General features: G+C 35.9%; 3 protein-coding genes across 3 annotated transcripts; 1 reads left to right on the forward strand and 2 right to left on the reverse strand.

Annotated features, from left to right (window-relative positions):
• The first annotated feature begins 26,807 nt into the window (after positions 1-26,807).
• LOC107019682 (CCR4-NOT transcription complex subunit 9-like) lies at positions 26,808-33,911 on the forward strand. Its single transcript, XM_015220080.1, has 9 exons — positions 26,808-26,885; positions 32,142-32,273; positions 32,372-32,461; positions 32,538-32,580; positions 32,666-32,766; positions 32,856-32,969; positions 33,379-33,581; positions 33,663-33,735; positions 33,843-33,911. The coding sequence occupies exons 1-9, from the start codon at positions 26,808-26,810 to the stop codon at positions 33,909-33,911; spliced, it is 903 nt and encodes a 300-aa protein (XP_015075566.1).
• Positions 33,912-41,322: 7,411 nt separating this feature from the next.
• On the reverse strand, positions 41,323-46,418 carry LOC107018872. Its single transcript, XM_015219457.2, has 2 exons — positions 46,000-46,418; positions 41,323-42,042 (listed from the first exon to the last, which is right to left on the reverse strand). Exons 1-2 carry the CDS (start codon positions 46,289-46,291, stop codon positions 41,507-41,509), a joined length of 828 nt encoding a protein of 275 aa, XP_015074943.1. The 5' UTR covers positions 46,292-46,418; the 3' UTR covers positions 41,323-41,506.
• Positions 46,419-48,175: 1,757 nt separating this feature from the next.
• On the reverse strand, positions 48,176-56,125 carry LOC107020828 (DNA repair protein RAD16-like). Its single transcript, XM_015221339.2, has 16 exons — positions 55,961-56,125; positions 55,396-55,488; positions 54,009-55,129; positions 53,771-53,893; positions 53,609-53,682; positions 53,326-53,386; positions 53,080-53,226; positions 52,910-52,995; positions 52,582-52,651; positions 51,109-51,234; positions 50,371-50,598; positions 49,682-49,786; positions 49,436-49,588; positions 49,100-49,188; positions 48,950-49,030; positions 48,176-48,475 (listed from the first exon to the last, which is right to left on the reverse strand). The coding sequence occupies exons 1-16, from the start codon at positions 55,998-56,000 to the stop codon at positions 48,403-48,405; spliced, it is 2,670 nt and encodes an 889-aa protein (XP_015076825.1). The 5' UTR covers positions 56,001-56,125; the 3' UTR covers positions 48,176-48,402.
• Positions 56,126-72,089: the final 15,964 nt, after the last annotated feature.

Consider the following 72,089-nt stretch of genomic DNA (forward strand, 5'->3'; position numbering starts at 1 on the left):
TCATCGGCCTTCTTCCAAAATAATTTCAATTGTTTATTTATGATTTATTATGGTTGATTATGATTAATCATGATTGGATTGATAAGTATTGTTGGTTTAAGATGGAAATTCCATGGATACATGATTTCCCCATATTGCTAATTATGAATTGATATGTGGGTTGTTTGTGATTATAAGTATGTCAATTGATCATGTTTACATTAAATAAGTTGTTGAATCATTATATCCTCTATATAATGTAGTGATTCAAGAAGTTACGGCTGAATTTAACTCATGGCCTTGAAGGAAAAATTAAGTGGTTTTAAATATGTTTTATGAAGATTATGTATAAGCTTGTGATTCACTTAGAGAGTGGAGATTCTATTACTATTGTGTAAATTCTGATATAGTTGCAAGATCATTCTCCCCTATGATTACACATGATGATGTGAATTGTCTATAACTATGATAATCTGGTTGGGTTGATTGAAAGACTATACTCATGAAATGCTGTGAACATAATGTGAAAGGTTTACTCATATAGTAATGATTGAAGGTTGATGCAACATCTCGCAACTCAAAAAAGCTAAGAATAAGCTAAGAAGCTAAAAAAATTCATTTTTGGAAGATAGTGTTTCTCAAGGTTCTTCTAATGCTCATATTTTGAAGTTTAACGAAGATAGGGTGTCTAACTCTAAGCCTCAATAGGGAAGTTGGGGTGGATCTTCTTTCACCTTTTGTGCTAGGTATGTAAGGAAGCACAATGGTAAATTCCTAGTCGATATTGATAGTTTCTTTAGTTGTTGTAAGAACACTCATTCTAGAGATCTTCCTTCAATTCTCCATAACTCCGAAATATTCTACATTTTTCTTGACTTGTCTTTACTACATAATTAAGTTGGTAGTGAATTCTAACAGTATACACCTTGCCAACCCTCTAGCTTCTAGAGAAGGACCCATGGAGACTCATAGTCCATATATCAACTCAAGCTCCAGTTCGGGCATTTTCACGTCAAATATAAATTTAAGCCACACAACCTTTCGTTCGGATAGTTACTCAAATATCACAGACTTCTCACTATAACTAACACTGTCGCTAAAGCCTCCACATAGGATAAACATCACAATAAGGCATTATAATAATTAAATTAGGGTGATAAGTACATACTACCACTCATTTCACAGTATTCTTCTTAAGAACACGTTAATTACTCACATAGTCTATAAGAGGAATAGCCAAACCTACCTCAAGGCCGAAACTTCACTCGAACAACTCTATCAAATCAATTCCTCCACCCAGTCACCGAAATGATCCTCAATATCAAGAATGAAAAGAGTTCATCAAAAGTCCAATGATATCCATATTGATAAGATTTAAAATATGCGGTAAAATAGTCGAAAAATCACTTAGGAAATCAAAAAGTTAAAACTAGATTTTTAGTTGAAAATCAAGTTCGACAAGTCAAGAAGATTTTGTTGTCGAAAACATTATTAAAAACAAGCAAGAATTGAGCTTTAAATCAAGAATTACTCATTTTTCAATTTGGGGAAAAAATTTACAAAAATCCAAATTTGGAATCTTGGTTTTAAAGTGCTTTGAAAAGATCAAATTTGAAGAAAACGACATAAAATCGATAGGGATTTACCCGCACAAGTTTTTCTGAAGAAACTGCTTGCAAAATCTTCCTCCCAAGCTCCCAATATGAAAAGAACGGTGAAAGCAAGTGAAATGGGAAGAAAGGGGATTGTTTTAGCCCCCCCCAAAAAAGGTTGTCGACGTTCTGTTGACTACCTTTGACAATTGACCGTGCATTTACAATTTTATTCTATATTATTGAAGTCTCCGAATAAACTCTCGAAATTCATTCGAGACATGATAAAAATAAACCAAATATGCTACGCCCACTAAATTTGATATTCCAGACTCAATGGAATTGTTGAATTTCTGAAAAAATGTCGTTATAACTGAAATATCCTCTTGAACCTGTCTTTAGGCCTGAAGCTCAACTACTCACCTAAACACCCAACTCTTAATCTTAGGCCTCAAAAACCTTACCAATCACTCTACTAGCTCAAACTCGACGTTAGATAAAACTAATGAAATTCTCATATGACGCTTGGAACTCAACATGTTGACCAAATCAATCCTATCAAGAATTCTCAACTCCAGAGCGGTCAAATCACAAAAACACAGACTATTCTGGAAACACAAACTAAGCATGAAAACACTATGAGGAGTGTAAAATGGTCATTTCACAATTAAAAGCAAAATCACAAAAATGAGACAACACAACGACCACCTCTAAACCAAATGATTCATTTGTTAATGGTCTTTTGGTGCATGTGAACTTTTTTAGGGCGAAGACTCATATTTGTTTTCTAAATCGTATTATTTCACTTTTTTTTTAACTTCAGCTGGAAATTCAGATGTTTTTGTACATCTATATTTTATGTTTGTATATATATATATATATNACAAAATCCAAATTTGGAATCTTGATTTTAAAGTGCTTTGAAAAGATTAAATTTTAAGAAAATGACATAACATCGATAGGGATTACCCGCACAAGTTTTTCTGAAGAAACGGCTTCAAAAATCTTCCTCCCAAGCTCCTAATATGAAAAGAACGGTGAAAGGAAGTGAAATGGGAAGAAAGGGGATTGTTTTAGCCCCCCAAAAAAAAGGTTGTCGACATTCTGTTGACCACCTTTGACAATTGACCGTGCATTTACAATTTTATTCTATCTTATTGAAGTCTCCGAATAAACCTCGAAATTCATTCGAGACCCAATAAAAATAAATCAAATATGCTACGCCCACTAAATTTGATATTCCAGACTAAATGAAATTGTCGAATTTTTGAAAAAATGTCGTTATAACTGAAATATCCTCTTGAACCTATCATTAGGCCTGAAGCTCAACTACTCACCTAAACACCCAACTCTTAATCTTAGGCCTCAAAAACCTTACCAATCACTCTACTAGCTCAAACTCGACGTTAGATGAAACTAATGAAATTCTCATATGACGCTCGGAACTCAACATGTTGACCAAATCAATCCTATCAAGAATTCTCAACTCCAGAGCGGTCAAATCACCAAAACACAGACTATTCTGGAAACACAAACTAAGCATGAAAACACTATGAGGAGTGTAAAATGAGACATCAAAACGACCACCTCTAAACCAAATGAGTCATTTGTTAATGGTCTTTTGGTGCACGTGAACTTTTTTAGGGCGAAGACTCATATTTTTTTCTAAATCGTATTATTTCACTTTTTTTTTACTTCAGCTGGAAATTCAGATGTTTTTGTGCATCTATATTTTATGTTTGTGTGTGTGTGTGTGTGTGTGTGTGTGTGTATATATATATATATATATATATATATATACATATATATACAGACAAACATAAAATATAGATGCACAAAAACATCTGAATTTCCAGCTGAAGTAAAGTCATTGATCTGAATAGTTAACATAATCTGAAACTTGAATTTTGTATTTTGTTGTGGTTCATATTAAATTTTTCCACAATACGATTAGAATGTGATATCTTTACCATTTCATATATATGTCTTTTAACATGGTCTCATTTCACATTTATACCCTCCAACTTTGTATGTGCACAAATAGACACTTAAATGTGTGTAAAGTTCAATGAGTAGACACATTAGTCCTATGTGACATAATACACATAGGACACCACGTAGGATGCAAATTGTCATGTAGGAGGCCATATAGGCCATGTGTATTGTCTATTTGTTCAATTTTATACATGTTTAAGTGTCTATTTTTGCATACTCAAAATTGAAGGATATAAATATAAAATAATGCAAAGTTAAAGGGCATAATTACGTATTGAGTAGTAAGGGAAAATTACAGAAATCACATACTTTTAATGCAAAATTACAATCTATCCCTTAAACAATTATAATACAGAAATCCGTCAAAGTGATACGATAATATAAGCGCGCTGATACATTAAAAAGAGGGTTGGATACATTAATGACTAAAAAATCAAAGTGTTGATACATTAAAAAGAGGGTTAGATACATTTAAAAAGAGGGTCAAAGACATTAAAAGAGGGTCGGATACATTAATGTAGGATCCGAATACATTAATGGCCAAAATATCAAAGCGCTGATACATTAAAAAGAGGGTCGGATACGTTAATGGAGGTTTGGACACATTTATGACATTTTTTACTTTAAGAGAAAAATAAATAAGGGATTTTGGAGATTTGTAAAACTTATAAGGGATAATGGTAATAAGTAAACTAAAAGATGAGATTTCTATAATTATTCCTCAGTAATACTACATAAACAAATTTTGAGTAGCTATGTTCATGTTTCAGCAATTTATCAGTCCTTTGGACTATAGTTTATTTTATTTTTTTCAAGATTATTTTCATTCATACCCAACACCCCCTGAGATTTACTTCTTTTACCAAATATGAAATTAGTATCAAATTCACATTTACCAGTCGAGTTACTGTTAAATTTTATAATTCTTTGGCATAATACATAAATATACTTTTTAACTTGACTTCGAATCACATTTACGCCCTTCAACTTTGGGTGTGCACAAGTAGACACTTAAACTTGTATAAAGTTGAACAAATAGACACACATGTCTTACATCTCATTCTACATGTCATTTTTTGTCCTACGTGGTGTCCTAAGTGTATTTGCCATGTAGGACTCATGTGTTTATTTATTTAAAAGCTGGATGGTTAAAGTGTCTGTTTGTGCATTATGAAAGTTGGAGGTCAAAGTCAAAATTTGAAGTCAAGTTTATGGTCAAATATATTGATCATGCCAATTTTTTTTTAACTTTGAACTAATGTAGAGACACGCTTTAACCAAAGTAAAAAATGACTAAGTTTCGAAAAATCAATTAATCTTATGATTTAAGAGAAATTAATTTTCCGAATTGACAGAGTCGCCACATGATTTTTAGTAAAACCGAGAAAACTTAAATTGTTTTACAAAAGATTTAAACAGATAAAAATCAGTTGAAAAAGTGTTCGAAGTTCAATGTGCATTTTGAGAAGGTGTCAGGCCCTCTAAATGCCCGCTAACTCGCGGTTGACCGGCGATTTGACTAAATGACTTTTTAAAATGATTTTTTGAAATTTAACTAAATAATGAGAGAATTCGCCTATATATGTATATATTTTATTTTTTTTATATTATTTCTAAGGGGAAGTATGTAGAGGGGATTATCTTAAGAGAATAAACCTAAGTGTTGACAACAATCAATAAAACAAACTAAATAAAATAATAATAATAATAATAAATTTAAAAAAAAATATTTATGACTATATAAATATAGGAAGAAATGACTGACCTTAGGAAATCAATAAAATTCAACCGAAAAGTTAGTCAATATAATGATAATAACAAATAGTTAATAATAGGGAGAATAAATATTTGAACTTGGGCCAATCCCAAGTATTGGATCTGGAGCCTGCCCCATTTCAAAATGACCCAAAGAAAATTGGGCCTCCTGCAGATTTCTGTGGGCTTTGCCCTCATTTTCCCTTCAAAAAAAAATTGTGTATACGTGCAACGTATACCACTGTACATAGGGCTGCATTCGGCCCTTTTCATTGTATATCAAGCTGTATATTCAGCGTATATATCCCGATTCACCTTCTCAAGCACCTGTATTTATTTTTGGACCTGTGTATCATGCTTTATAATGTATTATAGTGTATATAGTATGTATACAACTGGTATACAGCCTCCTCAAAACCTGTAAATAAATTTTACAGCCCCTGCTGTGGTTCTTCTGCTCCGTAAACCAGCAGTCCGACTGACTTAAAGACGAGAGAGACTCGAGACTTTATCGCTCGAATTTGGGATGCAACGATAAAAATCCATTATGGACTCAGGGGTTCATACAACAAAACGACAAAAGGAGAGAATTAGTATCCGTATCGAATAGGATGAATGGGGAATATCATAACCCATACAAGAACTATTTGAGAAAAAAAACTTGAAAGAAAGATGCAGCCAACTTCAACTATTAAAACCAAACGACGAATAATCCTTAAGATAGGCAAAACCAAGCAAGCTTAACGAATAATACTAGTTAACAATCACTATTTTTCCCTTTCAAAAGTAATATGCATGAATACTTGAACAAACAAATAAGAGCAAATTAACAAGACCGCAAAAGGTAAATCATATCCTAATAAAAATGATCAACAACCACATGGAAAGCCAAAAGATGATGAAGAAAAAAATTAGGGAAAATAATTCACTGCAATACATGCAGTGATTGAACTTAATTATATGAATGGCATTTAATGGTGTTGATGTCAAAAGGAAATTTGAAGGCTATAGTAAACCTGTTCCTTAAAGCAAAAGGAAGACACTGGTAGGGATCGAGCCTATTTCTCAAGCTAAACATGCTGCAAATGAACACAAACATGCATGGAAAACTATAGAACACAAAGAGAAGACCATGGTTAGGCAGTGACATCACACAAAATGAGGCGGGATCGAGAAATAAACAGCCATATTCGAAAGCACTTCACATTCTTTAGGGGGCTGACTACAAATAATGAGCAATTTTCGACTAAACCGTGGGTGAAACAGGAATGAAACAAGACTCCAAACAGGCTCAGCTTGAGGTTGAAGAACAAATCTTGGTCAAACTAAATTTACAAAAACTTACAGTTATGGTTGGAAACCATTTAGCCCTTTAAGCATCAAAATACCGAAAATACGAACATGTAACCACAAACCAACATTGTTCCAACCTCCTTAGCGATTACCGACTAAGCAGAAATAAAGAACAACAAAGGCATAGTCTTTGAGATTTGAATCTAGCGAAGAACGAACTATTAACCAAAGATGTTTTAAGCATAAACAACACAACAAAAAAAACACATCTTTGAGTCCACTATACTCGGCAGTGAGACAGCGGAAACACACAAAAGAAATGGGTGAATGGGGGAGATTAAATCGAATATGCTGTGAATGACTAAAGTTATATCAGCAGCATGCTGACTTAATGAAAACGACACAAGGACATGCATATCGTATAAAATCATATCGAGTCGACAATACATGACATCAGACAGCCACAAAGAAAAGCTTCAACACCTGAGTATCATTTTGAGACAAGGAAACAAGGAGAAAAAGAAACATCACGAAAGAGGTGTAGTTACCTTTCTCTGGGCAGCGAGTTAGGACCAAACGAGCAGGAATGACAGATGAACTTCCACGTCAAGGATCGAATTCGAGCAGCAGCCGAGATGCTTGGTAAAAATTTACCGACCTGAAACGCTATATAGAGAAGAAGGAGAAAAACTCCTTCTCTGTTCCCCTGAATTATACCTTAGTATTTCTACGTGGTCTGTCCCTGTTTTTTTACTACTCGATGCCTTTCTCTTTATAAATTTGCTAAGTGAAAAGCCACAACCCCCCTTTTCATGAATGTATTCTTAGAGTTGCATTACTGTATATATTTCCATTATATCTTTGATAAAAATCACAACTACAGCTCCAAACTTCGAAAAGAAAAATCCCCCCTTCAACAGTGAGATGAAGGGAATATATAAAGGGAGAATTAGGGTTTCACCAGGACGGGAAAACCGGATTGGAATCGGGTTCAAAACCTATCCAGAAAACTAAAAATTTGAATTCCCTCGCCACTTTTGGACAAACACCTTTTCCCTGCACTTTTGGATCCACTCCGCAAGAGGAAAATGGACGGACGTTTGGGATCGATTCCAAACGTCCTTGCGCAACGTGGAGTGATCCCACAACGGCAAGGACAAATATTCAGGTTGTACGAGTAAAGCTGGCAGAGGATGGAGATGAAGGGAGCTTTTTTGCGTGAAGAAGAAGATAGGCGCGTAGGGCTGAGATGGTCACGCGCTACTGTTCACGTATGGGGTCTCTTTGTTGATGGAATAATATTAATTGGGTGCTGGGTTGGATCTGGGGGTTACGAAATTGGGCCTTGGGGTGAGGAAATTTGAATGCTAATTGTTGCCAGTTGATGGAATTTGACTGGGCTTGCTGAAAAGTGGAACAAGGCCTGAAATTCTTGCCAAAAATGAATTAAAATTGGTATAAGATGAGGTGAATTAAATATAAATTAATATAAATCAATTTCATAAATTTCTTAATTTTAACGAAATAAAATAATCGACTTAGTTATGAAGTAATTAGACTAATTAGTAAAAAAAATAAAAATAAGAAAATACATAAAACCTTTTGAGGCAATTTTTGAATAATCACGATATTATAACTATATACATAATTATGTAAACCATATATATTATGAAAAGCGAAGAGATCCATTAAAATTAATTTGAAAACTATTTTAAACTTTATGAAATCTAATTATTTTAAGTCGTTTTGACTTAAGAAACTTGTTAATTAATTTATCGGGGAGGGTCAAAATTGGGTGTCAACAACTGTCACTCATTTTACCTGAATTGATGCAAGAAATTCGAGGACAATGAAATTGACCAAACTGATTTTGACCGACCACATAATTATCTTTAGGAAAAGGGATTTGGTAGGACTTTAGGAATTATGACCGAACCCCGGAAATGGGTTTCCTACATATCTCTGGTTATATGAGAATTCAGGCCATTTGTAGTTCGATACACTTGATTTAACACACGATCTTGAAAGAAATCAAAAGCCACCTCGATATCGAATTATCAAGGTACCGAAATGCTCAAAAATAAAATTCGAGAGCGAATGTTGGAATATAGCTGAGTTTTCAACATTGAACCCGCCTACATATCCTTAAACCTTAGGAATCAGGCTGCTTCTAGTTCGACTCATCGGTTGAAAAAGAAATCCATTATGTTAGATAACCTTGATTTCGGACAAGTGACAAATCAAGTCGAGTATGAAAAAAGAGGCTTGTAACCTCTTAGACATGAATGTGGTGCGCTCATATCCATAGGTAAGAACTTACACGGACATAATTTCCAAACTCTTGGCGTACTGTCACTTAGATTGGAAACTGACGAAACTCAAAGGAAAACTCACATGTCTTTTGATGGGGGTGTGGTTTGATTGTGGTGGAAGTCGCTCCTCTACTCGCGTCCTCAGAGTTTGACATTACTCTTTGGACTGTGTCCCAGTTCGCTGCTATGAAAAAGTTCCACGTTGTGCTGCATCCTTGTTGATGTCGTCCGCACCTGTGGTATGTTTTGGAGAATTCATCCTTTCGGATCCCTCTACAAAGACTGAATAAAACTTGTCCACATAAAAATGCGATTTAAATGGGAGACAGTGTCTTTTACCATGTTGACACCTAATCGTTCTCCTCGATATTTGACGTCAACTGGATTGGTTTGAAGTAAAGCGAATAAAGCTTATGTTTTGTGTTTGCAATATTATCTCCAATGTATTCTACATTTGATGTTAATATAAAGGAAAGTTGATGCAGTGCTAGTAATTTCTCTTGATGTCGTCTTCGATACTCTTCTTGATGTTTACTTTTATCAAAATAAGAGAATGTCGTTGATGCCGATGGATAAATATTTCTATTGGGGTGCATCCTTTCCTTTTTTTAGTAATGCATGCTTTCTAGCGGGGCATGAATACCTTCCCGTGATACGTAAATTTCAACGAGGCATGGAAACTTCTCGTGATGCATAAACTTCTGCGAGGTATGAAATCTTCCCGCGAAGCATAAATTTCGACGAGGCATGGAATCTTCTCGTGATGCATAAATTTTGCGAGGTATGAAATCTTCTCGCGATACATAAATTTTGCGAAGTATGAAATCTTCTCGCAATGCATAAATTTCAATGAGGCATAGAATCTTCTCGTGATGCATAAACTTCTGTGAAGTATAAAATCTTCCCGCGAAGCATAAATTTCGACGAGGCATGGAATCTTCTCGTGATGCATAAATTTAGCGAGGTATGAAATCTTCTCGCGATACATAAATTTTGCAAAGTATGAAATCTTCTCGTGATGCTTGGATATTAACTCGTCGATGCGTGATCTTCCGCGATGCATAATATTAACTCGCGATGCATGGTCTTTTGCAATGCATGAATATTGACTGTGATGCATGATCTTCCGCGATGCATGATTATTGAATAGCGATGCATGGTCTTCCGCGATGCATGAGTATTGACTCGCAATGCATGGTCTTCCGCGATGCATGAATATTGACTCGCGATGCATGGTCTTCCGCGATTCATGAATATTGACTCGCGATTCATGGTCTTCCGCTATGCATGAATGTCATATCGCCTCCAACGATGATAATGGTAAACGACTTCCGACATTATGATGCAAATGACGTCCTCTATGGAAACCATAAACTCTTCCTTGAGACTTCGGCTTGATTCTCCTTCGAACCTAGCCGGACGTCCTTTATAAATTTCATGTTGTTGGAAATTGATTGAAATAAACAATTCATATTCCTAAGTCTTTGACATAAGAGATATAAAATGCTTCTTGCTTCTAGGAAAACTATTGATTTTGGGATAGTTTTCTCCTCTTTGGACTTCTCTATATTCATCCATCGGAAGAATTTGCTGATTTCAGAGCAAAACTATAGACCTGCGTCCACAGAAAAATTGTTATTTATTTTTTAAAAAAAAATGAACTGATCTGTGTCGATTTCTTCTGTCTTTTGCTCCTTGTCTTGCTATCTCCGGTTCATTTCCCGATCCCCCGACTCTTGATAGATAAGACAAAATATTTTATGCCAAAACAATGAAACACAAAGGAAAATCTTTAAGAAAATAAATTTTCAAGAAAAAGCATCTGAGAAAGGTCACTGCCAAGTCATGTCATATCGAGCTTAACATACTTATTTGAGTCCGATGCTTGGAGGTTTATCTGATGATTCGCTGGGGATTTCCAGAGTCACTCCGGACTTGTAGATCTATAATGAAATTTTGAGGCCATCCTCAAAAATTCTGTCCCAGTTGTTGCAAATTTCAAAAAATATTCTATCTTGACTCGCGGAGGAAGAATTTTTTTTTTTGAGAATTTTTGAGTCTCTCTCAAAAATTCTGTCCCAGTTTCTATTGTAAAGAGTAATAGAAATCTTACGGGAGATATAACCGAACCCTTGTGGTGCCTACATATCCCGTTGAGGCAGAGAATCAGGTCAAACGTAGTTCACCCTCTTAAAGGTTGACAAAGTAAGAAATTTACAAAGAAACCGATCGAGGCCGACATAGGCCGCCTACGTATCTCATTCTTGAGAATTCAGGTTGAACGTAGTTCAAATACAAGGAAATATCAAAAGGGGTAACTTGGGTGACCGAAGCCGACATAGGCCGCCTACGTATCTCATTCTTGTGAATTCAGGTCAGAGGTATTTCATTACAAAGGGATAAAAATTTAGGCAAAATGAATACAAGAAAACGGAATGATTACAAGTAAATAACAGAAATGCAAACCGCAGCTTCACACGTAGTATCTCTTGACAGCGTCTGAGTTGATAGGTTTAGGCCATACGGTGCCATACATCTCCGGCAGGACCAAAGCACCTCCAGATAATGCTTTGCGAACCATGTAAGGCCCTTGCTAGTTTTGTGCGAACTTTCCTTTGTACTCGTCTTGATGAGGAAAAATACGCTTAAGAACCAGCTAACCAACTTCAAAATTTCTGGCTCTTACTCTCTTGTGAAAGGCACGAGTCATTCTCTGTCTATACAACTGGCCATGGCAGACGGCAACCATTCTCTTCTCAACAATCAAAGTTAGTTGATCAATCCGCTTGCTGACCCATTCAGCATTACCTAACTCAGCTTCTTGGATGATTCTCAAAGACGGTATTTCGACTTCAGCAGGTATGACTGCTTCCGTCGCATACACCAGCAAATATGGAGTGGCTCCAATTTGATGTTCTGACAGTCGTGCGGTACCCCAATAAAGCATATGGTAACATCTCATGCCAACCTCGATGCTTGTCAATCATTTTCCTCAAAATCTTTTTGATATTCTTATTGGCGTCCTCTACGGCTCCATTCATTTGGGGACGATAAGCAGTTGAATTCCAATGAGTGATCTTAAATTGTTCATAAGTATCTCTCATCAGGTGACTATTGAGATTTGCACCATTATCAGTAATGATGGATTCTGGCAGTCCAAATCTGCATATCAGATTGTTGCAAACAAAATCAGCCACCACTTTCTTGGTTACCGACTTGTAAGAAGCTGCTTCCACCCACTTGGTGAAATAATCAATGACAACCAAAATGAATCTGTGCCCGTTAGGAGCGGCTGGCTCTATCGGACCAATGACATCCATACCCCAAGCTACAAATGGCCAAGGTTAACTCATAGCATTAAGTTTGTGAGGTGGCACTCGGATCAAATCACCGTGCACTTGACATTTGTGACATTTTAGCACGAACTTGCAACAATCATTCTCCATAGTCATCCAGAAATACCCGGCTCGTAGGATCTTTCTTGCCAAAGCGAGCCCATTCATATGCTTGCCACAAACTCCAGCATGTATCTGTTCAATCAGTTTCGCAGCTTCAACGGCATCAACACATCTGAGAAGACCTAAGTCTGGAGTCCTCCTATATAGGACTTCTCCACTTAGAAAGAAATTGAGATCCATGTGGCGTATCGACTTCTTCTGATTGGACGTAGCATCTTCGGAATAAGTTCTAGACTCCAAATACTTCTTTATATCAAAATACCAAGGCAAACCGTCTGGTTCTGCTTCAACATGGGAACAATGGACTGGATGTTCTTTCAACTCTATATCCAGAGAAACAATGTAATTTGTATCCGAATGTTTAATCATCGAAGTGATGGTGGCCAGAGCATCGGCTAATTCATTCTGTATTCTGGGAGTATGTCTGAACTCGATCTTACGAAATCTATTGCACAACTTCTGCACATGATGTACGTAAGGTATAATCTTAGGGTTCTTCACAGCCCATTCTCCTTGAACTTGATGAATTAAAAGGTCTGAATCTCCAATAACCAACAACTCAAAGACATTCATGTCGATGGCCATTTTCAAACCAAGAATACAAGCTTCGTATTCAGCCATGTTGTTTGTGCAATTTAATCGAATCTTAGCTGCCATGGGATAGTGCTGAACAGATTCTGACACTAAGACTGCTCCAATACCTTTACCTTGATGATTCGCCGCTCCATCAAAGAATAATCTCCAACCTGGATACGCTTCAGAAATATCCCACCCCACAAATGACACTTCTTCATCGTGAAAATAAGTCTTAAGTTGCTCATACTCTTCATCAACAGGATTTTCTGCAAGATGATCATCCAAAGCCTGTGCCTTTATCGCTTTCTAAGTCACATACACAATGTCAAACTCACTCAACAACATTTGCCATTTAGCTAACTTTCCGGTCGGCATCGCTTTCTAGAAAATATACTTCAATGGATCCATTCTGTAAATGAGATATGTAGTATATGAAGACAAATAATGTCTCAACTTCTGGGCAAGCCATGTCAGTGCACAACACGTTCTCTCCAACAAAGTGTACGAGACGCGTATGGAGTAAACTTCTTGCTTATATAATAGATAACCCTTTTCTTCTTTCCTTTCTCGTCGTGTTGTTCAAGTACGCATCAGAATGCGCTATTTGAGACAGACAAGTACAGCAATAAAGGACTCCCTTCTCGCGGAGGAACCAATATCGGTGGATTGGACAAATAGTTCTTGAGTTTAGCATCCAAAGCAGTCTGACACTCTTCAGTCCACTTTGTCGGGGCGTCTTTCTTTAATAACTTGAAAATAGGCTCACACACCAGGTTGATTGAGTTAAGAATCGGCCGATGTTATTTAACCTCCCTAAGAAACTCATCACCTCTTTTCTCATCTTCGGCGGAGGTAACTCTTGAATTGCTTTAGTCTTAGAAGGTTCGAGATCAATACCCCTTCTGCTAACTATAAATCCCAACAACTTCCCGGCTGGAACTCCAAAAGCACATTTGGCGGGATTCAACTTCAAGTTGTAACGACGCAGACGATCAAAGAATTTCCTTAGATGTGTCAAGTGGTCCGAACTCTCGCGGTACTTGATTATGACATCATCCACATACACTTCGATCTCCTTATGAATCATGTCGTGAAAAATGGTCGTCATAGCTCTCATATAGGTGGCACCGGCATTCTTGAGGCCGAACGGCATCACCCTGTAGTGATATACACCCCAAGGTGTAATGAAAGCCATCTTTTCTGCATCTTCCTCATCCATCAGAATTTGGTAATAGCCTGCATAACAGTCCACAAACGACTGCATCTCGTGCCTAGCACAGTTTTCAATCAAAATATGAATATTCGGCAACGGAAAATTATCCTTCGGGCTAGCTTTGTTGAGATCTCTATAGTCAACACAAATCCTGATTTTCTCGTCTTTCTTGGCAACCGGAACAACATTGGCCAGCCAAGTTGGATATTGTGTCACTTCTACCAAACGGTACTCTATCTGCTTGGTGATCTCTTCCTTAATCTTTAAACTCAGTTCAGGCTTGAATTTCCGAGTTTTCTGTTTCACCAGACTGAACCCCGGGTTAATCGGTAGCTTATGAGATACGACATCGGTACTCAACCCTTGCATATCACCGACTTCCTAGATGAACACATCAGTATATTCAGCAAGAAAATGAATTAGGCCCTTTTTCTGAGCTTCATTTAGGTGGATGCTGATCTTAACTTCTTTGACACATTCTGGATCTCCCAAATTCACCGTTTCCTTTTCCTATAGATTTGGTTTATGCTGATTCTCGAACTGCCAAAATTCCTCAGCAACATAATATGCTTTCCCACTTTCTTCTTCATAATCGTAAACCTCATCGTCACCTACCTCATTTTGTTCATTTAGCTCGTGACATGACATGACATTGGCAGGCCTATAACTTATGTTACTGAAATCATAAACAGACACATTTAGAAGTGTAAAGTATAACAAACGACTGAATAAATAAATTTAAAGACAAAGAGGCTTTCATTTAAAAACAATGTAAACTATGGTTATGGCACAGGGCCATGTTGCCTTCTTTGAACATCACAATGAAAATTTTCAAAATTCGAATAGTTAAAAGGTGCATCTCGGGCATCTTCCGGACTGCCACCGATTTTAATGTCTATGAAATGACGCCTTTCTACCGAAGAGTTCGGGGGATCAGGATCGGCCTGGAGGTCCAGTTCCGCAGCACCTCCCCTGGATCTGCGTCGTGAATACCAGTTAACTCGACCTCTTTCTCAACAACAGCATTGATCTCCTCGAAGAGGTCACAGATTCCTTCCCTAAGGTCTTCATGCTCGGCATACTCCCGGATTGGAAAGGATTGATACAGATGTGGGATCGGCCTAGTCAAGGCTTTCTCATTTTTCTTCTTCATCTTCAGGTCATTATCTGTGGGGATGTACCGCAAACCATATATGGATCCGTTAATGAGGACCGGAATAGGCTCAATAATTCCCTGGAAATCTCTTCCCAATCCGAATCCTGGCTCAAAACTGTTCTGCAGCATCACAGTGCCTATCATCTTGTACACGGCAGGCATTGGAGTCTGTGGGCCAAGTCTTTACCAGTGGCATTCACCAGCTCCACGTGTAAAAGTCTATACCTCGCGGTATCTCATCAATGATCGGCACCTGTCTGCCGAAATGACTCCCTTCGCCATGAATGACCAACTCTTCATTCCTCCACACGAGCTTCATCATCTGATGGAGAGTAGAGGGGACGGCCCCAGCCATATGGATGAACGGCCTTCCCAGAAGAAGGTTGTAACTGGTATCTATATCCAATACTTGAAATTGTGCGCTGAACTCTGCGGGGCCCATTTGAATGGTCAAATTCACTGCTCCCAGTGTGTCTCTTTCAACCCCATCAAAGGCTCTCACATTGACCTGGTTTTGCTCCAGTTTCCCAAGGTCAAATCTTAGCTGCCTCAATGTCGACAACGGGTAGATATTCAAACCAGATCCGTCATCTACTAAGACGCGGTTGACAACCTTTTCACGGCATATCACAGTGATGTGCAGCACCTTGTTATTTGATCTCCCTTCGACAAGCAGCTAATTGTCACAAAAGCTGATTCGATGCCCTTGAATAACCTGATGAATCATGGCGGCCACGTTATCACTGCTTGTACCTACGGGTACGTGCGTATCATCGAGAGCTTTCATTAAGGCCTGCCTGTGGGATTGAGAGCTCATCAGCAGGGCCCATACGGAGATTTGAGCTGGAGTCTTCTCCAAATGTTTGACGATGGAATAATCCTTTGGTTGCATCCTTCTCCAGAATTCCTCTGCTTCTCCTTCACTTATCGGCCTCTTAGCCTGGTCCTTCTTCTATCCTCCGAGAGCAAGCTCGTCAGGAGTGTAACACCTTCCAGGCGTGGTCATGCCTTGAGCAACAACAGTTTCAATAACAAACTTAGATTTGACAAGAGTTTCTGACGGCACCAAGGCAACAGCCTTTGTAGGTGTCAAAATAACATATTCTCTCTTTTCTTTGACGATTAAAGAAGCGACAACCCTTTCCAAATCATCGTGAACGATGGGAGTAATCATCTTCGTTCCACGCCAGTCTTCATCTGTCTCGATCATATTGACATTACCGCCTCTATGATTCGGCAATGGGTTTGTGTTAACATTTGGTGCCGCCGGTTGGAGAGAGACTATCTCCTGATCAATCAGATCCTAAATTTTTTGCTTGAGGTTGATACAATCTTCAGTATCATGTCCAACATTGTTGGAATGATAAGCATATCTCTGATCGGGTTTATAGAACTTTGAATTGACATCCACGGGTTTGGGCCCCACAGGGACAGTTTGGTCCGGCTTTCAGTGAGTGCAGTAAAGTTCCTTGAAGGCCTCTTATCGAATCTGAGTCGAGGAGGGTCATAACTGCCTTGTTGAGGAGGAGGCACCTGTTGATAATTTCTGGTATTTGGACGGAGAGCTTGGCTTGTGGGATATGGATTTGTTTGGTAATTTGGCGATGGAGCTTGCTAATTTGGAGGAGGATTTTTGTACAGCGGAGCTTGCACTTGATAAACAGGAGGGGGTGCTCGGTAGATCGACTGTACATTAGCACAGTTGGTAGCAATACCTTGATAGGGAGATGGAATTTGGTAAGGTTGAGGGTAATTTGGGTACAGGGGAGAAAGATTTTTGAAATTTGGCGGTGGACTTTGGTATACGGGAGCTTGGACGCTTGGATAAATGGAGGTAGCATTCTGATTGTTGGGATGACTAGATGGCGTGTAACAAGATTGGTAGGAGTTTGAGGAATGCCGGGAACGACTTTGGGAATATGATGAGCTTCTGGGGGTTTCCCTTCCCCCATATGAAATAGCAGCAACTTCTTCTCTTTTCTTTCTCAACAAACCTGAAGACCCAGGTGATGCGGCTACACGGGCTATCTTTCCTGATTTCAAACCGTCTTTGATAGTCTCACCAATCTTGACTATCTCGGCAAACTTTGCTCCAACAAGCAACATGATTCTATCATAATATTCCGGCTCTTGCACGCGCACGAACAATTTAACGATTTCTTTCTCGGTCATGGGTGGCCTCACCCTTGCCGCGTTTTTCCTCCACCTATAGGTGAACTCCCATAGCTTTCGGTTGACTTTTGCTTCATCTTCTCCAAAGAGTATCGATTGGGAACAATTTCTACGTTGTAGGCAAACCGATCAATGAAATCTTTGGCCAATGTATTCCAACTGGGCCATTGTCTGGTTTCGTGCGAGGTAAACCATTTGAGAGCTTCTCCACATAGGCTCCGACTGAAGAGCCACATCAATAAAGCTTCGTCTCTTACGACTCCCACGAGTTGGTCACAATAGGCTCTCAAATGAACCATAGGGTTACCCACTCCACCGAAGGTGTCAAACTTCGGAATCTTGAACCCTTTTGTAAGGTCCAAATTTGGGTGGATACACAAGTCCTCGTAACTAAGTCCAGCTATGTCAAGGATGCATTGTAGCTCCTTCATGGCCTTCTTGATTTCCTCTTTTATATCGACTCTTACATCTTCCTTTGTCCTCCATTCCTTTTCTTGCTCCTCATAATGGTCCAACTACAGAGGGACTTTGAGCGTTTTGGACGGTTTGGAATTCTGTGGGTAGGACTGAGGATTGGTGTTATGATTTAAGTGGTGGTAGGGTGTTTGGGGATTGAAAGCATTTTGATTTTGATTTTGGTTTTGGTTTTGGTTTTGTGGGGGTGGAGCGGTCTGATGGTGAGTATTTTGAGGATGGGGTGGCATTTGGGGATGGTTGTTTTGAAGGGGAGATGGAGTTTGGTAAGATGCTGAAGCATATTGGGGATTTTGGGTAGTCAGATCTATAACCGGCGGATTATGAACAGGTTTATATGGCTGATACTGAGTTGGATCCATATTTGAGAAAGGGAAATAGATTGGAGGTCTTTCATCAGCAGTATTAGCAGCAAATCCTGGTGCAGGCAGATCCTGTCTCCGTTGCATTTCCACCCTCATCTCTGCGATCTGCTGCATCAGCTGCATAATTAACTCATTCTGTTTTGTTACGGTGGGTTGAGCCACCACAACATCAGTAAGACTCACTTCTTCAATATTATCCCCCATAACTGCCTTTCCTCTGTCGGATCTTTGTCTAGGTAAGGAATATGCAGGACCTTTTGATCTGGTGAAATAAGGATGATCTGCCAGCTTTTGATCGACACAGATCAGTTTCAAAGTACATGAGAAGGAAAACAACTTAAAGGCAGATTTGTCAGTGTAGATTCAGAGTACAAAATGCATAATATCACACAGAGAGCAGATAAACACACAAGTTTCTTTGTTTGAGGATATCTTCAACCCATGAGTGAGAACAGAAACACATTTTTTAACAAGCAGGAGTTTGCTTGTTTCAGTTTTGGACGCTGTTTCAGAAAGGTTAAATCATGTTGAGCTACGGTCTTCTTGCAGCTGCTTTTTAACGTCTGTCGATCTGATCTTCGTATCTTCTCGTAACATGAAGGGGAGAATGAAAAATTTTAACCGGGAAGGTTGCCTACGTATCTCACAAGGAGAATTCAGGCCCAACGTAGTTCGAGTACAAGATAAAACACTTCATTCATTCGTTCATTACGATTACAAGGAAATTGAAAGGCAACAATAGAGCTTTTAAAAGATGAAGTGATGACGACACGTTAGTCATTTCCTTTCCTGTTGCAGCATTAGTCTCCTCCTTTCAAACGACCTAGGAATGGAGGCTTGTAGACGATTTCCTTGTCGTCGTCCTCCTTAGTTATTTCAGGGTGAGCGTTGTCGGGATCACTATTGGCTGCTCCTTGCTCATATGCCGGGTATTTTCCGCCCATCAGGTTGCTTTGGACTGTTAATTCCTTGTCAAGTAACACACCTTTAGGTAATAGAGCGGTGGTCTCTGAATCTATCATCGCCTCTCTCGTTTCTATTTCTTGCACTTTCAATCGAAGCGTGTCCAACTTCTCTATCAAGCCCTCTGTCTCCATCTCAACATCTTTATTTCTTTTGATCTGTGATGCCAGATCCTCATGCAATGTCACGGTTGCAGCTTTGTAAATTGTGGTGGCCATGTCAACTCTAAGACCTTCTTTCTTGGCTTCTTGAATTTCCCGAGTAATCCGTTCGATCTTTCTCTGTAGTTCTTCTTCAGTGAGTTCCATCTGGATGTTCTTACCCTTGTCCATAGCAATAATTTTTCCTTTCCTGAGACGGTAGAACAGTGTTTTAGGATTTGTGGTATAGGAGGAGATCTTTTGAGTGAGAAACTTGAGACTCAAAAATCTTGGTCGGACATTTTGTAATAGTGGCTTCTGTATATTATTTTCGAAATTTTGGACTGGAGTGGTTTTACGATATCCTCATTCAAAGCAATGCAACACATAAGCAGTTAAACACACATATCACGTCCTAAACATGCTTGTGACCCTTTTATGCCAAGGGTGGGCCTAACAAATTGGAGGATGTATATGCTTTTTTAAACCCGATTTATTATCCCCAAAATACTTCATTAATAGCATCCAGAATGTCTGATAAACATAAAATAAAGAAAAGGTTCTGAAAATAAATTACAAAACAAAGTATAAATAAAGCAGTCCCACGCAGGGGATGGTAAATAAAACTCAAGCCTCCTCTGATCCTTCATCAAGTCTGGTCCTCTTGGCGATGTTGACCTCCTCCCACATAACATATCTGTTCGCCTAGAGATGATCTCTCGCCAATAGAGCTCCTTCTTGATGTCTAAACCCCTCTATCGACTGAATCTGTTGTTCCATGCTATCATTTAACTCTGCCATGCACTGTCTGGCTCTTCATAGTTCTTGTTTCAATCGGTTATGACTTTGGCATCTTCTGAATGACAACGTTGATGCTCTAATTCATTGCTATCAAACTTCTCTTGAAGGCGGTGAAGTCGGACTTGATGTTTGGCTCCAACCTCTCCAATAATGTGGGGAACGTTTGGACCAGGCTCAATAGTTCCAGCGAGACTCTTTTTCAACCATTCTTTGTACTCCCTCGAACATTCTGGGCGAAACCTGTTTGGTACAGGTTCACCCAACACTCTTTGAGATCTTCACATCCTACGCATGCCTTCAGCAAATGTAACTCGTCCATTCTCGTGGTCAGTTGCAAATTCCACATATCTGCGATCTGGGCCAACTCTTGTTTCCCTCCTAGTTGTCTCAAACCTCGACCGGGAGCATATGGTCTAGTACCTCTTAACCCAGCAAATACCAAATAAGGGACCTTTTCTGTTTGAACCACCATATTCTTAGTTACCACCAAACTATCTATTGACCATTGTATGTCTTCTTCTCTCAGCCCTCGAAGCTTACCAAAAACTCTCTCCTCCAGTCTTATTGCAACGATTGTGATACAACCACCAATCATGACCATGTAGCTCATCTGACCGCCTTAGGGGATCTGGTTCTCTTTGATTGTGAGTTTTGATCAAATGTCGCATCATCCACCACTGTAGTATCAGATTACATCCTTGAAAAAACGTTCTCCACCCTGGCACTTGTCTAAAGTCCTGTAGACGTCGGCCAGAATCATAGGCGCTAAAGTGTAGTATTTTTTTTATGTTTTGTAATCCACTCCATAGAAGATGGCATGAGTGACCATAAATACACTAGGATGAGTAGTGTATTTTGTCCCTTGAGGGAAAATCATCGTTCCGAGTAAACATATTACAAATGCGAGGGGACGCGTTTCTTTCCATTTTTCTTTTGAAATGAACTTGTCTTTGTATTTCTCATAAGCCCTCGCACGCCAGAATCTATAATATAGTTTTCTGAAGGGTATATTTGGGCCAGAGAGCTTGTTCTCCACTCGGCTTTAACCAACGATAGCTTTTCTTTAATTTCAGCAAAATCCCATATTATGGAATTTAGGAGATCTGTATCTGGATATCGTTTCCTTTTGTTGCACATTGGGATACTTTCATAGCTGATAAGAACTTCTTCTATAGTTGGCGTCAACTCCACTTCCCCAAACCGAAAGACCATGTTCTCACTATCCCAGAATTTTACCATTGTACCAATTAAACAAGGCCAAGCATTCATCTCTAACAGCGACGGGAGGTAACCTATGTGTTTCTGAATGATCATTTTATCATTGTTGATCATTAACCTCCATCATACTTTAAGGAAAGGATCGGGGATAGTAACCATTCTTGTTTTCAAAGTCTTGTATGTCGGATTCATCTTACAAAAATAGCAAACAAAAATTAGTCGACCCTGATATACCGTGGTTTCACGGTATTATTAATACTTTTTCCTTAAGTTTAGTGTGTCCAAAAGCCTTTTTGTGCTAAGTTTTATATAAGTTTCTCTTTGTTTTGCAGGAAATCTGTCCAAAGATGAATTCAGAGATTTTGAGCGAAGAAAGGCAGAAGAGACCACCTACGGAGCTTATGACGGTCTGTCGTGCCTGTGACGGTCCGTAGGTGGCAGCGTAGTGCAGCTGCTGAAGAAGATGGGGAAGTCTGACCAAGTGTGGGGTTACGCAGCTTGTGACGGTCCGTCGTGTCTATGACGGTCCGTCCTGCAGTTCGTCATGGAGTCCAGAGAAGTAATCCCAGTACCCAGATTCCAAGAGTTGAAGTGTTTTGAAACGAAGACCCTCGACGGACCGTTGTGCCTATGACGGTCCATCATACTTGCCGTCGAGGGTGGTGAAGAGAGCAGCAGAAGAAATTGCACAACTATGGGACGACGGAGTCCATGACGGTTCGTCGTGACCATGACGATCCGCCGCGTGGTCCGTCGACCCAGCCACGTTTTGACAGATTTCAAGCAAATAGAGTCCTTGTATAATTAGGTTTTTATTTTCTATAAATAGTTCGAAAAACATCGTTTTAGATGTCGGAGTCTGGACCTTTGATTATTAGGTTAGCCTCTGTACCATGGTTATGCTCTGTATTATTAGGTTACCTTTAGACTTTTATCAGTGATTGTTGGTGATTTTTGTTGATTAATCAAGCGAACTTTTGGATTTTACTCTTTCTCATTGAGGTAAGTACATGAATTCTTATATCATATATTGGAATATTGTAATTATGGCTATGAGTAACTAAACTCCATAACTAGGGTTGTGGGAACCATAGGCAAATAATGAGGTAAACCCTAACTAAAATAACAATTCTAGAATAGTGTCTTGCATGTATTAATAATTCTTTCGCTTAGAAGTCTTTTTAACGGATGGCGAACGTTAGAACTCGCCTTAATGCTACTTGCCGGACCAAGGAGGTAGATAATAGGAAAAGAATTATTAACATAGATTTAGTGTATACTATCTAATAGGCTAGTATTGATTGGTACGAGGTAATAACTGAGCCAAATATCGAATGTGATGCTTAATATGAGGTAAAGATAAGGGTTAGGAAAGCAACACACGTAGCCGGACCAAGGTGCGGAGTGAAATTTTCTAGATGCCGGACCAAGGATTTAGAAATACATAACTTATCACTTTGCATGCAAGATACTAGGAAAGAATTGTTATAGTTAGAATTATCAAGTTATGAACCTGTGGGGAACACGTAAACCCTAGTTACTTTGATTAATTGATTAAAATCCAACTTTCAACGCTGTTAAGTTCTCTTTCAATTTCGTTATTTATTTTCATTTAGAAATAGAAACCCCCCGTTTATTATATTTACTTTTCAAGGAAGTCATTGACCAAACAATAGTAATAACATGTTGAAGTTAAGTCTAGACTATTTTCCTCGTGGGAACGATCCCAACCTCACTAGTTGGGTTATTTACTTGACACGACCACTTTACTTCTTATTTGAGAAGTAAGTTTGAGCGTATCAGACCCCCCACCCCGTAGACAATAAATCGTTTTAAAACACATATACATCCTTCAATCAACACGTAGGCATGATTGTCTGTTTTTGGCAATTCGGGCCAAGTAGACATAAGGTGGGCTTCTAATGGGCCCAACACGCCTTGGGCGTCGGGTCATCCTAGTTCAAATGTTCCTAAATTCGGGATTTGGCTCAGCTCTACGCTAGTTGACTAGGAGTGGCTTTTGAAAGGATCGGGAACCCAAACGGACAATTTGGGCTGAAACTCGCGACAACCATTGGACGCCTAACGAACTAATAAATTGTCGCTAATTTCGAAAGAAGGTGAGTATAAAAAAGTCCAGCTGCGCTTTCTCAAACCGTGCTTTAATATACTATACATATATATCGGAAATATGCCATGATATGCAATGCCAGTTTTTTTTATGAAAATTTAAAAATATTCGTCAAAAACATCATTTTAACAACTAAAAACAATTAGTCAAACAGTCAAATCTCATGCTTGGAACTTAATAAATCCCCAGCGGAGTCGCCATTTCTGTTTTACTTAAAAATATATAAGGTATATATAATAGCAAAAAATGACTAAGTTTCGAAAAATCGATTAATCTAATGATTTAAGAAAATTAATTTTCCGAATCGACAGAGTCGCCACTTGATTTTTAGTAAAACCAAGAAAACTTAAAATTGTTTTCAAAAGATTTAAACATATAAAAGTCAGTTGAAAAAGAGTTCGAAGTTCAATGTGCATTCCGAGAAGGTGTCAGGCCCTCGTAATGCCCGCAAACTCGCGATTGACCGACGATTTTACTAAATGACCTTTTAAAATGATTTTTCCAAATTTAACTAAATAATGAGAGAATTCACCTATATATTTATATATTTTATTTTATTTTATTTATATTATTTCTAAGGGGAAGTATCTAGAGGGGATTATCTTAAGGGAATAAACCTAAGTGTTGACAACAATCAATAAAACAAACTAAATAAAATTATAATAATAATAATAATAATAATAAATTTTTAAAAAAATATTTATGACTATATAAACATAGCATGAAATGACTGTCCTTAGAAAATTAATAAAATTCAACTTAAAGGCTAGTCAATATAACGATAATAACAAATAGTTAATAATAGGGAGAATAAATATTTGAACTTGGGGCAAGCCCAAATACTGGATCTGGAGCCTGCCCCATTTCAAAATGACCCAAAGAAAATTGGGCCTCCTGCAGATTTCTGTGGGCTTTGCCTTCATTTCCCTTCAGAAAAAAAAACTGTGTATACGTGTAACGTATACCACTGTATATAGGGTTGCATTCGGCCCTTTTCATTGTATATCAAGCTGTATATTCGGCGTATATATCCCGATTCACCTTGTCAAGCATCTGTATTTATTTTTGGACCTGTGTATTATGCTTTATAATGTATTATAGTGTATATAGTATGTATACAACTGGTATACAGCCTCCTCAAAACCTATAAATAAATTTTACAGCCCCTGCTGTGGTTCTTCTGCTCCGTAAACCAGCAGTCCGACTGACTTTTTGACTGGAGAGACTCGAGACTTTATGGCTCGAATTAGGGATGCAACGAGAAGAATCCATTATGGACTCGGAGGGGTTCATACAACAAAACGACAAAAGGAGAGAATTAGTGTCCGTATCGAATAGGATGCATGGGGAATATCTTAATTCATACAAGAACTATTTGAGAATAAAAAACTTGAAAGAAAGATGCAGCCAACTTCAACTATTAAAACTAAAAGACGAATAACTCTTAAGATAGGCAAAAACAAGCAAGCTTGACGAATAATACTAGTTAACAATCACTATTTTTCCCACCCAAAAGTAATATGCATGAATACTTGAACAAACAAATAAGATAAAATTAAGAAGACCGCAAAAGGTAAATCATATCCTAATAAAAATGATCAACAACCACATGGAAAGCCAAAAGATGATGAAGAAAAACGAAGGGAAAATACTTCACTGCAATACATGCAGTGAGTGAACTTAATTATATGAATGGCATTTAATGGTGTTGATGTCAAAAGGAAATTTAAAGGCTATAGTAAACCTGTTCCTTAAAGCAAAAGGAAGACACTGGCAGGGATCGAGCCTATTTCTCAAGCTAAACATGATGCAAATGAACACAAACATGCATGGAAAACTATAGAACACAAAGAGAAGACCATGGTTAGGCAGTGACATCACACAAAATGAGGCGGAATCGAGAAATAAACAGCCATATTCGAAAGCACTTCACATTCTTCAGGGGACTGACTACAAATAATGAGCAATTTTCGACTAAACCGTAGGTGAAACAGGAATGAAACAAGACTCCAAACAGGCTCAGCTTGAGGTTGAAGAACAAATCTTGGTCAAACTAAATTTACAAAAACTTACAGTTATGGTTGGAAACCATTTAGCCCTTTAAGCATCAAAATACCGAAAATACGAACATGTAATCACAAACCAACATTGTTCCAACCTCCTTAGCGATTACCGACTAAGCAGAAATAAAGAACAACAAAGGCACAGTCTTTGAAATTTGAATCTAGCGAAGAACGAACTATTAACCAAAGATGTTTTAAGCATAAACAACACAACAAAAAAAACACATCTTTGAGTCCACTATACTCGGCAGTGAGACAGCGGAAACACACAAAAGAAATGGGTGAATGGGGGAGATTAAATCGAATATGCTGTGAATGACTAAAGTTATATCAGCAGCATGCTGACTTAATGAAAACGACACAGGGACATGCATTTCGTATAAAATCATATCGAGTCGACAATACATGACATCCGACAGCCACAAAGAAAAGCTTCAACACCTGAGTATCATTTTGAGACAAGGAAACAAGGAGAAAAAGAAACATCACGAAAGAGGTGTAGTTACCTTTCTCTGGGCAGCGAGTTAGGACCAAACGAGCAGGAATGACAGATGAACTTCCACGTCAAGGATCGAATTCGAGCAGCAGCCGAGATGCTTGGTAAAAATTTACCGACCTGAAACGCTATATAGAGAAGAAGGAGAAAAACTCCTTCTTTGTTCCCCTGAATTATACCTTAGTATTTCTACGTGGTCTGTCCCTGTTTTTTTACTACTCGATGCCTTTCTCTTTATAAATTTGCTAAGTGAAAAGCCACAACCCCCCTTTTCCTGAATGTATTCTTAGAGTTGCATTACTGTATATATTTCCATTATATCTTTGATAAAAATCACAACTACAGCTCCAAACTTCGAAAAGAAAAATCCCCCCTTCAACAGTGAGATGAAGGGAATATATAAAGGGAGAATTAGGGTTTCACCAGGACGGGAAAACCGGATTGGAATCGGGTTCAAAACCTATCCAGAAAACTAAAAATTTGAATTCCCTCGCCACTTTTGGACAAACACCTTTTCCCTGCACTTTTGGATCCACTCCGCAAGAGGAAAATGGACGGACGTTTGGGATCGATTCCAAACGTCCTTGCGCAACGTGGAGTGATCCCACAACGGCAAGGACAAATATTCAGGTTGTACGAGTAAAGCTGGCAGAGGATGGAGATGAAGGGAGCTTTTTTGCGTGAAGAAGAAGATAGGCGCGTAGGGCTGAGATGGTCACGCGCTACTGTTCACGTATGGGGTCTCTTTGTTGATGGAATAATATTAATTGGGTGCTGGGTTGGATCTGGGGGTTACGAAATTGGGCCTTGGGGTGAGGAAATTTGAATGCTAATTGTTGCCAGTTGATGGAATTTGACTGGGCTTGCTGAAAAGTGGAACAAGGCCTGAAATTCTTGCCAAAAATGAATTAAAATTGGTATAAGATGAGGTGAATTAAATATAAATTAATATAAATCAATTTCATAAATTTTTTAATTTTAACGAAATAAAATAATCGACTTAGTTATGAAATAATTAAACTCATTAGTAAAAAAATAAAAATAAAATACATAAAAACCTTTTGAGAGAACTTTTTGAATAATCACGATATTATAACTATATACATAATTATGTAAACCATATATATTATGAAAAGCAAAGAGATCCATTAAAAGTAATTTGAAAATTATTTTGAACTTTATGAAATCTAATTATTTTAAGTCGTTTTGAATTAAGAAACTTGTAAATTAATTTATCGGGGAGGGTTAAAATTGGGTGTCAACACCCGATATAAAGTTATGCATCCTTTTCTTCCACCACCATTAGTGTTGTCCATTAAATATATATAGGTGGTCTAGTTATTGAGTATTGGACCTTTCAAAAGATCCTTTCTAGGTGTTAACCTCAAATTTGATACCAATTAAAAATGTTGTATGAGTCCACGATAATAACAGGGACCGGGTACTTTATTTGTTTCTACAACCATGAAAAAAATGTATTGAAGATTGGTATAAGTTACCGCAATAGTGGAAACATGGCCCCTCACTAGATTCTATATATTACTAAGAATATAAAGTGAAGAACAAACATAGAGACCTAAAAAATAACGAAGATGATATACTTTGTGTGAAAATCTCTATGCTCAAGGGAGTAAAATCACGGCCTTGTTGGAAAATATGCACAGCGGAAGCATATATATCATGATCTTTCCTGCTTACTTGATACCTTCAAGTGAATCCCCAAGTTAGACAGACCTTCAAGTGAATCCACAATATAGTTATGGTCTTCTACAGTGATCTGAAGTTCACATCTGCACTCTCTCAATACTTGGATGGGAAAGTATGAAAAGAAAACTCATCAATCTTTTTCTAGGTTAGGAGAATCCCTACTTATAGAAATTTCTTCAAATCAGGAGAAGAAAAATATAGCATCCCTTACAAAGGTGATATTATAACTATTTTACTACTGCAGCTATTATCGTAATATGATGTTCTGAATTCACTTTATTGTGCAGTTTGATGAGTTACATGGGCATGAAATTCTTCTTTTATTTCTAGACACCCACCTATTTTCTTCCTGTGTGAACCGCATTCATGATGGTGATAAACCTATAAAGAAGGTTTAGCCTACCTTCATTTTCATCTTAATTCTATGACAGTGAAATTCCGATATAATCATTCGTGTTATGTGCGTGCAGGCTGCAACACTCGTACTTATGTAGATCTTGATGCAAGAGGAAGGGCTAAGATATTGTTGTTTTCGCCACAATGATTTTCTGTCAGTGATACGAATATTGTGTCGACTGGTACAATCATTTAATTATCAAATCCCTTGTTCACAGCACCTAAAATATGTTGTTCAATGCTTATTAAGTCTTTCGCGGGTAGCTTGGGAACACAGGTAAAAAAAATTGTGAATTATTCCAGAAATGTTGCATGAGTTAGTGTGGAATCTTAATCATTGACCACCTCAATAAGTGGTCGGAAGAGATAACAGAAGTGTTGAGAAGGAATTCAACAAACTTGCTTTACAGAATCCAATCCCTATAATAGTAGAAAGAGCTTAAATTAGGAGTCATATATAGGTTTTGAGTATTTGAACCTATAATGACTAGACTTACTGCTTGCTGAATGAACATTCTCATTTTACTATTTTCGTTGTAACAAGTTACTTTCTAACATCACTCTCATTTAATTTTACTGATAAATGCTTTTTTTTTCACCAAGGACAAATATGTAAGACATTCATCTAATAGAAAAATGTAAAAAGAGAAGGATAATGTATTCATTCATTGTCTTCTCCTTTTTCTTTTAGAGCACTCGAAACATTCAGTATTTGGAAACTTACTTCCACTGGTTTGGAGTTTACTGGGCGAGACTTTTAAGTCTTTCACCAGTATCTTGCGTAGCTTTTCATTTTCGTACACGAGCTCATGAATGGCTTGGTGGTGTTTCAACACCATATGTTGATAGATCCCATTTGTTGTACTGTCTTCGCCTCTAGTGGCAGTCATAACTATTTAGCGATTAAAGTATTCCACCTTCAAAGTAAATTACATGAATTTTCTATTCTCATTCTCTATTAACTAACTATCACGCCATTGCTATTACTGTTGCTGCTACTGCGGATTTTATGTATAAAAGCTCAGTCTTCAGTCTTGATCAACAAATAATCGCATGTTTGGAGGTTCAATTACTATTTTATACTACAAATACCAATTGAAGGGAGTGAGTTATGTTTGGATACAAACTTTATTTAGAACATCAGCCACTTCAATTGTCTTTATGTTGAATCTCCATATTTTTATTGCGATCACAATAAATCTCCACATGCTCTTTACCAATTGACGAGTCCATTCCCTTACTTGTTGTTGTTAAGAATTTATCACCAACTTAATTATTACTTAAGATTATAAGTCAAGAAAAATCTAGAATATTCCGGAATTATAGAGAATTGAAGGAAGATCTCTAGAATAAGTATTCTAGATAGAATAGTCTAGAAATGTTCTAGAAAAAAATTCTTAGGAATATTCTAGAAGAGAGTAATATGTATCTATCTAGATTCTTCCATCACCACCTATAAATATAGGTGGTCCACTTGAGTAGTAACCAACTAAGAAAGCAAGAAAGAAAGCAACCAAAAAAGTAAGCAAGAGAGCAAACAACAAGTGAGTAAGAAATAAGAGAGACTTGCATGTAAAAATTGTAAGACCGAAGCGGGTCTTTACTTTGATGTAATAAAATTCAAGTTATGAGAAATCAATAGTGTATCCATGGTCTCCAAACCCAAAAATATTCAACAGTTGCTACAACGTAACTATAAACAGAAGAATGTATAAAACACGACTCCTTCATCAAGAGAGTAAAATCACCATCTATTTCACTAGGATTTTTTAAATTTCCACTAAAAAATTACCCAATTCTCAAATACATATAAACACATTTTACGTTAAAATAATTTAAACACTTATAGAGTTGTTAACACTAAAAATAAGTTTGTTGGTCGATATTTTTCAATAAATAGAATCAAACTAACTCAATCAAAATATTATCTAATTCACTTTAGCATATACAGTGATTAGATAAATTGATCATGTAATTATTAATAAATTGGTCATGACTAAAATAATTTTGATTTTTTTTATATAATGACTTATCTCAAGGTATAAGCAAAACCATAAATATATTTTATTTAGAATACATCAAACATTGACAAAAGAAATTGAAAATTGTACTTTTTCAGAACAATCATCAACCTATTCAAGTTATATATATTATGATTTCAAGCTTGTTTCAAAATTATAGATATTATTTTGTCATCATAATTATATTTTAAAATGAAAATTAAAAAGGGACAAAACAGGCAAAACACGATAAATTTAATTAAGTATTTTTTAAAAATATAACTAACAGAAACTGATAATCGTTGTTTTAAAATGACTACATATACATGAATTGAAAGAGATTGCATTCAAATGACTGGAAAGTTTTTAGGTAACTTGATAATTATAATTGTTGAATAATAAAATTATTATTGATATTCACTCCTCAGAACTTTTTGTGTTTTGACAAAATAGATATTTATTACTCCCTCCATTCCATAATAATTGAATTTTTTTAGGTATTTTTCATTTTTCAAATTAAATTAATTGTTCAATTTTTAAGACTATTTTTCAAATATTATTCCAATTTTACCCTTCATTTAGAATTTCAATGTGATGACTTCAATAAATTTGACAATAATTAATAAGGATAAAAATGGAAAACTTATGTTCAAATTATGTCTTAATTTACTTTTCTTAAAAGATGTGAAACACCTTAAAAGTTCAACTATTATGGAATTGAGGGAGTAATAATTTTCCCATACACAACTTTTTGAATGATAACACTGTGATGTTGTTGTGTTGTTGATATAAGAATAGAAATCTTCAATTTATAGAGTTTCAAAATTTTCTTTTAAGAAAGATAATTAAATATGAAAGAGAATTATATTTTCCTTACCGAAAAAGTTCAAGTATTTATGGTAGTACTTTGAATTTCTTGTAAGAAAAAATAAAACTTAAAATATGACAAGAAAATAAGGGCATAACCCTAACAATATACCCTTCAATTTTGTCATTTAGAGGTGACATGTCACTCGTTACAAAAGTGGTTCACTTATGCTCCACTGTTACAAAATTGACTTACATATACCCCTTACCTTTACAATGACTCACGTATAGCCCTAAATGACAAAATTGATTTTAAATATTTAAAAAATCATGCATTTGATCTTTTTCACACAAAACTCATTTTTTTACTTCTTTTATTATTATTATTTGAGTTTATTATTCTTAATTCATTTTTCTTTCATTCTTTAGTGTAAAATAATTGATGTTGAAATATGCATTGCATGTGATTTAGTTGAGTTAGTTAGCTTATTGATGTATTAGTTTAAAAAGTAGTTAGTTAGTTAGTTTATTAATGATGTATAAATAGCACCTTATGACTAATGAGAAGTTAAGTCGGCTATATCAGTTTCACTGTTCTATCCATTCTCTTCTTCCTCTCGAATGCATCTGCTCTATCTTAGCTACGACAATAACTTTCAACAAAATAAAAAGGAAAACTGGGACTAAAAAAAAATAAAATTAGAACTATTTATTTTTTTGTAGCTATATCGTAATTTAATTTTTATATGTGTAAACTATTTTTAGGACATTCATAATAAATTTTATATGAAAATAAGTGAAAAAAATAAATTTACTAATTAGCGGTTGAATTTAAAAAAAATAAAAATAAATTGTGAGAAGCATACAATCCAAGATTTTGCATGAAATGGAAACTTTCCCCGTGTATATATATATAAGTATCTGCTCTCTGTTTCCTTCATTAATTCATAACACACACAATGCAGAAAAATAGAAACAAGAAGATAAAGATTTTTCTGGAAATGAATAATAATCTGCGGCTGTTAACATCTTTAGAGTGTCGTAACAGGGCGGAGGAATTGATAAAGAATCTTCATTAGAGTGATAATGGCGAAGAGGTTCTTATTCAACTCAATAATTTCATCATGCAACAGGCCATTAGTGAAGTAATATGCATGGATCTTGGATTTCAGTTGTGGAACTCCCCTGTTACAGTCACCATACTTTTACAGGCATATGATAAATGTTAATTATGATTGAATTGCTTCGATTTATTGTAAGTTAAACTTGGTTTGATCCAATTTCTAACTCTTGTGTTAATTGACTTTAGGAAGTAATAGCAGTGTACCCCAACTTCTTAAACTCAACATTAACCATGAAGGAATCTGCTCGAATTTCTAATGCTCTTATTGTATTTCAGGTGAATATAATAAACTCTACTTCTCTTGTGTGTATCGTTAGATGACGTAACCAGATTACTCTTTTTATAAGTGCAGTGTATGGCGTATCACCCAGAGGCAAGAATGTGGCTCCTCAAAGGTAACGTTATTCTTTTATCGTTTGTATTATAGTCCAATAATGATACGGAACAAGTAATCTAATACTGGTTTTTTGTTTAATGCAGCAAACATACCATATTATCTTTACCCCTTTTTCCAAATTTCAACAAATGTGATGAAGCCTCTGCAATTTAGCATCTTGTCTCTTATTGCTGCCCTAGCAGAGGTGTTACTTTTACCTTTAATACAGCACAACCATGAGTCCTTCAACTAAATATGATGTATGCTAATTATACGATGTTCTGAATTCACTTTCTAGTGCAATTTGATGAGCAATATGGGCAAGACACTCTTCTTTCATTGCTAGATACACAAGTATTTCCTTTATGCCTGCACTGTATCCGTTATGGTGATCAACCGATACGTAAGGTTAGGCCTGCCTACAATGTGATATTCCTATATGACATGAGATTTTGAATTCTAGAGTAACTTACGAGAATGAAAGACTACAACATTAAGGACAAAACAGAGGAGGGGTTTTGCCCTTCTTTTTTGCTTTAAAAGAAAGTTTGAAGAAATGACCTGGTGATATCGTTTACTGTTGATATCATAGTGACCTTCGTTTCCATGACTCTGGTCCTCTCTCTTCTTCTTATTTGCTGTATAAGAGAGTGTATTTGAGTCGAAAATGGTCAAATACTCCGAGAGTTTTTACATCCAGCAGCTTGAGTCGATGTGTATTTTCTCATTTCTTTTGAACCTTATTCATTTGAAAATGAGCCCATGATAAGCAAACTTTTCGATTGTCTTTTTTTTCTGAATTACTATGTGTGTGCAGGTTGCAACACTCATCCTTATGAAAATCTTGATGCAAGAAAATGGGATAAAATATTGTTGTGCTCTTCCCTCTCGTTGTTTGTCCGTGATACAAGTCCTGCATCAACTGGTAGACACATTTGCTTCTGAAATCCCTTGCTCACAGCAGCTAAAATATGTTGTTCAATGCTACCTAAGTCTTTCACGAGTAGCATGGGCAGGCGGGTAATTTTTTTTGCCCCTGCTGTTCTTATGGTTTTGTAAGTGTCTAATTATTATTTGATTTGATATCCCAATATGATACAGGGTATATGAAAGAGTGAGAGAAATGGTTCCTCTACAGCTAATTGAAAACACTTTTCACAATATTATTGATCAAGTAATTCCATCGTCTTCTTTCTTCTGACAGATACAACATCCCTCTAGCTAATGTTTAAAACCAAAAATGAATCTTTACATTTACTTTATGATATTACTAATTTGCAGAAAGATGCAGAGATTCCAAAAATGCTGAATCAGTTAGTGCGGAATCTGAATCATCGACCACCTCAATAATTGCTCGGAAGATGATTGACTATAGCGGATAGTGCTGTGAAGGAATTCAACAAACAGAATCGAATCCCTATATACAGATTTAGTTTTGAGTATTTGAACCTATAAATAGCCTTAGGAACATTCTCAATTTTGCAGCTTTGCTATGTAAAGACTTTGAATATGAACCTCTTGACTAATCTTACTGCCTGAAAACTAGCAGTTTAGTGGTTTTTTGTGTATGAGATAACATACCATCGAGTCGTTCATTATCATAAGGACTGTGTTTTTATCTATATCAGATGTGTGCAAGGAATTGGAGAGAATGACCTGTCTCTTATTCAATAGGTAAACATGTGTAAATACAATAATATGAGAAGCTAATTAAGGAAAGAAATAAAGAGGAAATCCTAAAGATATCTATCTATATCTTTGTACAATATCAAGAAAATGATCTATATACATTCTGTAACACTCCCCCTCAAGCTGGAGCATATATATTGATCATGCCCAACTAGTTACAGAGGTAACGCGAGCTCTATGCAATGCCTTCGTGAACAAATCAGCTACTTGTTCTCCTGTCTTCACTTAGCCCGTAGATATCAAGTTTTTCTGAATCTTCTCATGAATAAAATGACAATCAACCTCAATATGTTTTGTTCTTTCATGATATACCAGATTTGAAGCAATATGAAGCGCAACTTGATTATCACACCAAAGTTTTGATGAAGTAGAATGCTCCAATCCAATTTCTGTTAAAAGATGATGTATCCACATTATTTCACACGTAGAATGTGCCATTTCTCTATATTGGATTCTGCACTGGACCGAGATACACCGTTTTGTATCTTACTTTTCGAAGACACCAAGTTTCCACCAACAAAAATACAATAACCAATAGTAGATCTTTGATCAATCTTGTATCCAGCCCAATCTACAGCTGCAAAACATCCCCACCTACTTCTCTCATCTTTATTCTTGTTTTGGAGGACCGATACTCTATTAAACTAAACATAAAATCCCCCTTGTTTATTTATACTTGAAGAAAGTTTTAATCTTAATTATTATATCTGAGTCATTAAGTTTGTTCAATTTCAAAGTCTGAATATCATTAAGTTGTCAATTTAAAATCTTCTACAAAGATGACAGTTCACCCTAGTCAATGTACTTTCACCAACCACTCATAATCATAATTTCAGTGTCAACCATCACCACCTACTTTCACCAACCACTCAAAATCATAATTTCAGTGTCAATCATCACCACCTACTTTCACCCACCACTCATAACTATAATTTCTATGATTTCAGTCACAACCATCATCACCGATCACATTTCGCAGCTACTCAATTTTCTTTCACCGACCACTTATAATTTGAGTCACAACCATCACCATCGATCACATTTCACCGCTACTCAATTTTTTCAGCGACCACTTATAATTTGAGTCACAATCATCACTGCCTACTTTCATCCACCACTGATAACTATAATTTTAGTCACAACCATCATCGCCGATCACAAACCACAACTACTCAATTTACTTTCACTGACCACTTACAATTTCAGTCACAACCATCACCACCATTAATCCGCAACCACCATCCTCAGCACAACTACACCTATCGTTATTGCTAATCACCAAAATCAATCGTCATCATCATTTGCAATCATCTCTACTGTCAATTATTACATCCACTAATTACTATCAATAATTATCACCATTAATCAACAATATACAACACTAATCATCATCATCGACCCCCATCAGCTATCACTTTTATTATACTACTAATTATCTAGCATCACTATAATTAGTCATTATTATGAATCATTTATCATAAGATACTACTCATAACCATCATCATTAATCAAATATTATCCCAAATTGCCACTATTATATTCTAGGTGTTTTGATGATCCTCACAAATGCAGAGTCTAACAAGGGACCAGATCCAGGAAAGGGTCGTCGGTGTTGAGACTGATGAAAGGGGTAATGAATTAATAAACTCACCATAAGGATTATTTATTTGTCTTCATTAAAAAGGGAAAAAAATTTATATTATGGTGGTGTTTTGATGATCCTCACAAATGCAGGGACCTGGTCCTTGACAAAGTTCTCTCCATTAGATGCATAATAGGGTACAACTGTAAAGTTGTCTCATTAGTTAGTGGTTGGTGAGGCCCCAACATACCGAACCAATCAAAATGGACTAGGATGTTTTTCCAACGGGTAGTAATCTTTATGGTTGATATTTTCAACATGACTAACACCATGTTAAAGTCATTCATTCAAAGGAGGAGTCAGGTAGCAAACCTTTTAGGAACTCTCAAAGAACCAGCAAGGGACCTGGTCCAGGAAAGTATGCGAATGAAAAATGGACGAAAAGACAGGTGTCAATAGGCTGCCAACTGATGTGGTTGGTTCACAACCTTTCATGACGCAGACTTTCAGCCAATGGCCTCGTTCCAAGGGTTTGTGTCCATTTTAATATAGTCTCTTCTCCATTACAAAAACACGAGATTTTGGCAAACAAAAATACACAAACTTTAAAAGGAAAACTCATCTTTAAGTTAGAACAATACTCATACTCAATAAAAGGATCTGATATAGTGGTGAAACATCTTTACCGAGTTTGATTTTTGTGTCTATCATTTTATAAGTTTTTGAAACCTGAAAATTCTCAAGAACTCTTGCAAAGGCTAACAAAAGGTGAAGAATCATCCTTAAGAGCAACAAGGACCTGATAGAGCTGAAGTTGTCTAGTTATTTTAGGAATATATTGTCACGATCCAAATCGTCGTGATCGGCACCCACACTAACACTTCGGTGAGAGAACCACTACTACCATCCAACTAAAGCAAATAATCTAAAACTAAGGTATTTAAGTTACAAAAGTAAGTTAAATAAACTAAAATAATGTGTAAAATACGCCTAGAACCTAAAAGTCAATGTACCAAAACTCTAACAGTGACAAGTCTATGAACAAAGGGTACAACCCCAAAAACTAAACAACACCTTAACAATAGTCTGAGTCCGAAAAGAGTGGACTTAAACAAAAGAGAACTCAAGGCAGCCCAGAAGAACAAGCTCACCCTTGAATTCAAAACGATTACCGATCTCCTAAGTGAGGTCTGTCAACAGTCGCGTGAAGATGCTTTGTACTCAACAAAAATAAGAGCAAGTGCAGAATTAGTACAAAACCACTGTGTACTGGTAGGATCACGCGGCTATCCCACTAGTATAATATAAACAAGTCAATACATCATTATAAGACATGCATAAATATATCAAGATATTCAATACTATCATAAGAATCAACATCACAATTCACATGTTTCATCACATAGTTGGTCCTCTCACGGAACCCAAAGTCAAACTGTTAGCATGCCGTAACATGGAAATTCGATCCAATTTTTATGTCGAGACGTGGTAACCGATCCCAGTTAGCATGTCGTAACGTGCCAATCTAATCCAATTTTTATGCCGGAACGTGGAAACTGATCCCAGTTAGCATGCCAAAATGTGGTAATTCGATCCCAATTACACATCACAATAACACATCAAGATCACACATTTAAGTCATGGTTTTAATTTGAACATCTATGATCAATATTCAACATGCATATATATAAAAATATCACAATGAAGAGAGAATAAGTATATATCACACAATTATCATAGAATCACATTCATCACCTACCTCGAATCCAAGCTTGAATCTATCAAGGCACTTGAATCTTTCCTTTCCAGATTCTTTCCGCTTCTTCTAGGTCTACAACAAGTTGCTATATGCAAGGATTAACAATCAAAGGTCTAATTATTCGGATTACAATAAACCAAATAATCCTAGACCAAACCCAAGATCATAATACCCAAAAAAAGTTTCCGCCATAATTCTTAGATCAAAACCCTTCGTCATCGATAATAACCCAAGGAAATAGTTTCGACGGATCAAAAAATAGATTCGGGGAGTTAAAACCTTACCTTTAGTCTAAAAATGGTGAAAACTGTTAAGAAGTCGTCTAGGGTTGCCTCCTTAGTCCTAAAAGTCAAAAATACCAAATAGGGTCGTCTTAGGGTTTATAAGCGACTTTAAAACGTGTCTATCCTGCTTTAACAAACCCACCTCGCTGCAGCGCCGCTCTAGAGGCCAAAATCCCGCTGAGCAGCCCTGACGGAGGCAGAATGTAGCCCTTCACGAAAACATCATTTTAGGTAACTTTGTGTGCTCACACTTAGCATGAAGGCCTTTTCACAATTATGTGTTGTTGCAAGCATGTCTAATTAAAATTTAGAGGCCAAATTGAAACCTACCATGCTAAAATGACCGTCTTGTTTGTCTTGTTTGTTTGACTTGGTGTCTAGGACGGCCTTATATTCTATTTTGCCTAAACCCACCCTTTAAGAGTCCAATGTCTCTTGGACAATCAAGTTGGGTCGATTAGGCACCTTTTAGGTACGAAATGCATGTGGTGGTAGGGTAGGGGTAGTTGGCCCTATGGAGATGATGACATCGACTCAGGCTTGAAAGACAAACCTTGGTTTTTTTGTCCCTATACGGCAGCCTATCGAAAAATAAAAAGAAAAGTCGAGTGTTGATCCAAAAAGTCTCTTAGAGTCTCCCTTCCCTTTATCCCTTTATTTGTTTTGTTTAATTATATTTATTTTTTGGGGTTGAAATAAATTTGTTTGCTTATTTATTTGCCTCTTTTCTATCCCCTCGCTTATCTATAAATGAGACGATTCGCCGCGTTTAAAGCCGATTCGGCGCTATTTTTATATTACTTACGCAATTTTTTTCTATCTGTTCTCGTTTTTTTATTTAATGTTCATTTATTGTTATCACTTAGTTTTGCATGCTTAAATAATTAATTAGAAAATAAATTTATTTCTCAATTGTTTAATATTTTATCACATAGACTCGCATATTTAAATATTAATTATAATAATAATATAAGCTATTTGTTCGATTTGTTTATCACATAGTCTCGTATGTTAAAATAAATAAAAATAAACTTGATTGTTTATTTATTGCTATCACCTAGTATTGCATGTTTAAATTAATTAAAATAATAAAATGGTCTTATTTGTTTCATATTTCTTATCACCTAGCAAGCATGCTACTTAAATAAACTAATAAATGAAGTGACCATAATTGCTACTTGTAATCCCACATAGAGTGCATGAGATACGGCCGGGACCCATATTTGTGGACCTTGAGGGATGCTTAATACCTTCCCCTCGAGGTAATTTGAACCCTTACCCTGATCTTTGACTCGTTGACCTTAGCTAGACTTAGTTAGGTTAGACAGGTGACCTAACGCGCCTTAATTCGTTAGATGACGACTCCAAACTCAAAATCCCAAAAGAGTTGTTAGGTCGTGCACAAAACCCGTTTTTGCGAAAAATGGGGCGCGACAACCATATTTGTGATCTTATTAAGAAATTAAAATTAATTTGTTAAAATGGTTTGATTATCTCTAGGTAATTTATTAATCACGGATCAATATGCTTTTAATAAAAGATTACAATAAAAATATTTTATAAACGAAAAGAAAAAAAGGTCCTACGATAAAAAAAAAATAGGAAGAAAACTTTTTTTTTCTATATTTATTGACAAGATAATATGTTGCTAAGATTGTGAGATGATAATAATTTTAATACTTGATATGTAATGTATTTATTAACTAAATCATGGTTAGAAGTTTACTTTGAAAAATTAAATCTTAACCATTTATTTTAACCTATAATACGTGTCATTAATCTAAATAAGAACTTGGAGAAAATGGAGAGAAGAGAAATGGAGAAGAGCCGAATTCCTGCATTTTCCCCATGCTTTGTGTAGGATGAATTTTACTTTTTTATGCATTTATCATTTGTTTTCTCTTAAGGTTTGTTTTCTCTTTAAGGTTAAACAACTCAAACTGTTATAATTAGTTATTATTGATGGATAACGCTAAATGATCGAAAAAGTTGATCAAAAATTTAAAAAATGTATAATATTTTTTTATTTTAAAAACTAGTCTTTTTTTCATTTTTAAATTAAAAAATATTAAAATTAAAAATATAAAAATATTCAAAAAGATAAAATAACATAAATAAAATACTTGTCAAACAATTTTTCCTTTTGACAAAAGTATCCCACCTAAGGAGATCTTTTGCCTAATATTTTTAGGTACCATCACAAAGTCATAATACACACATATCAGTTGTCACAATAATATGCAATTGTCTTTGAGGGATTTGATTTCGTAGGCTATCATAAATGTTATTTTAGTTATATGACAAACGGAAAAAGGTCAAAAATACCCTTGAACTATTCGAAATAGCTCACATATACCCTTGAACTATATTTCGGCTCAAATATACCCTTCCCCTCAAACTATAGGGTCAAAAATATCCTTCTCATTAACAGGATCTGTTAAACGTCACTTAGATGCCATGTGGATACCACATGGCATCTAAGTGGCGTTTAACCGATTCTGTTAATGNCCCTCAATTTTCTCTATTTCCCTTAGAATTTAGAAACGATTTCATTGAAGAACATAAAACCTCTTTCCCTTAGAACTTATGTTTTTTGTGAAATCGTTCTAAGGAAATGGAGAAATGAGGAAAAGGGGTTCTATCTTCTTTAGTGAAATCGTTTCTAAATTCTACGGAAAATGGAGAAAATTGAGAGAAATTAGGGGTAAGTTTATTAGTCTGCGTGACATGAGTGGAACTCTATTGGCTTATGTGGCATGCCATGTGACATCCACATGGCATCTAAGTGGCGTTTAACCGATTCTGTTAATGAGAAGGGTATTTTTGACCCTATAGTTCGAGGGTAAGGGTATATTTGAGCCGAAATATACTTCAAGAGTATATTTAAGCTATTTCTGATAGTTCAAGGATCTTTTGGACCCTTTTCCATATGACATATATATATATATATATATATATANTTTCAACGAAAACAACAAAAAAAACCAATGAAAAACAATTTCTTTAAAAATGTGGAATATAACTTGCCCTAGGGAAAACAAATTCCTTAAGTGTCTCTCCTCCTCACCCACACAACACCCCTAACCCATCTCTTGACCATTCCCAACCCCACCCCTGCAACCTCATGAACCCCCTTCCACCCTATAGTGTTTTGCTAGGTTACATATGAATGTTCTTAAAAAAGTATTTCTGTATTTAGTTACCAAGCATTAGAAAATAAGTAAGAAATCTTACTATTTTCCAAGACAACATTTTCCTTCGTGCCAAACACACCCGTAACAAAGTTCAGAGCCACATCCTACAAGCCCTGTTATTTTTTCATTTCAGTGGAATTTACCAATAGATGTGATGCTTGTTCCTTTAAGCTAGCCAAGCTCAGCCTGTGAGTTCATGAATATGGCAACAAGCTAAATGAAGGCACATGAAAAATGACTCCACAACCACAAGTGAGAAGCAAGGTAAATTTATCAATTTTATTCACCTTTGTAGTAACTAATAAATGGAAGAAGAAGAGGAAATTAAAGCTCAAGGCTATGCACATCCAACTTTCAGTCATCAGTTCTCTTTGATAATTTACATTAGTTATACTTACAAAGAAGTATCTTCCAGTGGAAGCAAGTGTTAGTTGTCCTCAAAATTGATAAATTGGTCTGCGGTGTCTGGGCGAGGATGATGAAGCAGTGGCGGAGATAGGGTACTCACCATATTTTGTTGCTGTTTCCGATGCACTCTCAAAATCTACACATTTTCCATTATTTTCAACTGTTGGGAACCCAAGCTTGGATTTCAAATTAGACCATTCATTTGACACGTCAATTTTCTGGACCTCGTGGCTTATTGACTGCAACTGGTTCCGAAGTGTTTGATTGTAATCAAACAAACGATCATATTTAAGACGGAATTCTTCAAAGTTGTTCTTTAATTCCAACACGATAGCTCCTTCAGCTTGAGCCTTATTAGCCTTCATCTGATAATCCATTTTCAGTTTCTTCATGTTAGCTGTCAATTCTGCAACCTTACCCTGTAAAACTCTACGATGATCCTCCATATGCAATTTCCTTTCCTGAAGCATTTTTCTTTCAGCCTTGATAATCTTCCTAACAGATATGTTCTCCATTATTACAGGGTGCAATTTGTCCAACACCATCCATGCAAATAGTGAAAATCCTGCAAATCACAGGTTTAGCATTAAAAGCAAAGGGATTTGCAGAACGTGTTCGAGTATATTCATATGCACAACCTAGCTAAATGTTACTTCAATTGGCTATTGGAAAACTCCAGCTTCAGTTTTAGGTACTACATCCGTTAGTCAGTTTCAATTTCAATTTGTTTGCCTGGTTTTGACTCGGCACAAAGTTTAAGGAAGTAAAGAAACTTTTGAATCTTATAGTCTTAAGCAAAAGATATGTAGAATGAATCAAAATGTCCTTTAATCTGGTAGTCTGAAACATGGCATGAAGTAATTTGAAATTAAAGAGTTGCTGAAATGGGAAAGGGGCATTCTTTTTTAAAAGAACTAAAAAGAAAAGTAAGACAAACAAATTGAAACAAACTAGAGTAATACTTTTTGGAGGGACGGAGCACTTACCCTACTTGCTTGGTTAATCAAGAGATCTTCAGCAATTAGTGAGTCAATGTTATTAGACTGAACAATGAGAATCACATTCATTACTGGTGGATACGCGGGAAGCCATGTATAAGCTTCAAAGTCAATTAAGTTTCGCATCCCAATACAAAAGGATTCAACATGCTTTCATAAAAAATAACCTTTCTTGGACTTGTTAAAGATATCTGGGGGTCAGGTGAATTAACAAAGAACATATAAATGGCATCAGTTGTGGTTAGCAGTGGAGGCCAAATGCAGAAGAGTTACAATCAGCAGTTAAAGTAGATATATGCTAACCTAATGTAACTCTAAATTTATCCAGGTTTGCGACTAACTTTGCTATGGTGAAGCTCAGATAGACAAAGTTGACAGTTAGTATTGACTGAACTATATATGTTAAAGTTGTTTCTAATAAAAAGCAAATCTAAATTCCTCTTTGAAGCATTTCGTATCTGAATCAACTTGGTAGGGGCAAGGTCTACATACACTTTACCCTCCCCCTCCCCAGACCGCACTTTGTGAAATTACACAGGGTATGTTGTTGTTGTAGTATATCCTGAATCTTTCCAAAGCAATTCATCATCATGGCGTTGCCTTCTGAAAGTAATATTCTAGGTATTGTTTTGTCTAAGCTGCTTCTCTATGGATTTTGTATCAAAATTCAACAGCAAAACTGAACAAAGCAGGAAAATCTTCTTTTAGAGAACTGCTGTTACTCCATTTGTCTAGCCAGAAGAGTGTGTTTTCCCTGTTGCCAACTTGAATAGACACCTTACTAGTAAACTCTTGCCATAATTTGCTAATATGATTCCATGGACCAACACCATGTGATGATCTGTCGACCTTGTTATGCCAATTTATGTTCCCTCCATGCTTAGTTCTCACCACCTTCTTGAGAAAGCCTCGTCCTTTCTCCTTGGGCACTTTAGCCCATTTCACCAAATGAAACTTCGGTTGTGTGCTATTCCCTAATAACCTTCTTATTTTGTTTAATTGCTTGAGAACCTTACCTAGGATTGGAAACAAGGTCGTGAAATAGGTTGGAATGCTATCAAACAAACTATTCATCAAAATTAGAAAGGAATTCTGACTGTCACGTGACCAACCTTTTTTCAAACTTCTCAATCATTCATTGACATACTTGATTGCTTTTATATTTAGCTCCTAAGGTAGTCGGAAGAGTGCCTATGTCGCATCCAAGTACCTCTCTGCCAACTCCTGCATGACGTGCACTGTATTAACTGGAAATTGACTAATTCTCTTCAAGTTAAAGAGCAGGCCCGAGAGTATTTCAAACACAATAAGCAACATCTTCAGATGTCTCAGTTGGCCAGTTTTTGAGTTTCACAAAAGAACTGTGTATCATCAGCAAACAAGTGATGAGAAACTGAAATTTCTTCTCCTATTTTGGACCCTACTGTGAATCCCTTACCCATTGGTTCTGGACTGCTTTTTGTGTCATGCTATGAAAAGCTTCTGTGACAGAAATGGAAAGAAAAGAAGCACATGGTTACCTTGTGACAACTCTCTTTGAGATGGAAAGGATCCCACAGCTTCAACATTTACCAAAATGGAATATGACACAAAACTTAATCCATTTAAGCCAATTTTCTTTACAACCCATTTGCTGCAAGACGTTGAATAGAAATCACCAACAATCATTATCCCTTCTCCACATCAAGTTCACATAGAATTTCTGGTTCCCCTTATTTCATTCTCTAGTTCAGTACCTCATTTGCAATACGAGAAGCATCTATAATCTTCCTTCCTCTTAAGAAAGCATCTTGTTTATCAGAAACAAAATTTCTAAACTTTCTGCCAGCAGCTTAGATATAATGGGCCTAAAACTTTTAGATCGTCCGCACCCTTCTTATTAGGCACTACAATAAAGGAGGCACTGCAAGCTCTTGCAAAGCTGCAGGTCTACTGGAAGCATTCTGCTGGGCCTAGCATCCTTGGCTAAGCTGACTGTAATCAGCATTCTGATTCAGGTCTCGATTTTTGCTAACATCTCCCATTTCTCTTATCTAACCTTCCAAAATTCTCCTTATTCCATTCCTTATTTCTCCGCCTAACCTTTTTACCGTCTCCATAAGTACCTGATAAGGACGGCAAGTAACATCATAGTTCTCCCACTATTCTTTTAATTTCTCCATGAAGCCTTCAACCTAAAACCACATGTTCTCAAATTTGAAGTAACCCATTCTTTATATTCTAGCATCACTGGTTTAATCTGAGAGCATTATGATGTAATAGATTATTTGATATCTTTTAAAGGTCTCATTCCATTCAACTGATATCGAGAACCTATCATTCCTTGATGTTTCTGATCATATTTCTTCATTTGTATTCATTTCAGGCCAATATAATCCGGTAAAAATAAAACAGGATAATAAGTTTCCTATATATCTTACTAGCATAAAAAAATTTTGAGGGCTAAACGAATCATAGAAAGCATAGGACCTAAAGTAAATGTACTAACATGAATAAATTAGTTTTTTCAACTAATTAGTATTTCTTCTAAATATTTTCTTTTCTTTTTCGCCTCAAAGCAAGGTTTGCATGAATTCCAAGAAATTGAAGGTCTTTTGAGATAACTTCCTTTCATGTGATCTTAGGTCAGTCTCCATCTTTTTAACACTTACACAAACCATTTTTTCACACCCACAGACCGGGAAATCTAAAGGTCCACACAAGGACATGTTTAAACTATCTCATATGATCTACTTCTTATTTTTTACTCCATATATGCTTCTTGCACCTTCAGGAAGTGTGGTCATTTTTTGTCTTACCTAACAAGTATGACTGCATATCCATCTTAGCATCTAAATTTCTGTGAAACTCATTTTGCGGATGTGTTGGACTTTAGTATCCCAACATTTATTCTCATATCACATTGTTGGTCTTATAATTTTTCTATAGAACTTACTTTTCCTTCTAACAGATAATACCCCACTAACACTTCTCTATTTCAACCATCCTTTTAACTATTCCATTCAAGCTACTCCTACCAGAATTTAAAATCAAGGTTCCTCAAGCCATAGCCATGCCAATCAGTCAAATATATCTTTTTTTTCGGTTTCAACCCGCACTGTGGCCCAAGTAAATCTGAATTCACAGCAAAAACTCCCATATTGAGGGACACAGTGCTCCCTAACAAAGGCGACCCCATAGCGAATGGGACTAGAACCCAATACCTCTGATTAAGGATGAACGAGTACTTGTCATATCTCATTCCCAAACAAGTTGGAGTTGGCTACATAAATTCTCTATACTAGTTCCTCTCTATTATTTCATTCTAATACTAAAAAAACACGGTACTTTAGAAAGAGAAAAGAACACATCTAGGGGCTATGTAAAACTAAAGCAATTCTCTAAAATTACACTATTCAGTTACAGGTACTCCACATATAGATTCCAAAAGTTGTAAATCAAAATTCACTATAAAGCAATACATTCAACAAGGATTCTGTTTTCAGTATATAGAAAAAAAGAAAAAACAAGAAAAGGAGCATTACCCATGAGAGAAGATTGTAGAATTAGTAAATTGAGAGCAACCCCATCACTCCAATTGATGGGTCCATGAAACATCCTCAAGCTACATAAAATGGAGATACTTGTGTATACCCAATACACGAAAATGGCGAACATCAATATCCGTATCCATACAAACAAAGTGCTGTTTCTGCGAGACAAAGCCAGAAGAATTGGTTCTTGAAATTGGGTGTTGAAACAAATCCCCAAGTATACAAGTATTTCGCCCAATACAAGGGAGATAAGTATGCATAGTATAAGGTACGTGGCCAACATCGTTTGTTCAACTAAGCTAAGCTCCCATGGCGTTTATTTATTCAAATAGACAATTTGTCATCTAAAGCCCCTTTCCTCTCTTCTTTTTTGTTCTTTCACCTATTGCAAGGTGTTTGTTTAAGAAAAAACACATCTAAAGTTGGACATAATTTTTTTATTTAGATTTTTCAACTAAAATAAGTTTTACATATATTAGATTCTAAACTTGACTTTAAATATTAACTTTTGAACTCTAACTTTCATAATGCATAAACAGACACTTTAACTATCCAACTTTTAAATAAATAAGCACATGAGTCCTACATGACAAAATACACGTAGACATCACGTAGCACAAAAAATGATATGTAGGATGACATGTAAGACATGTGTGTTTATTTGTTCAACTTTACACAAGTTTAAGTGTCTACTTGTGCATACCCAAAGTTGAAGGGCATAAATGTAATTCGAAACCAAGTTAAATGACATATTTATGTATTATGCCAAAATTTAATGTGTTTGAAAAAATTGTCATATTATATTTACTACTATTTTGGCAATCAAGGAAAGAATTAAAAAATAAAAAGAGTGTAGTGTACTCTGTATTGTTGTTGCAACATAATAAATTAACGGATTATATGTTGTATTCTGAGTTAAAAAGACAAGAAAAAGTTATTTTAAAATCTAGGCATAATACATAAATATTCCTTTTAACTTGGATTCAAATCACATTTATGCCCTTCAACTTTGGGTGTGCACAAGTAAACATTTAAACTTGTATAAAATTGAATAAATAGACACACATGTCTTACATGTCATCTCACATGTCATTTTTTGTCATATGTGGTGTCCTACGTGTATTTTGTCATGTAGGACTCATGTGTTTATTTATTTAAAAGTTGGATAGTTAAAATATCTGTTCGTGCATTATGAAAATTAGAGCAAAGTTAAAATTTGAAGTCAAGTTTAAAGTCCAATATATGTAATATGCCTAAAATCTAATATGTGATATCCGATGTATTTTTCATATTCTCAATAACTTGAAGTATGAAATTTTAAAAAAAAAAGTGTATTCTTAATACTTTAACTCATTAATTATTTATATTTAGCATGGAAAGAACTTGTAAGAATTTTACAATTTTCATGTCATATATTCAAAAGAGGAGTGATGGGCAAGGCAAAACAGATTGTAAACAACAAATTATGTTATATTGGTTAAAGTCTTCGAATTATGCAGCTCACTCCACAACCCACTCGTCATCCTTGAGCTTGGACCAAGATAAAATATTTTGGACTCGTTTGGTTTGTATATAAGTTATGGTATGATTAGTTAAGATAGGATAAGTTACATTGAGATTATTTCTAATTGAGTTTTTTACTTTTTGTATTCAAGATAATATGTTTTGAATGAATTTTGAGAACAAGCGATTTATTTACAAACATACCATTCATGAATGTAAAATATGAGTATTTCAGAATAATTTATCCTGAAATTACTATACTATCCAATGAGAGGAATAATTTATCGTAATACTAATTATTAATTCCAAGATAAATTATTTCAGAATTGCCAATCTAACAAATGAATGGCACTATAACTTAATCTCAAAACTATTTGATGTTATCCTTCCCCAAAACGACCCAAGAATAAGAGTTTAAGGTAAGTAGGAGAAAGTGGGCATATATGCATTCTATGTTTACTCAACAAAAAAAAAAGAAAAAGAATGGAAGTAATGTAACATTATGTGAGATTGTTTTGCCTATACGTAAATAGTTCAATTATATAAGCTCCATCCATAATTGGAATATTATGTGATACATGGAGATGTAAAACAAAAGATCAAAACAAGACAATTGAAATAAAAAATGATACTGAACTACTATGTAATAACAAGTAGTATATGATAGTTATAAGACTAACAATATTATATTTATTTATATATAAAGTAAATGTTGGAACAATATTTGAAAATTCCAACATATGATGATAAAGTTAAGGTTAGTAAAACCAACAGAAGAGGATTGACTTTGCTACTTTGCAAAAACAACACTAGGGATAAGATTCAAGCAAGAAACTAAACAAAGATCAAATGATCTTTCTTGCTAAACCATGTTACAGAACATGATCTAATTTAGGTTACAAACAAGAACTTCAAATCTGCCTCTGTTAGTTTCCCCAAGGCCTCAGAAGAGCCACCGACCGTCCTGAACAAAACATCAATATTGGACAATCAACACATCATAGAGAGAACATAGTAGTAAAATCGGAAGCCAAGTGTAAAACGGTATAGGCCAATAATCTGTCCAAACGAGATTTGAAGGAAGAAGCATTTATCATTTCGACTTATATGAACGAGAAAGAGCTCTCTCCATGTTCCAAGTTTTAAGAAGATAAAAAAGAGTGTATGGCCCTACTCCAATCCTTAGCTCAACTGTCTTAATGATTATTTGTCAACTTCTGACAACAATATCTAAGTCTCTGACCATAACGCTCCATTTAAAACTCATCTCAGCCCAATGTTATATCTTATTGAGAGCACAAAATTATCTCGATTCTCTTAATTTATCTTGAAATAATTTCTGAAGAAAACGCATCAAAATTACTCAAAAGTTTCAAGTCATCAAATTAATTTCTTTGATTACCCATGCTACTAGAACAATGAAGTTAGAGAAACTTACCCTTCAAAAACTAGCTCCTTCTTCTCTTGCAACTTTAAGATCCTCTCTTCGATTGTATTCTCAATCACAAATCTCACAATCCTAGAAATGAGAAAACAACAATTAGCTCCCTTCATTGGTATAGCTGGTTAAAGAAATACAAACACACACCTGATTGGTTTATACTGCCCTATTCGATGGATTCTATCTTGGGCTTGCCGCTCCACAGCAGGATTCCACCAAGGATCCATCAAGAAAACCTAGTAAAGTGCAAGAGGAGAGCAACACGTCAAATAAAAGTAATCCTGGTCATTCAACGAAAACTTGCACGTCCCAAAAAAACATTTGTTCTTTAGGTGCACAGCAAAGGAAGTTAAAATATCCCAAACAAAAATAAATATTTGGAGCCTGAAGAGAAGGAGGAATCCAACAATAGATTCAAACCACAAAGTATTTGACAAGATGTGAAGAATATGCATTGACAGAGAACGAAAAGAAAAACTTTACTTGTGATGCCACTGTAAGATTGAGGGCAACACCTCCAGCTTTCAAGCTCATAAGGAATATCCTGCAATCTGGATCCTCGGTGAATCTTGTAATTGCAGAATCTCTGGCAGTCATAGACATGGATCCATCTAATTGAACACAACTGACGCCCGACTGCCAAATGCACACAAGACATGTTTTTGGTTGTCACTACTGATGGCAACAAGAGGGACATGTGTGGAAGGGGATAAAGAAAACATATCTTACCTTCTGTAGAGAATAGTGTATCAGATCCAAAAATGATGTGAATTGACTGAAGACTATTGCTTTCGCAGAACCATCTATTTCAATCATGAACCTTATTTCTTCTCTCTAGAACCAATAAAACAAGCAGCAATGAGAACAAAGCATAGTGGTTATTCTTACCATAACAGAGATACCATAGATATTCACAAGAAAGGCATTAGAAGAGTTTAAGCAATAATGTCAAAGGATATAAATAAGATTGAGACCACAACAAGAACTTATTAATCATCAAATAATTTCCCCTAAAAGTGGGGGTGTTATTGATGCAACATTTCCAATGGTAAGCAAACTCAATTAGTTTCTACTCAAAGTGGGGGTGGTATTTGATGCAACATTTCCAATGGTAAGCAAGACTTCAATTAGATCATGTATTACCCATTTTGCTCACAACCAAACTTGACAATGATCAATTATCCTAGGTGCATATCAAGCAAATTCACCAAGGTACAACATCCAGAAACACTGAATGCGTAACATCTTGATCCTATTGCTAAGTTAGATGGCATGGGAGCCTTAGGAAACATATTTAATTCCTGCAAATGATGCAATTTTGCGGCCTCTTGAACTCTTAGTGAGAGGAAAATAATAAAATAAAGAAACATATAAAGACGGGATAAGATATATTTATTGATTGAGAAGTAATTGAATACCAAAGCCTCTATTTTTGTGCTTGTCTGGAAATTGTCAAGATGAATTCTGTTCAGTATACTCGAGGACCTAAACCCTTTGATAGTAGCTTTAGATTTCTGATCCCCCTTATCATTTGCCGTGAAATCCACTGTAAGTGGTTTAGAACATGAAGGGCATGAAACTTGTCCCACACTTGCAGAAAAATCTATTAGACATGACTTGCAAAAGACATGTGTGCAAGAAGTAACCTGCAACAATCAAATGAGGTGCACATTTTATAAGAGAGTTGGTTCAAACTTCAAACAACAGAACAATGTAAAAGAATTCATAGCATCTTTTCTTAGATTGTCAAAAAATAAGGTACATGAATTAAATCATGAAATCCACAAGTTTTATGGAAGTCCTTTTAGGTGTTTAAAGGCATTCCTAAAAGCATTTCTAGTTAAATATTAAGGTCTTCCATATGGTGCTGGAGAAGAACTTGTAGAAGTTCAGGCACTTAAAGAAGGCTTAAGAAGCTATTGTGTAGCTTTTGAAAAGACATCGTAGATGTAAAAGCAGAGAAATATGGCCACATTAAGATTTGAAATATCCATCATATAATACATGAAATATTAATGTAGTACAAGTAGGAACTCCGTCGAATTCAACTTTAAAGAATTATCAAGTTTCCTAGTGACCCTTGCTTCTTTCTTTTTTTTCTTTCTTTACTACTTTTTATTTCTTTTCTCAGGGAAGGGAGAAAGGGTGCAACTCACAACGGGATCTTCTACTGGATCATGACATAAACCACATAGTTGTTCAACAGAGCCGGCATCATTCGTGCTTCCTCTTCTAGCCAAAGCAGTACTTGAGTATACCACAAGGTAAGGATGATCAACTGCCTGCGGTCAGATAAAAAAATAAAATAAAATCCATCAAATATAAGCAATTTTTTCTAAGTTATCACTTTTGAGATAAAATCATGCACAGATAATAGAAAGTCAAATTGTGAGCTTAAGTACAAGAATTTAACTGTTTATTTCTTTAAGGACCTAAAATTATTAAGGAAGTTCAGATTCAGAAGATGCAAACAGAGAAGGCAAGGTTTGTATACAAGGTCATATACTAGAGAATAACATCCCAAATATGGAAAAACGTAGCCAAGACACGCTAAAAACAGTGAACTATCAGAGTAACCACTTGCAATCACAAAGGAGACTAGTGAAGTCAAAGTTCGCTGTTTCTCTTGTGTGGCAATTTTTTATTCAAGGAATTAAAGATAAGAAATATAAAATAGATACTTTAATATGCAGAGTTTCAGAAAAAAAACATATTTTTAGATATACTTATTCAACGCAATTTCTTAAGGACCATTCAACTAAACTGGATAATTCGGGATTGTATCCCAAAAGGTTAAATTATTAGTAAGGGGATTGTAGGAAAAATTGGAATCCTTGTCTAACATTTCACCATACTGGACCACAGATCAGGTTGGGTTTCTATAATCCAAACCAACACCGTCCACAATGTCAAATGAGGACAAGGAGTTCAGGATGACACTGGGTTTGCCAGTAGTGGTGATGGTGAACTGGCGCAAATAACACTGGTGCAAAGATTCTGTCAATTATTTAACTTCAGCTTATGTTAGGGACATGGTTATGCCCATTGTCAACAAGGGTAAGCCAGATCTTACGAAGAAGGTTATGCCTGCTGTCATTGTTCGCAAGCCATGGCATAGAAAAGGCTTTGTTAACATGTACCTTGAAGATAATGCTGTGATGATTGTGAGTCCAAAGAGTGAAACGGAAGGGTCTGCAATTACTTCCCAATTGGGAAAGAGTGTGCTGATCTTTGAACCTAGGAACGCTAGTGTGCTGCCAATGCATTTGTGTAGAAGTATATTTTTCCAAGTAATTTGTAATTCAGTTTTTGATGGTTTATCTAAGTTTTTGGACATCTAAGGGTTTTGTCTTGGTAAGAATTATTTGCTCTGAGTTTTGCAGTACTAAAAGGTTTTCACCCATTAACAACATCAAATATTTCATTTCCATGGTCGTTCTTTTACCACAATTTGTGTAGAAATATTGATATATTTCTTTATAAGGAAAAACAATACATCAGATCCATTTTTGAAGGTTAACAATGAACCTATAGCAGCAAGACAGATTGTCATTCACAACTAAAACCAAATACAAGCAGGTACCATTACATTATTCAGAACAGTTCAAATTGAAAGCACGATCCAATACCTGTCGCAGGCGTGTGAGTAGATCAAAAATGTGAGCATAGTTATTCATCAAAGTACCAGCTTGAATGTATCTGCAACAAAGTACATCAGAAAGAAACAGTATAGTGATAAGAAGAAGGTGAAATAGCTAGTATTGAGCACTTTCGACGAAAATATTTCCACGAAGAAGCCAAGGAGTGTCAATACACACACACACACACACACACACACACACCATGAGCCGTCCCATTAAAACAAATTAAATAAGAACATTACCTCTAGCAGATAGAGAGCAACAAAAAAACAAAGATGACATTCAAACAAGAAAGTGTCTAGTTGCATAGACATACGTATTAAATTGTGCCTGGCTTTCATTGTACAGTGATGTGTAGTAGTCTTCTTCTTTAACATCCAAAGAATCTTTCCGCAAAGTAACCTGAACGCAAAAGTAACTAACAGACTGAGTGGAGAGAAAATGATTATCAACTCGAGCACTGGGTTGATGTGAACCAAAACTTACAATCCTTGGAGGAAGTGCAAGATCAGCAGCCCTTCCCTTTTTAGTACGTCTCAGCAATATGCTTTTCAAAATTTTGTGTTTCAACAAAACCATCGCATCTCTACCAGTCCCACGATTCCCTTGATTCTGTATGGGTGAGGCAATATACTAGAGACAGAAAACATATCAAACGTCTCGATGTTAGCAACATTTTTTATTGGAAATAACAGGAAGCACCAAAATAAGTAAATCAATTTGATAACTTACTCTGTTCCACCAGCAGAAGTGCCGAATAGATTTGTGGGGGCAATGTGGGCACTCGGATGAGCTAAAATAAATACAAGCATAAGATGGAACAAACGAGATTTCAAAATGGTGACAATGAAAAGAGATTCAAGTAAGAAAGATTTCAACCGTCATTGAAAATTCATGATTCAAAGACAAATTCTGTGGTAAAAATGAACAAATATAACAGAGTAAAATCTTGAGAAATATGTTAGTTCTCCAACCAACTTAGATGCAAAGATCAGAAAGAAACTTTTAAGTCTACCTATAGTCCAGAACTCTGCAATCACAATCTTTGCAGAAGTAGTACGAGTAAGGAACGATTTGCAGGAAACGCACCTGTCCAAAAGTGAGGATGTATTAATTTCAGAGAATGAAGATGCCAATTATGTTAGCCACAAAAGAACATTAATCCCAAGAAACTTACAAGTGAGTATAGCTCTCCTACACGGTTCTGGAGGGGAGTACCACTTAAGGCCCACTTATAAGAAGATTCTAGCGCAAGAATAGCTCTTGTAGTGTTGGAGCGTCTATCTTTTACATAATGGGCCTATGCCACAAAAGTGCAATCAGTTAAAAAAATGCAGATGAAGAGTGCACATAAAAGTTTCATGTCATGAGAAATTGAGTATTCAATGTGCTTTAGGACAAAGAGAAACTTTTACCTCATCCAAAATGATACGATTCCATTTCACAGAGTGCAAAATTGACTTCCTCATGGACATATCTTGACCAGCACAGGCTGAATCATCAACAGAACCAGCATCAGTCTCACTTTTGCGCTTTATTCCCTTGCCACTGCCTCTTTTACCCGTATCAACCTTTGAATCACCTTCAATATGATCCTTTTTCAGCTTTGACGGTTTTCCTCCAGGCTTGCTCTGCTGCTTTGATTGTTTAGCCGTTTTAACAGCATCTGGTCCACAAAAGTACTTCTGGTGAACAGAAAGCTTTTGTTCATAAAAAGACTTTCCACACCACTGACATTTTTCTTTTGGTGGCATCACATTTTTCCGGTACTCAGCCTCCACTGTGGAATATGTAGTGATGACAAAATCATATTCTGCAAATTTGTCAATATTCTTCACCCTGTTAGTGCCATGATAAACTAAAATTTTGTTGCTTCCTTTAGTGGTGAAACGGTCAATCTCACTGACCCACTGAATCACAGCAACAACGGGACATATGACTAGGGTTCCTTTCACGACAGGGAGCTGCTGGGAAGTACAAGGGGCAGGTGAGAGCAAACTGGAACCAGAAATTGCTTGCCCTAGTTCGCGTTTAGCAAGCACAAGAGCTATGGCTTGAACAGTTTTCCCCATCCCCATTTCATCAGCAAGAATACCGCCTCTAGCAGTAGATTCTTCTTGCTTCAACGCCCAAGTCAACCACTCTTTCTGGTACCTCAGCAAGGGCATGATCAAATCAGATGGTGGCTGAGCAGTTTCAGTTACCAACTCATCCTGACTATTGAAGTCAGGATCATTTGGATAGTTTTCAGCCATCCAACTATCGTTTTCTTCTTCCCAGATCTCCCACAGCAAAGTGGGTCTCTTCTTTTGATTCTTTACACGAATCTTCTTCCTATCCTCTATCCTCCCTATCAATTGAAGGTAGCCAGCATCTACTTCACCACCCCCTCCTACTTCATTCATTACCCAATCTACATTTTCCTCTTCTTCTCCATGATCTTCTTCTGTTTCAATCTTCTTTTTGCCCCGATTTCTTTTTTTTCTATTGGAATATACCACTTCCTCAGTTAAATTAACCACTTCATCAGCTACATCTGCATATATGATTAAGAAAATTAGTACAATCACATAATTAACCTCTTGCATTCACTATTTAACACACATTCACATTTGTCTGCATGAGGTTTTGCCTAAGGTTATCCAATAGGTATCACACATCAGTGATAAGAAAGTCCCAGCACACTATTAAAATTTCACTATAGTTGCAACAGTTAAAAAAAGAAGACCAAATTGAAGGCATATTAGTTATGTCTCATAAGCAAATTATATTTGCATGAATAATAAAATTTATATGGGTTACCTTCATCACTGCTTCCAATGTAATCAGAATCCGAGGACATAGAAAGAAGGTAATCCTCATCAGAGCTGTCCTGATATTGGCGGCGCTGTTTTCCTAATTCACAATTCACATCAAGTAAAACCACATCATTTACCTTTACATACAACACATACTTGATATAGATATGTATAACATATACCATCTGAGAGAAATGCTTTATCACACACAAAAAAAATTAAAATTAAAACTTTTAAACAAATTAGGCCTTTATCAAAAAAAAAAAAGTTCTTTTAGGAAAAATGACGTAGAAGATAACCGTTAAAGACTCCGACATCGAAAATGGAATGGGCAATTGATAAAAGAAAATGTAAATTCCTCCATACCAAACACAACCTAAAAAAATCTCATTTCACTTTAGCAATCAGTAAAATTCTAGCAAAAAAGCAGCAAATTCGCATTTTACTCGAGAAATCCATAAAATTCAATCAAAAAAACGCAAAATTCACATAAAAAGAACAAAAAGAAAAGTATGATCGCACATGTATGGAGCAGCAGAAAACATAAAAGGAAAGATTTTTCGATGAACCTTTGGCGGAAGACGAAGAAGGACGAGAACGGAGCTTCATTGATTAGGGTTTTGCAGAGAAAAGGGGGGAGAAAACACTCAACAGTAGTAGTAGTGTGAACAGTGTATCTCTTCACCTGAAGAGAGAGAATGTTGTTGTGTGTTGAGTAAGACATTTGTGCGGCGGGAAAGGCATATATATAGCCACAATTGTTATGCTAAAAAGGATTGACCACTTAAGTATTAGCAATCTATAAACTTGACCAACTTTTAAATCTAAATTTGACTAAATTTTAATTTTTGGACTTAAGCTATTTATTAAATTGATTAACTTTTAAATGTATATTTATGGATTTTAGCAATTTAAATTTGAACAACTTTAAAATCTTAATTTTAGGATTTTAGCAATTAATGAATTTGACTAAATTTTAGGATTTTATCCATTAATAAATTTGACTAACTTCTTTTTTAATAACCAAAAATTCGTTTGTGATCCGCCACCCTGTGGACCAATCACAACCTTCTAAACTTGGTATATAATAGTCCCACCTCTCTACTCTTCTCCACTTAAATATCGAGTTTCACTTTGCATGGTGTGGGGCTTGAATGTGCGACCTAAGTTGCAAATCCTCCACCTTTAACAATTTGTAAATTTGACTTACTTTTAAATTTAAATTTCCTGATTTTAGCAATCTATAAATTTGATCAATTTTGTTAGTAAAAAATTTTCAGAATTTCATAATTTAAATTTGATCAATTTTTAGATCAAAGATTTTATAATTTTAGATATTATACAATTACAGACGAAAATAGCTCATTGATTCAAATAATAATTTCACTAAAAATAGTTATCAATCATTTGTGCATATACAAATTCTAATTCCACAAAAAAATAGAATTATGTAAATTATACATGTATAAAATATATACGAATATAAATGAGTTGTCACTTCTCATTTTATACAATTACAATTGTATATAACCAATTTATAGAGACACTAATTCCACATAAATTACAGTCATGATCAATTATACACATGCAAAAATTGATTCCATCAAAAATAAAATCGAATTATACATATAAAATATACCAATATAAATCACCTTTAAAGAATATGTTTATACAATTATGGATGAATAGTTAATCTATACAAACATCAATCCATGCAAACTACTATAATAAATGAATTGAATCATCAATAATAATTTGTACGATTCAATTGAAACAAATAAATTTATATATCTACGGATGGAAATAACGTTATATTTGGTATGAAAGTCTAAAGAGATACTAATCCATGAATGAAGGGTTCACTTACCTTTCCAACTGATTGAAATTAATGTTATTATCTTTTCAAAAAGTTCAATTTCATTTGGTATAAAATACCACATAATCACGAATTATACAAATACATTGGCCCATAACCATTTAAGATATAACTATAGCATGTAATATGCAAATTATAGCAAGGAACCTAATCAAATTGATTCATGTGGCTATATGTGAACTTTTCCTATTTAAATTCGATCAATTTTCAAATCTAAATTGGAGTTTATCAATTTAAATTTGATCAACTTTCAAATTTTAGCAATCTAAATTTGACTAAATAACTTTTATATATCTTAATATGTTTAGTTATTAATACTGTTATTTATAGTAGTAAATTTTTATATAGTTTTCAAGTCATATATGTTAGTTTCATTATCTCAATTTATGCGGCACTCATAGAATTTCGAGGGTCATTTCAATTTTTTAATTATTTTAAATTGTTAATAATTGTGATATATAGAATTGTTTATGTAATTTTTTCAAATAATACAACCTACTCATTGTATATTAATTTACGTGGCAACCACATCAACAAAGAGGTGCTTGGTTATGATCGGGCCTATACAATACTAATTCAATTATATAACAGATTAAAAAATGGTAAGACAAATAAATTAAAATAGATAAAATACAAAAAAAATCATAAATACCCTTGATTAGAAGCAGATACCTCGATTAAGAAAAGCTGCATTATGACCACTTTTATATAGTACTCCCTTCATCACATTTTATATTTCACATTTTTACTTTGCACTTGCATTAAGAAATGATGTAATTTTACTCTTCTAACCTTGTTAATTTTTTTTGGAACTCAAGTTTTTAATCAATGAATATGAATTAATTTATTTTGATTAATTAATTTAAGCAATGAACACGAATCATTTACTTAGCTTTTCTAAGTTGGTCAAATGTATATTTTCAAGGCTAATAACTCACAAGGATAAAAAAGGAAGAATATGATATTTATGCATTGATTTTATGAAATGGCAAGTTTTATGGACCAATTATTTATAGAAAGAGATGACATAATATAAAATGGGATGGAGAGAGTAGTAATTATTTTGTGTGACTGCATAAAATTTTAAAAGCATATATTAATTGTGATTAAAATATGATCACATTAATATACTTAATTATATTTGATGTTTTGTGATCTTGGGCATTAAATATGCCCCACTTACTACAAGTCACCCATCTTTTACGGAAGTTTAGAACATTCACTCATCTAACTAGCATATTTTGACTTAAGATTGCGATGATTGCATATTAATATACATGATGTTTGGAAGGACAAGGAGTTGAAGGCGACGAGACGCAACAGGAAAAGATGTTGGCACAACGCCCCAGTAACCTTGGCGCAGCAAGGGCGCGACGCGCCAGGACAAGCTTGACTGAGTCCCAATTCTGGGGCACTGGTAGCACGGTGCACCGTCTTGTCAGGCACGATACCCCAATTTTATGCGGAGCTTTGGGCGAAAGATTAATTAAAAAGGATTCCTAATTGTAATAGACTTCAACTCCATTATCCCTAACTTTCATAAATAGACCCTTAGGACTCTATTTTTAGGGTTCAACTTTTTGATTAGTGTGCAAGAGCAAGAATTCACTTTTGTAATAGGTTTCGATCTTCTAACTCTTCTATTTTTCGAAAATCACATGGAAAATTGTATTATGTGATTTTCTAATAGTATGAGTGGCTAAACGTCCTAGTTCTGGGGCTGTAGTTACGAATCGTTTGTTGAATATCATTGGATTATGAATTGATTTTTGGTTGTCAATACAAGTTACTTCTATATTCTTGTTTTACTATTTTATGCTTGACCACCATAAGATAAATATCGTGTCTAATCTTAAATCGGGACAGCAGGGGTTGGATATACTATAAAATATAGAGAGTTTGATCGACCCATTAAGTTGAGGTGATTTGTATTCAAGAGTGAAGCCCGGACTAATAACTTGCTTGGTTACGAAACAAGATGAAATTCAATGCTTGTTAGTTAGGTTATTTATTCCCACTCAACGATGTAGTTAGATAACTAACTGGGGCAGGCGACTAGAGGTGTAAACCCGACTCATACAATTAACATTGTAAAGCAGTAACATGACAACTGAAATTAGTTCTAAGCCAATAATACGATACATGAGATTCAATGCATGCTGCAGCCCTGGAATTGTCTTTTACTTGCTTGAAATATCATCTTAAAGTCGTTCACATTTAGTTGCTTTATTTATTTTATCATTAGTCATAGTTAACAATCAATCATCAACTCTTGAAATAGTTACTTTTATTTTTAGTTGTAGAATGGAGTGCTAAATATAAATTGATCATAAGTCCCATGGGAATGATAACTTGCTTCTTAAAGAAACTATATTACTTGTGCGACCACGTACACTTGCGTGAGCAATTAGGAGCAACACATTATTGGCGCTGCTGCCGGGGACTTAAAAATTGATTTACATTCAATCTTCTTAAATCTACAATTAGAATATTTAGGTATTAATTACTTGATCATAGCTTGTTTTTTGCAGGCACTTGTTCTTAGGTCTGACTCAGAAAGAAAATCTTGTCGAACCTTACAACAAATCTGAACGAGTGTTACGCCAGCACAGGGAAATAGCTAACTTGGCACGACTTGGAGAATTACAGTTAGTCTTACGGGAAACATTGATGGGGATAATCAAGGCAAATTGAATAACCCATAAAATATGGACAACCAAAGGACCCCAAATGATGGAGGAAACTTGAATAACCAAGGAGCACCCCCGATTGTCCCTATCATCCAAGCAACGCCTATATGTGATGTGGCAGTCCCACTCAGTGCTAATTTGACATCTAGTATTATAAACCTCCACCGGGGGTAGATTTGAACTAAAACAAATCATGGTACAAATCCTTGATTCTAATAGGCAATTCACTGCTCTCCCTAATGAGGATCCTCAAATCCATCTTAAGACTTTCATAGACATTACCAATAAATACATCCCAATTTGAGTCTCATCAAACTATGTGAGGCTTACTTTGTTCCGATACTCATTGTTAGGAGATGCTAGGCGTTGGTTAGATTTGGAACCACCAAACTCCATTAATACTTGCGATGATCTAGTCAAGAAATTAATGAGTCAATTTTTCCCATCCAAGAAAACCGCTAAGCTAAGGGGTGAGATAATAGATTTGCTCAAAAGCAATGGGAAGACATGTACCAAGCATGTCACATTTCAAACAAATGTTGAATGCTTACCCACAACATATGCGAACCAGTAAGATACTTGCTCACGCTTTCTTTGAGAGTTTAGAATATAATGTTCGTGTTCTTCTTAATAGTGCAGCAGGTGGACAAAACCTATTCATAAAAAGTGAAGAGTTCTTCAACTTATTGATAAACTTTATGAAGGGAACCAAGGGTATGAGAGGAAAATGTCTAGAACCACAACCCAAAAAGCTGCACAGATCGTAGATGTAGACCAAGATACTTCCATAAATGCCAAATTACATGCAATGAAACATAACATGGCCTTACATTTTAAACAAATGACTCTAAAATAGGCACCATTATACGTGGTACAATAGGCAATAAATTGGTGTGAGGTATCTGGTAGTGGCACCCATGAAACTGAGCAATGCGAGGCAAACCTGGATTCCGTAAACTGTGTGGGTAATATAATGTGCAAAGGGTGGAGTTTAACAAAATTATGTCAATAGTTACAAGCCTAGTTGGAGGAACCATTCTAAATTCTCATGGGGTGGTAACCAAAACAAAAATGAGGTGCAAGAGGTTAATTAATACCGTTCTCAAAGGGCTGAGCAACAATACTACAATCCTAACCAAGGGTCAAATCCTAGTGCATCAAAAAGGGGGATGACCAATGAAGAGCTACTACAAAAGATCATGACTGAATTTGGGACCAAATTAAATGCTAGAATAGATAAGTAGGATGAGAACATCAAAAACATCTAGATGTCCCAAATGAGTTTAGAGAAACAAGTTGTGCAAGTGTCTAATTCTTTGAACTTGCGTCCCCAAGGTGGGATGCCCGGTGATATTGAGCCAAACCCAAAGCAATTGCATACAGTGAGTACTAGAAGTGGGTACAATTAGAGGAATTAGCTCTAAAGAAGAGAGATATTGAGGTAAGCAACAAAGAAAAGAAAGGGGAAGAGGTAGTAAAAAGCTCCATTGTTAAGGTACATGTTCCTCAAAAGAAATTACCACCTCCATCCCCATAAAGGTTTAAAAAGCAGAATGAAGATGAATGCTACGGTAAGTTTCTTTCTCTCCTTAAACAGGTTCATATTAATCTACCTTGAGCTGATATTTTGCAAGGCATCCGAAGTATGATAAATATGTGAAGGCCATTGTGGCTAGAATGAGGAGGATCACGGAGTATGAAACTGTAGCACTTACAAAGTAGTGAAGATCAAGGATCCAAAATAGACTGCCCAAAATTTTAAAATATCGGGGTTAAGTTTATTGTACAAATTCAATTGTGCAAAGTGTTCATGCCCGGGGGTTGTGTGATTTGGGGGCAAGTATAAATTTGATGCCCTTATCTTTGTATCTAAAGCTTGAGTTGGGATGTCCTAAACAAATCACTGATATTATCCAACTCGCTGATAGATACATTGCTAGGCCTTAGGGGGTGGTAGAAGATGTGTTAGTTCAAGTATGGTCATTGATTTTTCCGGTAAATTTTATAGTCTTAGACTCTGAACCTGATCCTAAAGTTCCATTCTTTTAGGGACGTCCTTTCTTGGACACGGGTAGGGCATTGATTGATGTAGTAGCTGGGTAATTGACCATAATGGCACATGATAAGGTAGAGGTATTTGCTGTTCACAGCACTCTAAAATTGCCTTCTATTTATTAAGAGTTGTTTGTTATTACACTGATTGATCACATTGTAGAGTCACAATTATTTGTGCCCAAATACCCCTTAGAAAGAGTGTTAGTAGGTCATAAGAGAGATGAAGACACTGAGGCCCAAGAAATAGAAACATGTCTAAATTTGGCACTTGTGGAGCCTCACAAGCGGAGAGTGGAACTATTAGAGCGTGAGTTAGGGCCACTACCCAAACCCTTCATTGAGGAAGCCCCAAAGCTAGAACTGAAAGCACTCGTCTCACCTAAAGTATGCATTTTTGGGTACTAATGAAACTTTGCCTGTTATACTTTCTGCAGAGTTGTCTGAAATACAGGTTAAAGCGGCATTGAGGATCCTTAAGTGGAGAAAGAAGGTGATTGGATGACAGATGGCTGAAATTCATGGGATTAGTCCAGCGTTATGTATGCACAAAATGTACATGGACGAAGATCACAAACCAAGTTCACAACATCAACGTCGACTAAATATTTTAATGAAAGAAGTGGTGAGAAAAAAGGTGATAAAGTGGCTAGATGCCGAAATTGTGTACCCAATCTCTGATAGTAGGTGGGTGAGTCCGGTGCAATGTGTCCCTAAAAAGGGAGGTATAACAACGGTAAGGAACGAAAAGAATTAGTTTATTTCGACAAGAACAATGACCGGGTGGAAAATCTTTATGGGTTACCGAAAACTAAATAATGCTACCCGGAAGGATCACTACCATGTCCCCTTCATTGATCATATTCTTGACCGACTAGCAAGGCAGAAGTTCTATTGCTTCTTAGATGGATGTTATGGTTACAACCAGATCTTGATTGCACCCGAGGATCAGTAAAAGACCACTTTCACTTAACATTATGACACATATGCTTTCAAACGCATGTATCGGACTTTACAATGCGCCGACGACTTTTCAAAAATGTATGATGGCTATTTTTCATGATATGGTGGAAGACTTTGTTGACGTTTTCATGGATGATTTCTCAGTCTTTGGGAAGTCTTTTGAGGTATGTATCTGGAATCTTGATAAATGTACTTGCTAGATGTGAAGACACTAATTTAGTTCTTAATTGGTAAAAATGTAATATTTTTAAGAGAATGGATAGTGTTGGGATAAGAAGTGTCTAAATATGGTTTTGAGGTTGATAAGGCGAAGGTAGAAGTTACTGAGAAATTTCCTCCTCTCATTTTTATAAAAGGCGTGCGTAGTTTTCTTGGTCACGCAAGTTTTTACCGGCGACAATCTTTTGGATAAGGAGGTGAAGTTTGACTTTGATGCAATGTGTTGAAGAGGAATTTAATTGAGGCTACTATTCTAACTTCTCCTAATTGAGAATTACCATTTGAACTCGTGTATGATGCAAGCGATGTAACAGTGAGTGCAGTATTGGGACAAAGAAAGAATAAAGTGTTCCATTTGATCTATCATGCAAGCAAGACCCTTGACTTTACACAAGCTAATTACACAATTACTGAGAAAGAGATGCTAGCTTCAGTGTTTGCCTTTGACAAGTTCATATCATATTTGGTAGGTACTAAAGTGATTGTTTTTACTGAACATGCAGCTATTAGGTACCTATTCAACAAGAAAGATACGAAACCAAGGCTGATTCGTTGGATATTGCTTCTTCAAGAATTTGGCCTTGAGATCAAAGGTAAGAAAGGTACTAAATATTAGATAGCATATCACTTGTCTAGGTTTGAGGATGTTTCCCATGTGAATGAAGGTGAGAAAATCTGGGAAGAGTTTCCGAATGAACAATTGATGATGTTAGATATCTCTCAAGTGCCATGGTACAAAGACATTGTAAATTTGGTAGTGAGTAGAGAGTATCCTCTGGGTTCAACCACCCAAAAAAATAAAAAACTCATTCATGATGCCAAGTTTTATATCTGTAATGAACCACTCTTGTTCAAGCAAGGTGCAGATCGGGCAGTGAGAAGGTGCATTCCGGAATCCGAATGTAATACTCCAAAAATGAGATAAGGTGTCTAGAGCCTAACATGTTTTTATTAAATTTCTAATGTCCTAAATATGCTTAAAATATAGTATATAGGCAGTAGCTAAAATATTAGAGGTATTTAAAGTCGAACGTTAAGGGACGACTAAGACGTTCGATGACTAAGTCTTCTAGATGCCTAATATGTGGTTCTATGTGTTTATGTGTTTCATGATGTTCTAAGGTCCTAAAATGTCTAATTATATGGTTTAGAGGCAGTGTACAAAGTTTGAAGTGATTTGGAAGTCGAACGTCAAGGGACGACCAAGACGTTCGATGACTAGTCGCTTATGTACCTCATGTGTCTTTGATGACTAAATCTATATTAAATAAGACTAATAAGTCTTAAAATGGTTTAAAATGATTTTTAATGTTGTTATACGAAGTTTCGTGAAGTTTGGAGGTCAAACGCCCAAGAACGTCCAAGGCGTTAGAAAGATAGCCCCTAAGACGTTCATCGTATGTCATGTTGGGGCCAAGGCTGTTTGGACGTCTTATAGGTGTTTTTTTTGGATGAAATTTATGTGTAAGGTATATAACATGTTAAGGGTTATAATCACGTTGTAAACGTCCGGGTACGACTTCTAAAGGGCCCCACAAGATCCCCCAAAAGAAGGATCTAAAGCTGCCTAAGACACTGCCTTGGCAGTGTCCATTAACGGACCCAACGACGGATCGTTGGTCCACCAACGGACCGTCGAGCAGGTATAGTCTATGGGGACTTGACTTGGGCAGGTATAAATCCAATATTTGGCTAAGTACCCAACGACGGAGGCAGGCACGGCCCGTCAAGGCCTCGACGCCCCGTCACTTCCATCGTCGCAGGTGGCCTGCAACTGGCAGCCGGCGTCTGTTTCATTAAGGGGGTGAATGGAAAATTCAACCCCCGTCCTAAACTGACTATAATAGGTTTATTTAGCTATTTTTAGGTGTATATAATCATCAAAAACGTGATTACCCCATTCTAGAATCCTCTCACAAGATTGAAACCTTTCCCTCCAAAAATACTCTCTCTAGAAACCACATTGTTGGTGAAGCTCAACAACAGATTCAAGCTGGGTTTTCCATGGATTAATCATCAAGTTTAAGAGGTTTTCAAATAGACAAAGGTATGGTGATCTTCATCTCTAGCTATCTTTTCATCTAGATAGACATTCTCAAAAATTTCAAAAGAGAAAAATATGATCAAACACTTTCTTCTTCAATCTTCCATGGGTTCTTTCCTAAACTGATTTCAAAGTCATAATATGAATGTATTGATGATTATCTACTGATTTGGAAGTGTTTTTCAATCCAATTGCATGCTGAACCCATGCTCTATCACCAAAATGATTTAGCCTTGCATGGGCCTTATGATCTTGATTTGTTATCGATTGAATTATGATTCTATTACGTTGAAGTGATTGTATATGCTGTTATTTACATGAATTTATGTTGAATTTATAATAATCAGTCCATGATGATAAATGTATGAAGATTTGAACATGAATAGCCTATGTTTCTACATGTTGCCTTGAAGTCGATTGTGAGATCGGTTGTGTAGAGTTTTCATTAGGCATGAACTGCTGTAGCTACTGTTTTAGGGTGATATAATGGATGAATTTTGTAGGTATAAATCCTTAATGAAAAGTCTAAGAAAGGCTTGCATGAATTGATCTAGATTCCTTTAGGCTATGAAGTCAAAAAGCTAAGTGTGTGATGGATTCTAAGTTTTTGTTATATCAAGCATGGTTTCTTCTTGATTTCCTACCGAATTAGCTGATTCCTAATGAGTGTATTGTTTATAAAATATGAATGATGATCAAATCCTTAGAGAGTTCATAGTATTGGTAAATTCTTCTATACTCTAGCAAATCGATAAGCTTAAATTCCTATGATGTAACCTTAATCTTGAGGGTATTTAATTATGATTTCAATATGATTAAATGTAGGTTTAGCTACTGCCTTAGAATCATAATATGTATGAAATATGATCTAAATTAATGCAAGGGAAATTAGCTAATGATCTATGTTATTCTACTTTCCTAGTATGTTGATGTGTTGTATTATGTTATAGTATAATCTTGTAGCGACTTGTACATGGTTTCTTATGTGTTTAAAGTAACCGAGGTTGAATGAATCATTCCACCTGGCAACAGAAAAGGTTTAGCTACTGCCATATATGTGAATTATTGATGAATAAGGAGTGTTGATCAATGATGATCAAAAGGTGAGAAATTGGTAAGAATGCTTATTCCCTCTACTCTTCTACTTCTCTATTTCTTTGTAGTAATATTGATGAAGCCTTGTATGGCATTGTGTGGTATGGTCCACTTATGGTGTCGGTGTTTACTTTATTGTCATTATATATGTGTTGACCATAGCCTTGAAGGCAAATTGATGAATATATGATTTAGAGATTTAGATGATCACCTTATGATGTAATTGTGCTTATCTTCGTATCTACTTGTGATCTAGGTTGTGTGGCTATTGTATGAGAATGCATATATTCATGTTAGGGTATTGTATAGGTGCTGACATTGATGTGTTAAAATGGTTAATAGCCTCTACCCATGTACCCCTTATATGAAAGTGTAAATAGCTAAAGTTAGGAGCCTTGGTTATAATGTTTATATTGTCTTGCCTCCTATGCTATTATGTGGTGTGTCGTATGTTCTTGGAAGTATAATGTGGTCTAAGAGGGTGTCTGCCTCCAGTAGTAATTGATAGCTATTATGTGATCATGTTGACCAATGTACACACACTCTCACTTACATGCATGTTACGAGTAGTATAGGTTATGGTGTCTAAATGAAAGGTTGTTCTCTTATTCACTAATGTCTACTACTATGCATGTAAAGTATAAGTATGTGAAGTATGTTATGTATTAACTTACTAGAATGACTTGTTAGGTGTACTTGTATGGGCAAGGGTATGGGACTTTGCCTATGAATTGCACATGTGTACCTTGATAGCATAGTTCTAGTTTTGGTTTCTACATGTATGTATATGTATGTATGAACTTTTGTGACTTAATGTGTTATGTGAAAGGTTTTCTCACATACATGTATACACACACACACACACACACATGTATGAAGATCTAGTCAAGAGAGGGGCCTTGAATGGTGTATTCATGTGTACCCTAAACTAGATGATGTTTTACATATGCTATGTTCATGTGAATAGATTCTTTCCATGATCTAGGTTGATGAACTTCCATCTATGACCTATGAGTTACGCATATGAGGGGATGACTCTCCTAAACCTATGATTTATAAAGTAAAAATATAATAAAGGTTTTCAATAAAGGGAACTTAGCTTAGCACCGGGTGAACTTGTATATGAGTGTGTGTCCCTTTCCAATGTGGAAAGATAGGTCTACCATAAATCTCATGAGGTGGAAAGCCTCACATCCCAAGGGCATAGAGGGATGTTTCCAAGATATCCTCCAAGTTCCATAACTATGTTTCCACCATAGGATACTAGCTAATGGATCCACCTAGAAAGCTATGTCACATTTGGTTCTACTTTGGCCGGTAGACCACCCTTTATCGGTGTGAGGTTCTATGACACCGGATTCCATGTTTAGCATCACATGGTCTATGCCGGTTAAGTCTATAGTTTCCCTAAAGTAAAATGGATAATGGAAGTTAATGACTAGGACCCTAAATAGAATGACTTAAGGGAGGTTACTTAGGATAAGTGGAAGTAATGAACCCATCTAGACATTGCACAGTAGCTCCTTAGGAAGTTCTAAGAAAATGTTCTAATGCATATCACTATGTATATGTTCCTTATGCATGACATTGTAGTATTTGTCTACTTGTTATGAAGATGTGCATGATATGAGCCTTTATGCATGATGTTGATCTTGTTGACTATATGATGAAGGTCTTGACTTAACTATGTCTATGTGATATTATACTTCTATGATGGTATGTGCTTTTCTATGATGTTTGGACTTTGATTGTGTTTCTATGAAGTATAAAAATGATATATATGCTATGATAAAGGTTTTATGATGATTTACTCAAAATGACATGAAATATGATTTCAAAGAAAATATCCCTTTTAAATGCATGTTTTTGCATGGTTGCCATACTTAGTACTTTCTTGTGCTAATCCCATTCTTCTCTACTTTTTACACGAAGTGTAGGTAATGAAATGCTTAAAGGAGGTCTATGATAGAGGAGCTTGATAGGTGATTTCCCAAGCTCAAGGAAAGGAATCCTTAAGTCCAAGGATGTCTTCATGTGTACTTATTGTAAAGTCTATTTAGTAATGTATAATTTTGTATTATGTCATAAGGGCCTTGTCCTTAATGTACTCTAAAGTTATTGAGTCTAATATGGCAAAGAGACTTAGAGTCTATATATGTATTATATTTTATATGTATATGAAGTAAAGTTTCTAGCATATGAGGTGCTATGAAAAGTTTTAAATTTTCCGCTAAATTTACTATGTCGATGCGATGAATGATAACTATGGTCTTGTATAAGACCTCCGAGAGGTCAAGTACGCCATGTTACTTCTAGGGGGTGCTCCCCGGTCGTGACACCGAGGTTCACAAAGTGCTCAGAAGTTGTCATGCTTGTTAACCTGGTGTATTTTGAATAATGACATGAAAACAAGGAAGTCTCTTAGACGCAAAGAAACTGAGTAAATCAAGGAGAAATCATAGCGCAAGAAATCCGGGAGTATGCAATTACTATGGATACTGAATCAATCAAATATTCTTTCACGAAATATCAAAAAGGAGAATCAACAGTGATCAACTCACTGATCACGGAAATTCAATCTCATTATTGGAAGGAAAATCGCACCAACAAAGGAAGTAAATTCATGCACTAGAAAAGAAATAAACAAAGATCACGAAAGATCAGCAAACGACAACTGGTCATTGGACAACTTCTGATTCAAGGCAGAAATCAACTTGGCATGGAATAACAGATCAAAGATGAAATCCTTCTCAATCAAGGTATCATTATAAAAACCCTGATTGAAGGAAACTCCTTTGGATTTTCCAAACAAAGCTAAAATATGCCTCAACACTCAACCTATAAATGAAGACTTCAGAAGATGAAGAAGATTAAACAACTCCACTTGAGTTTAGCAAGCAACTTTCTTTTATCTTTCATAAAGTTTTGTTAACACATGAGTGATACAATTGAAAAGAAAAGAAAAAGAAAGAATCTGAGTGTAAAGATACAAATCGGGGTTGTGTCAAGATAAAAATCTGATTTGCATATCAGACAGGATCAATTTTTGAGTTGTTGTAACACAAATATCTCCCAGAAGCTCTTAAGGAATAACCCTTGAAACCCAAGGAGACTGCACTATGCACCACATCGGTGATCTGAACCAGTATAAAACCTTCTGTGTCTTTTATTTTCTGCAAATTATCATTATTGTTTATCTATCTACTAACTTGCAGGAAAGGCCACTAACAACCATAGGTAGTTGACTAAGAGAATATTAATTCACCCCCTCTTAAATATCAATGTATATTAGAGCTGGTCTCACAGTTTCAATGTTTAACTACACGTGAGTAAAGATCAAATGGCATACTACCAAATCCCTCCTGCATTACGTCAAGACGGACATTCTTCAAATCAACCACCTTACTTCAATGGGCATTAATATTCTCACAGGAAAGATAGATTCAGAATCTTTGTCACCTCAAATGACCATCAAGCTTTGATAGTCATAAATAAAGGACCAAAGACAATTCCTAGGCTAACTAAAATGGATGGAACTGAAAAACTTTTTGATCCTGAATTATTTGATATTTACCAAGGAACAACAAGAGGTAATTCAGACTGACGCTAGAGCTATAAGTTTGTTATATTGTGCAGTAAGCGGAGCGGAATATTATAAAATATCAACCTGTGAAACTGCGAAAGAGATGTGGGACAAACTTGATGTAACCTATGAAGGAACGACTAAACTCAAAGAAGCTCGAATCAGCTCTCTTGTAAATGAATACGAATTGTTCAAAATGGTCGATGACGAATATGTTGAATCCATGTTCTGAAGATTTAACAAAATTGTTTATGAACTAAAATCTCTTGGAATGGTGTATTCAAACTCGCTAAAAGTCAACAAACTCGTAAGAAGTCTTCCCAAGGCTTGGGAAACAAAAGTTGTTATTCTTGAAGACGGAGATTTGCAGAACATGACATATGATGAGCTTCAAGGTACGTATTTTAATGATCTATGATCAAAATCATATTAAGAGGTATTACAAGGATGAAAAAAAAATATAGCTTTTACGGCTAAGACATCTGAAATTCCATAGGATGGAGATGAAAATCAAGACGAAGGAATGACTCTCATCAATCATGGAGTAAGACAAATGCTTAGAAAAAGAATATAACGACCTCAACATGATTTTAAGAAAAATGAGTTTAAAGGAAATGACAATCGGTGCTACTACTATGGAGAACCTGGACAGATTAAACAAAACTGTCCAAAACAAAGGAGAAGAAACAATCGTAGAAATGAAGATCCAAAAAGTCTCGAATCTTGGGAGCAAGGAGAAACAACTGACGATGATTATGAAGAAATGACTAACTTATGTTTCATGGCGCTAGGCGAAACCAGTGAGGTAAGATCTTATAACTGCCCTAACAGTAATGAGTTACAAAATTCCTTGGATATGGTCAATGATGAATTACAGAAGGTTATTGATGAATATAATAAAATTGCTCGATAAAAGAAAGACTGCCATATTTTTCTCGAAGCAAGTCAGATTGATGTCGACTTACTAATAGAAGAGTTGGAAGAAGTGAAAATGCAATTAAACAATGTCAGAAAATCTCCGAGTCACAGTTCTTTCAAATCTAACAGAACTACTCACTATAGAAGAAACTCTCCAAATCATATCTTTTACATATCGAATACATCTATTTCAAACTCTCACTCTTTTGAAACTCCTATTACGGGTTACTTGATATACTTGTGGTGACATTGGTCACAAATCATTTAACCGTAGAAAATACTCTTCTGGAAAAGGGATCTGGCGACCAAAAGTTTCTAAGCATCAAGGACCCAAAAATACTTGGGTACCTAAAAGAAACTAATTTCATTGTTTTGTTGGAGCATTCTAAGAAAACCTACATGAAAGCAATGTGGGTACTTGACAATGGATACTCCAAACATATGTGCAAAAACAAAGAAATTTTCAAAACTATAAAAAGAATTGATAGATGATGTGTTAGATTCAGAGACAAAGCTAAAGGAGAAGTAACTGGAGTTGGGACCATCACTCTCAGTTCATCATGTGATCTAGTCGAAGTGTATCTGGTTGAAGGACTCAAACACAATCTTCTAAGCATTAGCCCATTATGTGATGCCAGATTTCAAGTTACTTCCAATACAACTAGTTGCATCATCAAACATCCTGAGAAAAGGCCCACCTTTGTTAGAGAGCGAGTAAATAACATATATTTGTTAAATAATGTTGATTTTCCCTCTCTTACATGTCTTACTGTAGTTACTAGTGATCCTTGGCTATGACATCTGAAGCTTGGACAGGCAAGTATGCATGCCCTTGAAAAACTATCTAGAGTTAGTAATTGGCTTACCAAAACTGAAGTTTGAGAAATATGATGGATGTGATGCATGTCAACTTAGTAAGCAAACTCGCTCATCATTCAACGGAAAGGATATTGTAAGTACCTATAAACCTCTTCAACTTCTTCAAATGGACCTTTTTGGCCCTATTAGAACTGCCAGCATTGGAGGTAAAAGGTATGCATTTGTAATCGTTAGTTACTTCTCAAGGTTCACATGGGTAATATTAGTAACTCACAAAGGTGAAGCTTTTTTTATTTTTGAAGCATTTTGTAAAAGGGTTCAAAGAGAAGCAGGTTACTATATAACGACCATTCACAGTGATCATGGCAGCGGATTTGAGAACAAAGCTTTTGAAGAATTCTGTGCTCAAAATAGTTTCACTCAAAAATTTTCTTCACCC

The sequence above is a fragment of the Solanum pennellii genome, chromosome 5, assembly GCF_001406875.1.
Source record: "Solanum pennellii chromosome 5, SPENNV200".
Classification (NCBI taxonomy): Eukaryota; Viridiplantae; Streptophyta; class Magnoliopsida; order Solanales; family Solanaceae; genus Solanum; species Solanum pennellii.

Excerpts from the sequence above, each read along its gene's own strand:
- LOC107019682 (XM_015220080.1), top strand. The coding sequence starts at position 26,808 with ATGGAGATGAAGGGAGCTTTTTTGCGTGAAGAAGAAGATAGGCGCGTA. Across the intron at positions 32,462-32,537 it reads ATGCTCTTATTGTATTTCAG|TGTATGGCGTATCACCCAGA; the intron begins GTGAATATAATA and ends TTATAAGTGCAG. Across the intron at positions 33,736-33,842 it reads TTCACAATATTATTGATCAA|AAAGATGCAGAGATTCCAAA; the intron begins GTAATTCCATCG and ends ACTAATTTGCAG.
- LOC107020828 (XM_015221339.2), bottom strand. The coding sequence starts at position 56,000 with ATGAAGCTCCGTTCTCGTCCTTCTTCGTCTTCCGCCAAAG. Across the intron at positions 52,652-52,909 it reads AGCCAGGCACAATTTAATAC|ATACATTCAAGCTGGTACTT; the intron begins GTATGTCTATGC and ends ACTTTGTTGCAG. Across the intron at positions 48,476-48,949 it reads AAGGAGCTAGTTTTTGAAGG|GACGGTCGGTGGCTCTTCTG; the intron begins GTAAGTTTCTCT and ends TGTTTTGTTCAG.
- LOC107018872 (XM_015219457.2), bottom strand. The coding sequence starts at position 46,291 with ATGTTGGCCACGTACCTTATACTATGCATACTTATCTCCCTTGTATTG. Across the intron at positions 42,043-45,999 it reads TCTACAATCTTCTCTCATGG|GATTTTCACTATTTGCATGG; the intron begins GTAATGCTCCTT and ends TGTGATTTGCAG.